Source organism: Vigna unguiculata, chromosome 3 (assembly GCF_037176805.1).
Source record: "Vigna unguiculata cultivar grain cowpea cultivar isolate G323 ecotype 2 chromosome 3, ASM3717680v1, whole genome shotgun sequence".
NCBI lineage: Eukaryota > Viridiplantae > Streptophyta > Magnoliopsida > Fabales > Fabaceae > Vigna > Vigna unguiculata.
Genome location: NC_140794.1, coordinates 46,781,341 through 46,853,429, shown reverse-complemented (window position 1 = coordinate 46,853,429; position 72,089 = coordinate 46,781,341). Strand labels below are relative to the sequence as shown.

The 72,089-nt window shown below is 31.7% G+C and overlaps 8 protein-coding genes and 1 pseudogene across 12 annotated transcripts; 6 read left to right on the top strand and 3 right to left on the bottom strand.

Annotated features, from left to right (window-relative positions):
* Nucleotides 1–2,351: 2,351 nt before the first annotated feature.
* On the bottom strand, nt 2,352–8,729 carry LOC114178818 (hydroxyproline-rich glycoprotein family protein). 3 transcript variants are annotated; one of them, XR_003603385.2, is made up of 5 exons: nt 8,577–8,729; nt 8,246–8,338; nt 6,933–8,167; nt 5,972–6,050; nt 2,352–2,564 (listed from the first exon to the last, which is right to left on the bottom strand). XR_003603385.2 is itself a non-coding variant. In XM_028064924.2 (4 exons), exon 3 carries the CDS (start codon nt 8,141–8,143, stop codon nt 6,977–6,979), a length of 1,167 nt encoding a protein of 388 aa, XP_027920725.2. In that variant the 5' UTR covers nt 8,144–8,167; nt 8,246–8,338; nt 8,577–8,729; the 3' UTR covers nt 2,352–2,564; nt 6,933–6,976. The 3 variants fall into 3 exon arrangements, 2 of the variants coding, with proteins under 2 accessions (XP_027920725.2, XP_027920726.2); XM_028064924.2 differs by lacking the exon at nt 5,972–6,050; XM_028064925.2 differs by lacking the exon at nt 5,972–6,050 and having other exon boundaries at nt 6,933–8,152.
* A 9,899-nt stretch (nt 8,730–18,628) lies between these two features.
* Nucleotides 18,629–19,767, top strand: LOC114174956 (chaperone protein dnaJ 11, chloroplastic-like). The gene has a single exon (XM_028059691.2). It carries the CDS (start codon nt 18,689–18,691, stop codon nt 18,992–18,994), a length of 306 nt encoding a protein of 101 aa, XP_027915492.1. The 5' UTR covers nt 18,629–18,688; the 3' UTR covers nt 18,995–19,767.
* A 7,180-nt stretch (nt 19,768–26,947) lies between these two features.
* Nucleotides 26,948–29,211, top strand: LOC114178951 (small ribosomal subunit protein eS4z-like). The gene is made up of 5 exons (XM_028065108.2): nt 26,948–27,073; nt 27,543–27,620; nt 27,705–27,885; nt 28,163–28,260; nt 28,604–29,211. Exons 1-5 carry the CDS (start codon nt 27,071–27,073, stop codon nt 29,036–29,038), a joined length of 795 nt encoding a protein of 264 aa, XP_027920909.1. The 5' UTR covers nt 26,948–27,070; the 3' UTR covers nt 29,039–29,211.
* Nucleotides 29,212–39,156: 9,945 nt separating this feature from the next.
* Nucleotides 39,157–41,874, top strand: LOC114178026 (uncharacterized). The gene has a single exon (XM_028063699.2). It carries the CDS (start codon nt 39,602–39,604, stop codon nt 41,600–41,602), a length of 2,001 nt encoding a protein of 666 aa, XP_027919500.2. The 5' UTR covers nt 39,157–39,601; the 3' UTR covers nt 41,603–41,874.
* Nucleotides 41,875–45,211: 3,337 nt separating this feature from the next.
* On the top strand, nt 45,212–47,728 carry FNR1 (ferredoxin-NADP[+]-oxidoreductase 1). The gene is made up of 9 exons (XM_028061224.2): nt 45,212–45,494; nt 45,683–45,917; nt 46,032–46,165; nt 46,351–46,429; nt 46,563–46,654; nt 46,757–46,834; nt 46,993–47,055; nt 47,140–47,374; nt 47,458–47,728. Exons 1-9 carry the CDS (start codon nt 45,390–45,392, stop codon nt 47,523–47,525), a joined length of 1,089 nt encoding a protein of 362 aa, XP_027917025.1. The 5' UTR covers nt 45,212–45,389; the 3' UTR covers nt 47,526–47,728.
* A 1,252-nt stretch (nt 47,729–48,980) lies between these two features.
* On the top strand, nt 48,981–52,007 carry CSDP1 (cold shock domain protein 1). Its single transcript, XM_028059667.2, has 2 exons — nt 48,981–49,858; nt 51,638–52,007. The coding sequence occupies exon 1, from the start codon at nt 49,069–49,071 to the stop codon at nt 49,822–49,824; it is 756 nt and encodes a 251-aa protein (XP_027915468.2). The 5' UTR covers nt 48,981–49,068; the 3' UTR covers nt 49,825–49,858; nt 51,638–52,007.
* Nucleotides 52,008–55,799: 3,792 nt separating this feature from the next.
* LOC146887914 (uncharacterized) lies at nt 55,800–57,194 on the bottom strand. Its single transcript, XM_085670464.1, has 3 exons — nt 56,422–57,194; nt 56,114–56,307; nt 55,800–56,044 (listed from the first exon to the last, which is right to left on the bottom strand). Exons 1-3 carry the CDS (start codon nt 57,192–57,194, stop codon nt 55,800–55,802), a joined length of 1,212 nt encoding a protein of 403 aa, XP_085526590.1.
* A 4,797-nt stretch (nt 57,195–61,991) lies between these two features.
* LOC114177004 (thaumatin-like protein 1b) lies at nt 61,992–65,510 on the top strand. 3 transcript variants are annotated; one of them, XM_028062219.2, is made up of 3 exons: nt 61,992–62,093; nt 62,390–63,080; nt 64,977–65,510. In XM_028062219.2, exons 1-3 carry the CDS (start codon nt 62,039–62,041, stop codon nt 65,110–65,112), a joined length of 882 nt encoding a protein of 293 aa, XP_027918020.1. In that variant the 5' UTR covers nt 61,992–62,038; the 3' UTR covers nt 65,113–65,510. The 3 variants fall into 3 exon arrangements, with proteins under 3 accessions (XP_027918020.1, XP_085526701.1, XP_027918021.1); XM_085670575.1 differs by lacking the exon at nt 64,977–65,510 and adding an exon at nt 63,432–64,966; XM_028062220.2 differs by having other exon boundaries at nt 62,010–62,093; nt 62,447–63,080.
* Nucleotides 63,995–64,690, bottom strand: LOC146887913 (L-type lectin-domain containing receptor kinase VIII.1 pseudogene; annotated as a pseudogene).
* Nucleotides 65,511–72,089: the final 6,579 nt, after the last annotated feature.

Here is a 72,089-nt window from a genome sequence, read left to right as displayed (position 1 = left end):
ATTCAATGTATTTAAATATTTTTAAAATTGTGAATATGTTAGAAAAACTAAGAATAAAAATAAAATGTGAACTATTAATTATGCTTTCAAATGGCAAATTAAAACTGAATGCTTTTAGCCGCCGCATTCAAAAAATTCGTACAAAATTTGTCATTTAAAAATTACAAGCACATAAAATTAAAGAATCAAAGGTTAAAATACTCCCTTATCCATGTTTTTGTTGAAAAATTTCAAATAGGTCCTAAGATATTTTTTAGTCTCAATTAGGTCCATATTTTTGAAAATGTGTAACAATTAGGCCCATTCCGTTAGTATGAGGCCCATTCCGTTAGTATGGTGTTAACGGTGTTAAGGATATGCCACGTGTCAGTTTCTCATTTTTTTAATTTTTTAATTTTTTTAATTTTCTTTTTAATTTTTAATTTTTTTTTTGAAAATTATTCATGCCACGTGTCACATCAATATTGTGCCACATGTCAAGTCAGTAAGGTGACACGTGTCAAGTCATTGTTTGAATATCAATTTGGTCCATATATTTGTTATTTTAATTATATTTCAGTCCATTTTTTTATTAATTTTCAATTTCATCCTCTCTCAATTGAGATCAAATTTAACTTTTATATAAATTTTATAATGATATTTTAATTAAACATTTTAACAATATTAGGTTTATTTTATATTTTGTTTTAAAATTTTAAAATATTTATTTTAACTTGTTACAAAATTGTTTTAAATAATTTATATTTAGAGTTGGTTTAAAATTAACAATTTTATAAATTTAAATATAAAATTTTAGAACAATTTTGTAAAAAATTAAAATAAATATATTTAAAAAATTAAAAAATGGACTGAAATGTAATAAAAATAACAAATATATGGATCAAATTGAGATTCAGACATTGACACGTGTCACCTTACTGACTTGACACGTGGCACAATACTGACGTGACACGTGACATGAATAATTTTCAAAAAAAAATTAAAAAATTAAAAAAATTTATAAAAAATTCAAAAAAATGTGGAGCTGACACGTGACACATCTTTAACACCGTTAACTCTATACTAACGGAATGGGCCTAATTGTTACACATTTTAAAAAATATGGATCTAATTGAGACTAAAAAAAATCTTATGACTTATTTGAGATTTTTCAACAAAAACATGGACCACGAGAGTATTTTAACCAAAATTAAATATATGTCGTGAAATGTGTTTTTAAATGTCATGTTAGAATAAAAGTATACTTTAAATTAAACTTATACTCATGTTAAAAGAACCTAAATAAGTAAAAGTATGGCAACATGACGGCTTATCGACTAGATAAATCTTCTTCGCTGTATTGTTTTGATTAATTTGATAAGAAAAATGTGAAAGCTAAGGAAATGACATTTTGTTCAAATAAAGCTAACATTTGAAAGGCTATACAAAATCTTATAGTTGCATGTTGCATATGCTTGATTAAAGGTAAGACATTGCTAACAAGATTCAATAAAGTTTCAAGTGAAATCTTTTACTCAAATATAACATGTATAAAACATTTAAAAACCACTTTTACAACTCATAAAATTTAAAATCTTATTGTATTACTTGCATTTCACTCTACCTAATTTAATTTTATACAATGAAAAGCTCAAGCAAATAATGAAAACGAAAATAAAGATGAATTACAATCACTACTTGTACGACAAGATAGAGACGGAAAATATGAAGAATAAGAAATGTAAGCAAAAGGAGAGATAATAATGTTTTTGCTAGGAATCTATGTATAGTGTCACTTAATTAGAAACCAATAACATTCAATTGAAATAGAAAAGTAAATTAAAAACAAAATAACGTTATATCACGAGTCTTAAAAAAATTTAAATAACACAATCAACTTTTACTTGGTCATGTTAATTAAATTACTGTAAGTAACCCACATATACGCCATTACCGTCATGTAGAGGATCTAAGACTACGACCAAATTGAAACGTATTTGTCATTCCCAAACTAACGTATTTTGTGTACATGCAAAGAAAGAACTGAAAGCACGTCACAATGACAAAATTGACTATTTATCCTAAATTTTAATGTTGACCTGCTCTTGATAAACTTTAAGTAAAAGTTAAAGAACGAGGCATAAATGAAATTTTTTTGTTCGCAACTTTTTCTTCGAATTTCATAAATGAGATTCCATCGTTTTAAATGCATATGTAAACGTAAGGTTGAAATCCAAATCATACAATGCCAACCTCCAAGGATTTGATTAGACAAAAATGCATCATAAAAATCCTTAACTCTTTCTAAATTCCAATAATCCAAAAACGCTTTAAATATTCTCCTATATGCTCTTAAATAGACTTGAAGCCAATTTCCTAAAATTTCTCACTAACCACCTTCTCATTTACCTCAACAAGACTGCAAAGCACATTCTAGAGTACTCACGAGAAAAATAAATAAATAAATAAATAAATATTAATCATTATCTTCAACAACAACAGATTTAATACAAACATGGGACATAAAATTGAGATTAAAGAACTACCCATATAGTTTCATGATATATCTGATCCATGTGAGATACCTGAAAACAAAAAACAAATACAAGAATGTCAGCATAGAAATCAAGAGATACCAGAAAAAAAAAATATAAGAAATGAAGATGGAAAAGAAAACCAACTGCCCACAATGCGGCCTTATCACTATGCCCCAGACATATAACTGCTTTATTATTTCATAAATACAGAGGAATTCACAATCTGAAATCAGGCTTCCCCTTGATTTTAGCAACAAAAAAGGGTAGTTTTACGAGGGAGAGAGAACTGGAGGTAAGCAACTGAGACAAACTGTTTGTAGTCTTGTAGAAATTACCACAAGGAATGGGGCAGTTAGAGTTACTGTCAGTTTTTGTGAAGAACCATATATTGTAACAAGAAATTGCAAGAGATTCCTTCCCTACAAGTCTTGTCCCCCTTTCCTCTCATTTCCGTACCAATAAAACAATCACCACGAAGGACCACCCCAACAGGATCATCATTTAGATCTCAGTCTGAAGTGGATTTTCTCAGCTTTCGCCCTCTCAAATTACCAGTATGCCCTCACCTAACATCCATGATAGACATATTTCTCCCTCACCTAAATAGTAGGCAGATACTAGTACACAAACATAATACATAGGTATATATACATATATACGTAATACATGTATTACACAAGATTTTGATGAAAGGTGCAGGACCTTAGAATAGCGTTTGGGTTGGGGTTGCATTGGCTAGCTAGTGTTATTATACAGGCCAGGGACCATAGGATCAAAGAAATTGGGTTTGCGTTGGCTGCTAGTGCTTGAGAGAACATTCATTGACGAACAAATTGGGTGTGTTTTTTCGATAAGTGAAACTGTCAGTGTCACGTGGTAGTTGTGCTGGTCCTGCCTAAAGGAAAACAAAAGTCCCAGACATAAAAGCAATATGATCTAAAGGTTCTGAAATCTGAACCTGATTTGGTTAGAAGTACTAGTTTACAGGGATAGTTTCTTCCTGCAACTCCAAATGTTTCTTCCTGCACCCCATATAAAAAAAACTTGGCATTGTGTCCTTTCTTCGGATTACACAATCCAAAAGCTAAAAATGATTAAGTAAAAAAAAAAAAGCTTTCGGATTGTACAATCCGAAAATCATTTGACTTCCAGATTGCACATTTTAAAAGTCATTTTCAGCTTCCAAATTGTGCCATCCCAAAGGGTTTCTTTTCAGTTAAAAAAGTCATCCAAATTGCACAATCCAGAAAGGGTAAAATAAGAACTTTTTCAGATGGGCGTGCAGGAAGAAATATATGGAGATGCAGGAAGAAGCTGCAGTTAACAGGTTGTTGTGTTGACATTTTGATTGCCGCTTGGATCCTTTCTCTCTTGGAGTGACTTCCCCAATTTCCAATTCCAAATTAAGAGGATACACGAAGTTAAAAATGAAGCACTAGACACCCAAATCCACTGCAACACCTCATGGATTCACATATTTTCTCATTACTCAACAAAGAAAGAAAATAACTAAATATGGCCACACAACAATGTACCGAGACATCTGAACATGTACACTTCTTCGTTTATAACTATTAAATTAAAATTATCCTTCAAAAAATAGTTACCTATCGCTTCTTATCTATCCTAATATAAAAAGTGATCAAGGATGGTATAGATCTCTAGCAAGCAGATGGAGGCTGCTGTATCAAATAACAAGAGACACTGACAAACCTTTGTCTTACACTGTACAGTACACTAATTAATTAAAATCCATGTATCATATTCATTCATTGTTGGGAATGATATAGGTATCCCGGAAATGATTTCAGGTTATCCCAAAGAAGAAAAACCTCCGCAGGTTTATTATAGAAAAAGGAAAGGGTTACTAAGGGTGAAGCTTGTAATTGCTTGTACACAGGGTAGGGTAGCTGAGAGCTTCTTAAAAGCTTGATGTAATACCTATAAACAGGCCATATATTTTAGAAATAGGAGAGTTTTGGACGTATTAACTGTTTTTACTGAACTAATGTCTAGTTTGAGAGGAGAGGCCTCCTTGGGTACGAATGTACTTTTCTTGTTTTTCTTTTCAATAAAGATAAAGAGATCATTTCAGATATTAAAAGTTAGGTTAAATATGTTATTGGTCCTTTAACTTTTAGTGAAAATTGGAATTAGTCAATCTTTGAAACTTTGACCCAATTTAGTCTCCCAACTTTACAAATGCATGGATTTAATCTTTTTAACCAAATTTTGTTAAATTTATTTGACGTTTTAAACACGTTTCATGCTAGTATTTGAGTTGTTTATACCGTTTGACACATTTCTGCTTCAATGTTAGCTCAGAAACATGTTTGAAATGTCAAATAAACTTAACAAAATTTGGTTCAAAAGAATAAATTCACGTTTTTTTAAATATGAGACTAAATTGGTCAAAGTTTCAAAGAGACTAATTCCAATTTTTATTGAAAATTAAGGGACAAAAACATATTTAACCCATTAAAAGTTTCTTCCCCTTATTCTTTGAGATATCTAAGTTCTTATGTTAGAGTTTCTCTCTACTTCTATATTGTAACTTGGTCACACACACACACACACACACACACATATATATATATATATATAGTCAATATGAGATCTTCAACACACCTCATACTAAGGTTCGGATACTAAGGATCAGACATCTCAAGCACAAGACTAGATATTTGTAAATGGCATGCTATGCCAACAAACCTTATCAGGACAAGTTTTGATACTGTCTGAGAAAGTGAATTTAAAATCTAATTCAATATTACAAAACTGGATGGCAAAGTGAGGTTTATGCCCACCTGTGTACTATAATTTAATTTGACCATATCTCAAATAGAGGTGAGATTTCTAATACTAATATCAAAAAAAGCTGAAAGCAAAACAATATTCTGCAAGTTTGTAAACAGCCTCTCAATCAAGAAGGCATCAGGAAAAGGGGAAATGTTAAGGTTTTTTTAAATCAAAAAGTGATTACAGATATTTTCCATTGTGTACTACAAAGACAGAAAACAGACATTATAAATCAATACCATGTTGCTTTGTATGTTGGTTTCCTTTCAAGATTTCTTTGAAACACTAGAGATAAGCAAAACAATACTTAGCAATTAGCATGCTAAGCGGAATATTAATATAGTTCCAGCCTTCCCCACAAAAAGAATAGAGCCAAAACATTATAAACGTCACAGACTGATAAACTTCAAATCTCAACCATAAAAGACTTGTAAATAAAGCAACTAGCATGTTAACCCACCATCACTTAGCACTAGTAAAGCAAGAAGAAAAATAAATGCTTGGTTAACTTCAATTTCAATGGCAGTGTCTCAACCATAATATGAAGAATATCCTAATTAAGCAGTGTTTGGTAAACATTATTCAAACAAAATGATGCAAATTAGACCGTTGAGCACGGAAAAACAAGATCCTAAATGATTGATACTGAGACTCACTCTAGAGTACGTTAATTCTGAATGATGTGACAGCAAACTCCCTAATTGCCACTTATAGTTAAGCATCAAGCATATCAGCCTGTAACAGTCACGGATTAAGCCTCTAGAAAATATATCCAAAACGAACTAAAGGTAGAAGCAGATCCATAGTATCTTATGACATCTATCATTCCTTCCAAACCGGTAAGGAAGAACATCAAAATAGGAAAATCAAAATCAACGAGAACTAAAATAGTCCACAAAGCAGAAGACACAATCAAAATCATCAAACCCTAGGACCAAAAATAAGAATGCGATGAGAAAGTTAATGAGTATTTTGAAATTAGAGAACTGAATGCCATTGGGTGTGAAAATGGGTGAGTAGGCAAAATTCATCGAGTGCTGCATTCTCAGAGGGTGGAAGAGTGAGAAAGGTGGTTTTGAAATGACTGATGAGTATCTATGATAATGAAAGTATCCACAAGAGAGAAATGGTTACTATTCACAACTCAATATAATTGTATGACGAGTATAGATGAAGGAGTAATGGTTAACTGAGGAATCAGCTAGTAAAAGGCGGCAAAATTCTAGAGATTGAATTTTCTTTATTTACTAAAGTAGTTAGTTTTTCTAGAAAAAGTATTTTTTTTTTTTTACATAAAAAGATATTCACACGGTGCCTCATCATAATTTGGTACAAAAATGTCTTAAAGAGCAATTCATTTGTCGTGGTAAAAAAGTAAATTATTAAAACAAGATACATATTTGTGCTCTCTAGAGCCTAAAGCAGAAACACTAAGCATTCAGCAGAGGATTATATTAAGTACACAAAATACCAAAAGGAACAAGGCGATAAAAAGTTCTTATTAATTCTCAACCAATCCTGAAAACATCATATTAAAACCAATTCTTGAGAAACAACTGACAGGACATATATATAACATTTGGGAGTGACACAACAGTCAGGTGCAAAGTCGCTCACCTGTACAGTTATCAATTTGTGATTGAGCAGTTTAAACAAACTTGTCAATCTTCATCATCAGAGCTGACATCATCGCTACTATAGTCACTAGTGTCACTTCCTCCAAGGTCCAAATTAACTGGCTGCACTTGAATAACTTCTGGTTGTTTGGGCTGAGGAATGTGAGGTTGCATTTGTTGCTCTGCAAATCTCGGTATTTGAAGGGAGTCCATTGGAGGCAATGGCACAGGATCCCCTGGTTTCCACCCAGGCGGGGGCAGTGGCAAATCAATAGGCAATTGGACAGGCATTCCCGGCTTCCAACCAGGTGGCACAGGAGGCAGCATTCCTTGAAATGCAGACAAATTCGGAACAGTATTAGTATCCATCTGTGGTGGAGGCTCAACAATAGCTTCAACAATTTTATCCTTGGACTCGACTTCCTTAGGCAATCCAACATCAAGGTCGGCAAAATTATACAACTGAGAAGCTCTCATTTGCTCTTCTTGCGGTGCAGGTGGCAATGCGCCGCGAAGAGGAGCTTGGCCGGCTCCAAATTCCGGTGGTGCAAAGGTGGTGTAGCTTATCTTGTGGGCATACGATAATATATCTGACAGCTTCAACTGAGAAGAGACAGTTGATGAAGTCATGGAATCATCATCTCCAGATTTCGATCGCTTGGAGCGGCGATAATCAGAGTAATCATCGACAAGGATGTCTAGGCAGCACTCAGCATCTTTGAGTTTGTTGGAAAATGCAAGTAGCATTGAGTCTTGGGAACGAATTTCACGGTCCATCTTCTGCTTGGCATCTTGAAGGTCAAGAATCTCTTGGAGTTCGGCAACAGCTTCGAATATTTGGGTTTGGAGAACAGTAAAGAGGGAAATTATTTCTTTTACAGTGGACGGAGAAGCGTCAAGCGGGGTGGATGAATGAGACGAGAGGAAAGTTGGAATGGATCCACGGAAGGCAGTGACCCAAAGAGACCGGTTAGGGGAAACTTCAAAGAGCTTGGAAGTTAAGGAAGCCATTTGGAGAAGAAGTGCTTGGGCTCTGGGAAGGGGTGGGAGGAGTGATAGAAGAGCAGAAGAAGGGGTTGACGAGTTGCGGTCTTGGGGTTGCTGGGTCTGTGTTGGAGGGAGCTTTGGCGGGGTAGGGTTCGGAATTGAAGGAGAATTAGGGTTTGCGAGGCCTAGTCTAGCAGGGGACTGCACAATTTGATGTTGAATCATCTTGTGTACCTGGAAAACAAATTTCTATGAAGGGATGAAAAAAGGTTATTCAGTAGGTTGAAGCGTATTCACCAAATCACGAGGCATAGAAGCATTACTCACTGCAGAAACACAAGCGGGACACTATCCTCTAACAGTTACAGGGGTTTTACACGCTGACCTTTGCTCAAAATCCTTTAAAAAAAAAAACATCACCTGCAAAAAGTTTTAGTACAGTCAAAATATAGGATAATCAATTCAATGTTAAAAAGGGTAAATTCAAGCATCGGCTGCAATACAGGATCATAAGTTATAAGGAACAGGGATCATAACTAATGAACACGGGTACTTCACATAGCAACACATAATGGACGTTATAGGCAAAACTCATTCAAACTCTCCAATTAATTTTACACACGGGTATCATTGGCAATCAGAGTACGAACTCGTCTACCTTGATGAGTAACGGAAAGGGAAAAATGGAGGAATCACGAGAACCTAAAGGTGCATTGTAGCGAAGTGAAGGGAAATTGAAATTCAGCAAACCCTAAAGAATGATAATAGAAGAAGCAGCATAATCTCCTAGATAGATCTAAAGCCTGTTCCCCCAGAGTGTGGCAATTTTTTTATTATAATAAGGTCCTTTATTCCTTTTGTATTACAATTTAGTCCTCTAATAACAATTTTGAAAAAAAATATATAAATATATATATATATGGTAATATTTATTTATTATATATATATATAATAAAACAAATTGATTGATTTTTTATAATTTATGAAAATACTTAAAAGAATTAACTAAATTATATAAATTTATGTCTTATTTATATAATTATTTTTATAAGATTAAATATTACAGAAGATTTTAAAATTATAATTAATAACTTGAAAAAAAATCAAATTTTCGTTATTTTATTCAATATTTTAACAAATAAATATTTATCATATCAACATATTGTAAACACACGGTTCTAATAAATTAATATAACCTTTCAAATTGTTTATCACTATTACAAAAGAAACTTTTAATATCAGTTATTTTTTGACATAAAAGAATAATTTTGATAACCTGATGTAGAAAATGAATAGTTTTTTAACATCAAATTGTATTTAATGTAAAAAGTAAGTCTTATAATATCAATTAGTATTACAATTGATTATATATAACACAAAGATATTCAATTTATGAGATTAATTAATGTCGTGGACTTATTAACATTTACTTATGATTGATTAACTTGTGTTATTTAAATTGTTTATATTGTACTCTTTGAGTTGGATTCGTTGGATTGTCTTTTATATCTATAAATAGATATTTTTTCTCTTGGTAATGACACATAGAAAAACATATAGATAAGTTGTTCTCCATTCTCTTTATTGTGTTGGGAATCCAATTGTGAGTCTAAGTCTCACATTGAGTAAAATTGAGAAAGTTGAGGAGCACCATATAAGGATGAAGATCCATAAACTCATTGTTTTAAGTTTTGGGTTAAGAGTGGTGTCAATCCCTTATGTGTGAGTTGGATTCATATCTCATTGGTGTTAGATCTCTCCGGTGATCCTCCCTTGAAAGACCCAACAATGGTATTAGAGTATGGGGTTAGCTTAAGAAAGGGACACACACATGAGAGGAATATTTTTGGGAATTCAAGTGTGAGTCTAAGTCTCACATTGAGTAAAATTGTGAAAGTTGAACATCATATAAGGATGAAGACCCATAAATCCACCGCCTTAACGTTTTGGGTTAAGAGTTGTGTCAATCCCTTGTGTGGGTTAGGCTCATATCTCATTGGTTGTGAGAGGCTTTGGTCAAAATAAGGGTATTGATTTTGAAGAGATATTTTCACCAGTGGCTAAAATTGCAGATTGAGAAAGAGCTTGTATGGGCTCAAACATGCTCCAAGGCAATGGTATAGAAAATTTGATTCCTTCATGATGGATCATGGGTATGATAAAACTTTTTCTGATCATTGTGTTTTTGTGAAGAAATTTCCTAATGAAAAATATATTATTCTCTTGCTCTATGTTGATGACATGTTGAATGTTTGTCATGATAAAAATGACATTCAAAGTCTTAAAAGAGAGTTGAGCAAGTTCTTTGCAATGAAGGATTTAGGTCTTGCTAATCAAATTCTTAGCATGAAAATTTTTCGTGAAAGGACAAATGGAAAATCGTGGCTATCCTAGCAAAAATATATTGAAAAGGTATTAGAGAGATTTAATATGAAAAGTTCTAAGTCTGTTAGCACTCCACTTGCAGGTCACTTCAAGTTGAGCTTAAAGGATTGTCCTACAAATGAGTATGAGAAAGAAGAAATGCAAAATATTTCATATTAATCTACAGTTGGTAGCTTGGTGTATGTCATGGTGTGTACAAGGTCAGACATTGCTCATGTTGTTGGTGTTGTGAGTCGTTTCCTTGCTAATCCTGGAAAAGAGCACTAGCAAGTTGTGAAATGGATACTTAGGTATCTCAAATGTACTTTTAGAGTTTGTTTATGCTTTGGAAGTGGTGAGCATGTGTTGAATGGTTACACAAATGCAGACATGGTTGGTGATGTGGATTCTAGAAAATCTACTTATGGCTATATGATGACTTTTGTAGGGGGAGTAGTGTCATGGCAATCTAGACTACAAAAATGTGTTGCTCTATCTTCTACAAAGGCATAATATATTGCTATTATAAAAGCTGCTAAGGAACTCTTGTGGATGCAAAAATCCTACAAGAGTTGGGATTATCACAAGAAAAATGTGGTGTATTGTGATGGTCAAAGTGCAATCCATCTTAGCAAGACCTCAAATTTTCATTCAATGTCAAAGCATATTGAAGTCTGATATCATTGGATATAGGATGGATTAGAGATGAAGCAACTGTCATTAGAGAAAATTCATACTAATGAGAATGGGTCAGATAAGATGACATAGATCTTACCTGTAGGAAAATATGTTATATGCAAGGAGAAAACCAATTTGGTTGACTATGGCCCCAATTAATTTGTGAGGGGGAGATTATTGCAGGTGACATCAATTGTCCTGTGGCAAAGGCCAAGTGGACCGGGTCACAATCGAATCGTGGTGCTTGGGCTGTTACACTCTTAACTAAAAAAATTTGTGTCCTGACTATTGGTTATAGCTTTTGGTGGCTTAGTGGTAAGCGTTCGATCCTAACAATTGGTATCAAAGCCAAGGTCACGAATTTGATTCTTAGTGAACAATTCTTAAGGGTAGATTGTTGCAGGTGGCATCAATTGTCTCATGGCAAAGGCCAAGTGGGTCGGGTCACAATATATATATATATATATATATATATATATATATATATATATATATATATATATATATATATATATATTAATACACACTCTCTATTTTTTATTTATTCTAATTGTTTGGTTTGACATAAAATTCATTTGAATCTTCAATATATTTTTCATCTTATCCCAACCTTTATGCAATTATGTTCAAATGATGTATGTCAATTAAATATTTTGTATGTTTCACATTTGAATATTTCAACTTTTTAAAAATATTTTTATTTATTGTATATTTTTCTTTCACACAAGAACATTTAACACTGTATATTTAAGTGTTAAATAGCATAAACATTTAATTTAGTATGAAATATAAAAAAATGATCTTCCTTATTCTATTATTATTAATTTTTGTTTCATTTAAATAACTACTTCACTTCGCTAAAACAATTTTCATTATTTCTCAACCATTGTGGTAATAAAAAGCCATTTGGATTGTACTTGTTGTACCCTTAAACGTCTTTAAAAAATAAGGAAAGAACATAGAAACATAATTTGTTATGAAGATGGTGATTTTGCTTATGGCCATATTGATACCACTTGATATTGTTGTTTTTTTTAATTAAACCAAAAGAAAACATTGATCACCTCATGGGTGATGAGAGTGTTAAAAAATATTTGTTTCTTTTTATAAAATGGCAGAAGAAGTCTTTACGTGATGAAGTTTTTAATTTATTTTCATTATAATTTAATTTAAGGTAAATTTTCTATGGTATTTTTACTATATTGATTTAAAATATGTATGTCTAATGTTGGTACTATGTATGAGTATACAAAAATATTTTTTCTCTTTTGTATTATAGAATGTATATGTGAACTGTTAACATTTATTATTATATAGGTCTTATATAATAATTGTTATAGAAGTGTAAATAGAAGTATTCAAATACCAATATTATACATTATTACAAATGAATATCTTTAAGTTAATGATGTATTAAAATATACATATTATGCGTAAGAATGTGAAATAAGGGTTTTGATATGGGTTTGTGATTTTGATTTTGTTATACTATAAATATACATATATAAAGGTTCAAAGTTTTTCGAAGATGATGTTTTATACTTAGTTTTATTTGAAATGAGTTGCAAAGTTGTTTAATTTTAGGTGGTACCTATAACGAGCTAAGGTTATTTATTAAATACATTAAAATTTAATTATATATATGATCAAATAGTGTTGCATAAACTAATAAATATATTATGTTTTGTTGTTAGTGCAACAACTCATACAATTCTCAAGAGTAATAATATTTTTTCCTTTTGTTTTGTGATGTGAGAAATCAATATTAGCATTATCTCTAGTACTACAAATATATTTGAAGTCTTCAAAAGAGCCATTATACATCTACCAAATAAGTTTAATAGAAACTTATTAAGTTTTAATGATATTTGTGTAAATGAATATCATATTGAGACAAATAATGAAAGAGATATACATATTCTTACATCATTATAATTAACTTAAATAAAAAAAAAGATTGTATTGGAGAATTGAGCTGAATAAAAAATGTGTATTGGAGAAATTACCAATATTCTCTTGTGACTTGTGCTACACATATATTAGTGCAATTTGAAACACATGTCATTTTAAGTCAGAAGCTTACGAATCAAAATGAGTTCATTGTTTAGCATGAACAGTTGGGTCATCTTGGATCTATTGTGATACGAAAAATGGTTAAAAATCTCATGTGGACCGAGTCAATCGAATCGTGACGCTTGGATTGCTACACTGTTAAGTAAAAATAGTTGTGCTATGACTAATAGCTATAGTTTTTTGCCTAGTGTAAGCACTTTATCTAACAATTGGAGTGATAAATCTCGTAGTGAGCTTAGTGATATTACTTTCACTTCAAATTAATGGTCATCTCAAGTAATATATGAAAAAAATGAAAATCATAAAAACAATGCCAATTATACTTCAAACCAATTATCTTAACTGGTTTAAAACACATTTAAACTAAAAAAACAATTTACTCACTTGTTATTATAATTTATTTTGACCTTTTTAAGTATTCCCAGAAAATTCAATTTGACCAGTTTAACAATTGTTCAAAGGCAATATAACTATAAAATCCACTAAATTTATTTTGTATGTACCAATTACCAACTCTATAATGATTACAATTACAATCACACACAATTAAATGGTCAATCACATATTAAAATAACTTTTCTTATCTTAATTATTATGTTTCACAAAGAATTGTTATAAAACCTAGAGAAGTCACAACTTACTCAAATATAACAAATGGGATTTTGCTTATTATGGAAAATATGGTAATGTTAAGTGTAACGTCTCATTTAATCAATAAACATAATTAAAAGGAAGCGTCACACTAAAATATTATAGTAGCGCAGTCCTGGAGTTTTAAACATAACTCCTTGCAATTATCCAAGGCACACCACGATGCCAAAACTAAACCAGTTACAACATTCAGCAATAATCAAATAGGAATTTAAAAGATAGACTAGTACATGGGCCATAGCCCAAAAAGAAAGCCAGAATAAGCTTAGATCTAGTCTAAACATGCTATGCAATGGAACTTCCATCACCCTGATGATTACGGGGAGTTCTCACCTCTGCTCACATCAACAAGTTGATGATCATTGCAAAAGAAAAGACCACACCAAAGAACATACAACAACAAATAGAAGGGTAAGCTAGAGCCCAAAAATAGTTTCATCATGCAATCAGATACACTTTCATAGTCAACTATACATACATCACTCAAGCATGTTATGACTTTCAAATCAATACACTAAGACTCGACTCGACTCATCCGGATATGTATAATTTAGTCGGATTCAGCGGATGCTTACACTTGTGGTGGATATCTCTGCTCACCCCCGAGCTGCTCACCCACGAGCTAAGTGTTACCAATGTTACAATGTTTCCAATCCCCCCCACACAAGGTTAGCCCTTAATGAGTTTCGAGCCTCCTGCTACTCTCACCACAAGATTCAGTCCGCTCTAAGTGAGACTAACTAACTCCTTAGAGTGTCAGGATGTAACCTTACCTTGAATCCTTACCAAATTATACGGATGGAGCACCACCATGAACACCCACTAATAGGGGTCATGGAATTACGTCCCGACCACTGAAGCACGACCCTGAAATCTCACCTAGAGATTCAAAGGAATTACGCACTGACACAGACCAATCATACTCAATCAATCAAGAAAGATTTATCATACATATACATATACATCACATACCAACTCTTTATAATCCACCTCTTTCATTTTCTCAGTGAATCCATACCAACCCATTATTCTCAAACCATAATTGTGGAATTTCATCTCATGCCACTTTAATACCAACCATCTCATTTGTTTCACATGCCAAGATCACACAATCACATCAATCCAATTTATAACCATAACTTATACCATGCATTTCATTTCACATGCCTCATGCATTATATAGAGTATATCATAAATCAAACACTCCGATTAACCAAGCGAAGAAAAAACAACGTAACCTGCAGCAGATCTCGCTCAAGCCAGGAGCCCTCGCTTAGGCGAGAGGAGTGCCCTCACTTAGGCGGTAGACTCTCGCTTAGGCAAGATCACGATAAGGGCGCTGGGAGACTTTCGTAGGCTCGCTTAGGCGAGCCCTCCTCGCCTAAGCGAGACAACCCATCGCCCAAAGGTGAAGTTCCTCGCCTAAAGGTGAAGTTCCTCGCCTGGGCTAAAACAGGAGCAACATGTCAAGACTCTCACGCATTCTCGCTTAGGCGAGCGTCTCTCGCCTGAGCGAGATAGTGCCTCACTCAAAACAAGAGCTTTCGCCTGAGCAAGAGCTCGAGTGCAACCCTGACCTGTTTCTGCAAGTCTCGCCTAGGCGAGACAAGCTCGCTTGGGCGAGAGTATCAGACCTCGCCACTGTTTCTCCCTGCCACAAACATATTTTCATACTCAAACAATAATGCCAACCATCTCATACATCCACAACAGCATACAAGCTCAATAATCACGAAACAAATGCAAAACAATAACAATCACACTAAACAAACAAGAGGGTACTAGCTTCCCTTACCTGGAAAGGGGGTTATACGAGACTTCGACACTGAACCACATAGTACAACAACTTTAGAACTAGACTTGCAAACTGGAAACAACGAATAAAAACGGGGTTATTGCGGAAACCCCAACATTGACCATGAAACTATACTAGAGAGGAAAATAGGAGTTAAAGAACACTTACGTGAGCAGAATCAAGGTCAAGCTAAACGTGAATCTGAGTAAACTTCAGAACCCTAGCAGAGGAAGACGGCAGCGAGGAAGACGGCAGCGACTCTAAGGAGGCGGGTCTGTTTTATGAAAAGTAAGCAGAAAGGTTAGGGTTAGGGCATATTAGGTCTGGATTTCTCATTTGGGCCAGCCCTTAGGCCCAATAGACTGGGGCAACCCTTAAAATAAAAAGGGACAGGGAAAAATGGGTCTTACATTAAGATCTTGAGAAGCTAAAGGAGTGTAATTTGTTTTCAATAAGCTAGAACTTGAGTTTGACAAGTAAAATCATCCATATGTGATTTTTATTTCACATTTTTTTCTCTCTCTTAAGTGATCGTTCAAGTAAAGATGTTCTTGTATGTTATTGACTTTTTGAATACTCATATAAATTGCTATAGTTATTACTGAATAAAACATGTTTCAATCTATGTAAGAATAACTAATATTACATCTTTTGAATGAGATTATTGCTTTTAGTATGAAATATGTGGGAATTTCAATATATGTGAATTATATGAATTTTTGAATAAAATTGTTCATTTCCGGTTACTATTATTATTATTACTTTGGCATGAAGAATCAAATATGTATAAAATTATAGAAAATGTTAAAATTTTTTGAACAATATTATGTTATAATTGTTTGGTGTGGTATGGAGTTGATTATCATTCAAACAATGTATTTGTGTATAGTTGTACTCAAGCGATGTATAATTATTATACTTATCGTTACATAAGGCTCAAAAATACAAAATCACTCAATCAATCAAGTATATAAATGAGGCAAAATTTAAATAATTAAAAATATAATTTATACACCTAAAATAGGTTTGAAAGTTAACCTTTATTACTTTTTAAAATAATTTCTACATCATAATCAAAGTTTAAAAAATAACCATCAAAACTAAAATTAGTTTATTTTTTGCAACAAAATTAAAAAGGTTGAAAAAACAAAAACAAAAATATATCATAAGAAATAAATCAAATCATTAAATTTATGAAGATTAAAATCACATTTAAATAAAATCAAATTTTATAATCACTTATATCTATCCTACAAAAATTGTAGAAGCCGTACACATTTTTTGTGGCTGTGTTCCGGCAAAAGAAAGTATACCAGAAATTAGATGCAAAAGAAAAAATTATAATATTATTTTTAAAGAATATATGGATAAGGGCCTTTTTCTGGCTACATCTTGCCAAAAGACAAACTATGCTTTATACCTAAAAATTAGCTGGAAAACCGAAAAGGGCTTACCATGAAAATCACTTTGAAATGATTTGTTTGGCTATGGTTAGGTTTTAAAATCAAAGAAAGTTTTTTTTTTTTTAAAGAACTTCCCTCAATAAGATGTGAAATTAAATATTCTATCTACATTAGAAAAATTATATTTCAAATATTACAAATAAATTTTAAATTTCAAATCCAATTAAATTATACAGTAAAAATATTATTTATCTAATAAATTAATAATTAAAATTATTTTTACATTTTATTATATGAACAGTATTATCTATGTATTACAAGTGTTGTTATTGTTTTATAGTTATTATAAAAGACTTATTTTGAATTTTTGGTATTTCATAAATCATTTCCTAAGATTATAATTTGATTGGACTACAAAAGGAGAACTAAACCTAATTTAATGGAATCTCATTCGATTAAATTTAATTAAGTGAACTAAAATATTATATTAAATTTGATAAATATTTGCATTCTAATTGGCAAATTTTATCAAGACACTAACCCTCTAATTATTTGAAACCGTGAAAAAATAAGAAGTGGAGATGACAAATAAATCTTTTTTTTTTAATTATTTGAAATCATCCTTGTTTTATCGAACAATTTTCACATTGAGTATGTGGATGTACGACTCATTCTTGTCATCATATTCATTCAAATAGTCATCTTTACTCTATCCTCATTCTCATTCAAAGTAATACCAATATTTTATTAGATAACTTTTATATATATATATATATATATATATATATATATATATATGAATTTTTTATCAGCAACTCCTAATTTATTAATATATATTATTAATAATATTTTATGAATTTTCATTTAATATTCTATATAGGATAAATTAAAAGAAAAATATGTTCTCATAACTAAAAATAATATATGACGAGGAAAGTACATTATATTTTAATAACTAAATTTTTCGATTTGAATTACTATTTCATTTTTTTTTCTTCTTTTTTTTTCTATGTATAATTAGATCAAATGCAAGTAATTCTTAATAAATGTTTCATAATTATGTTAATAAATGTTTTTATTATTATAAAATTTTAGTTGTGTAATTTTTATTATTTATATAATTATTTAAATTTTTCTCCAGGTTGTTATTTCATACTTTGAAATTTATACAACTATAATATATTTATTTAATATTTGACTTCTTGAAAAAAAAAATATGTTATTTTAATATTGGATATTTTGATAATCATGATTATGTTGGTGTGATTTTTGTTTTATTTTTTTTACATAAATGATTTAATTGATATTTGGAATAGTAAAAAAACAAATATGATATGAGTATATGAGTATATCCACTACTCGGTAGAGACGAGGATGTGACAAAAATTGTATATATGTTAGATTTATGATGGGAACAACTTTTATTACAATATGAGATGAGATGATGAAACTTGTACCTGCTTCTAGGTTGTCATCCCTAAAAAGAGAATAAAAATAAATAAATATTGAAAATTAAAAATATAAAAAATTAAAAATATGAAAAGTAAAAATAATTTTATCTTTAAATTTTTTCCCACAGCATTTGCAACGAAAATAAAGTGAAAACATAATCAATTAGTAAATATTATAATATTTTAATTTATCTAATTTTAATAATACGTTTTAATTTCTTCTGATTCTTTTGAACTTTCCCTCTCCTCTTATATAACAAACCATTACCTCTTCAAAATTCAAAAGCCTCACACATTCAGATTCAGGTCAATTGTATCCTTTGCCACCGGCACCGAAGTTTTGAGTCCTCAAAGCATGGCTTCGTGCACCACGCTCTACCAGATTCTGGGAATCTGTCCAGCCGCGTCGGAAGGAGAAATCAAAGCGGCTTACCGGCAACTGGTGAAGGTCTGCCACCCGGACGTGGCTCCGATGGGGAAAAAGGAATCCTCTGGGAGTGAGTTCATAAAGATCCACGATGCTTATCGCACGCTATTGAATCCCGATAAGCGTGCCAAGTATGATCGAAACTTGATTCCACGTGGGCGAGTGTTCTCAACGGCGTCGTCTGGAGTTTCTGGCTATAATGGTCGGAGATGGGAAACTGACCAGTGCTGGTAGAGGGTGTGAACGGTGCAATCACGCCAGATGAACACGTGAAGCAGAAGTTACTCCTCTGTTAAAAAAAGGAAAATGATATACTAGCAATCAACAAGTGACAACTTTTCTCGTAACATGTTGACTCTTTTTTTATTTCATTAAATATTCGATGAAATTACAGCAGAAACTAAAAAACCATCAAAGTAAAAGAAACCTTCTCTTTTCAATTGTCTTCTTCCACTTTTCAACCTCTCGTCTTCTCCGAGGTTTGGATAATGTGCAAAGTCTGTATTCCTCTGAAAAATTATTTTATTCTTCTTTTCTCCTCTTTAGATGTGTGTAAAGATTTTTCTCTTGTCCAACATACAAAAGGTACAAAAGGTGTGTGCTTCGTCATTAGAATGAATTTTGGCAAAAAGGATCCATTTTTTTGCAGTTTGTAATGATGCGGTGAATATAGTGGCGTTTAAGTGGTGAGTTTAGTATTCGTAGTTGATGAGAATTGAGTTTGCTTATTCTTCTTTTTCCTCATTTTGGTGTCAGTGGAAAGGTCTTTCTCTTACCCAACTTTATGGAAGGTGTGTGCTTCGTGTGTTATCATTCAAATATCAGAGGAGGATATTGTTATCATTCAATATGAGTTTGGAGTCTCACATTGACTGAAAGTGATTTAGACAATATGTTCAATATGAGTTTGAAGTCCCGCATCGGGTGTAAGTGATTTAATAACTGTATATAAATAAAATTACACATTAAATCTCAGAGGGGATACCTAGTATATAAATAAAATTACAAATGAGGTGAAAGTGATTAACATTACAAACCTCATGAGGAAGGAATGGTTAAGATGATTATTATTATTTTAATTTATTATTATTATTAAATTTTTTATTTTTTATTGTTATTATTTTTTTCTCTGTATATTATTACCGTCATAACATTATGTTATAATTTTTAATTTTTGATTTTAGAATTTCATAATTGTATATTTGTATATTTTTATAGTTTTATAAATTTAGTATTTTAATATTTTAATTTAAAGTATATAATTATAAAATTATGATTTTTTGATATTTTAAACTATGATATGTTTTTGAATTTTTATTAAATAATAAAATCATTATTTTATAATTATATAAATTTGAATTAAAATAATAAGAATTTGATTCAAGATTTCTTTTTGTCTTATAAACAACTAGAGATCCATTTGGTTAAATAAAAGTATTATTTGAGAAAGTTTATATAAATTTTATAGATAATAAAAACTATGTAGTAATTTTATTGAAAAATTTATTAATTTAATTAGGCTTTTAATTTAAATAGAAATTTTAATTTTATGTTTTTATCCTACCACGAGTTCTTATTACGAATTTATGAAATATAAAAATTATGATATGTTTTATATTTTAATTTAAATAATAAAATCATAATTATATAATTATTCAATTTTGATAGAAAATAATAAAATGATAACATAAAATTATACCATTGTTTAATAAAAAATTCATAAAATTTAAAAATTATAAAATCATAAATTGTAAAATTATAAATTTTTAAATAATAAAATAACATGTGGTGACTACCATCAAGGTGATACGACAACATAATAACAGCATTAGTCCCTTAAAAGTAACATCACTCAATAATCAGGAAAAGTTAACAGCAGCAAAAACTCAATTGAAACAAATATATTTATTGAGTACTCAATAGACTACAAAAATTTATGAATGACTCAATTGAAAGATTTAAAATCTATTCGGGACTTAAAACATAATGAAGTCATATTATTACTGATATTATTATTAGTATTAATATTTTTATTGTTGTGACTAATAAATAAGTAAAATGAGGTAATATAAACTTGAAATCCCACCTCGGATGGCGGTCGAATGAAAGTATATAACTAATATATATGTAGAATTGCACATCAAATCTCGTGGGGAGGAGATTGTTATCATTTAATATGAGTTTAAAGTCCCACGTCGGGTGAAAGTGATTTAGATAACTAGCATACAAGTAAAATTACACATCAAATTTCATGGGAAAGGTTGTTATTTTTTAACATGAGTTTGAAGTCCCACATTAGATGGAAGTGATTTAGATAACTAGTATATATCAAGAATTGCAATCTCGTGGAGGGAGTTTGTTATCATTTAATATGAGGTTGAAGTCCCAAATCTGGTTATGGACTATGGGTTGGGTTAGGGCTGGGTAGGCCCAAATATGAGGTTGAAGTCCCAAAGTATAAGATTATTATTATTATTTTAAATTATTTATTATTATTATTATTATTATTATTATAATTTTATTTTAAATTATTATTATTTTAGTTTATTATTATTGTTAGTCATTATTATTATAATAATTATTAAATTTTTTATTTTTTTGTTATTATTTTGTTCTATTTTTATTATTATCATCATAATATTATGTTATAATTTTTTATTTTTTATTTTAGAATTTCATAATTCTATAATTTTATATTTTTATAGTTTTATAAATTTAGTATTTTAATATTTTAATTTAAAAGTGTATAATTATAAAATTATGATTTTTTGAAATTTTAAACTATGATATGTTTTTGAATTTTTATTAAATAATAAAATCATTATTTTATAATTATACAACTTTGAATTAAAATAATAAGATTTTAATTGTCCAAAGATTTGATGCAAGATTTCTTTTTGTCCAAGGATCTCATGTATACAAGTAAAATTACTTATCAAATCTCATGTATATAAGTAAAATTACACATCAAATGTCAAGGGGGGAGGTTGTTATCATTTAATATGAGTTTGAAGTCCCATATCGGATGAAAATGATTTAGATAACTATTATATAAGTAAAATTACACATCAAAACTCATGGAAAAGAGTTTGTTATTATTCAATATGGTTGAAGTCCCGGTGATTAACATTACTAGTATATAAGTACAAACACTCATCAAACTTATTGGGGACCACAAAAATGAGTGGTTAGGTCGTGGTTATGGACTATGTGTTACGTTGGGGCTAGGTAGGCTAAAGCTATGGTTGACGTTAGGGATGGCAACGGGGCGGGGACGGGTTTTACTATCCCATACCCATCCCCGTAAAAAAAATTCATCCTCATCCCCAAACCCAATGGGTATCAAACTTTTGTCTCATCCCCATCCCCACCAGGTAACGGGTATAATCTCGTACCCATACCCATTTTTTTACTACTTTAGTATTAATTTTAATTAATTTTTCTAAAATAATAAAAAATTACGGTAAAAGAAACATAATATTATCAAATATTCAATATTAGGAGTATGGTTGTTTCTTCGATATCAAATACTTTGAAATAAATTATAATTGTTTACATTTTTTATATTAGAATACCAAATAAAATTTAATGAGAATCAAAACATTTATTAAATTTGCAAACATTAATGAAACCTAGTTGATAAATTTTAAAAATATTTTTAAAAAAATATAAAAGGAAAAAATATTTAAATTAAAATATAGGTTTAATTAAAATAACATTTATACAAATAATAGATTTGGTCTTGAATTTGACATAAACAATATTGTTTTACTTTGAAAAAAAAGTAGATGATTATATTGTTCTATTAGTATAACATTTTTTGTACATGTAAATTTTAATATAAATATCAGAGTACTTAATGTTGTAAAAATATTTATACTTAATTACTTTTAATCTTATTAAAAAAATGACTTAAAAAATCTTTTTCAATTATTAAAAAAAATTGGGATAAAATTGAACCAAAGGCACAAAAAATGGGGACTAAATTGAAACAATCAAGTATATATGGGTACTAAATTGAGATCAGTACAATGACAATTGTCACACATGGCATTATCTTGTCACGTGACACTGACATTGCCACGTGTCAAAACAGGAACTTGACACGTGGCAACACAAAAAATTTGCAAAAAAAAAATTAAAAAATTAAAAGAAAATTTAAAAAAATTAAAAAAACGTGAGAGTGACACGTGGCATGCCGTTAACGGCGTTAATTATTTTTTTCTGAAAGGGACCTTGATGCACTTTTTCAAAAGTGGGAACGCAATTGACACTTTTTTTTTCCGGCGGGTACCAAATTGACACCCTCCTACCAAAGTGGGTACCATCCGAGTAATTAAACCTAAAATATATTTTAAATGTTTGTTTACTTCAATTTTTTAAATTATAATGAATCTATTTTGTATACACTAATAAAAAATATAATACATCACTTGATCAAAATGACGCAAAGAACAAATAATAAACATAATAATAAAATTTTAACATAGATCTTGTAACTTTTGGACCACAATATATGTTGGATGGTGGTAAAAAAACATTCATGGCAATTACATTAAATTTTTATATTGTAGTAAATAAAAATTATTTATACAATTATGGTGAAAAAAATTAAAGTATGATTGTAATGAGTTAAAAAATAAAAAATAATTAGATATATTCTACATGATGAAAATAAACAAAAAATAAAAATATTAAAAAATCAACAAATGTGTGTCTTATAAACAATTTGGAGACTATTGGAAGGAATCACACAAAGGACGCAAAGAACAAATAATAAACATAATAAAAGTTTATCATAGATCTTGTATCTTTTAAACTCCAATATATGTTGGATGGTGATAAAAAAAATATTCATGGCAATTACATTAAATTTTTATATTGTAGTAAATAAAAATTATTTATACAATTATAGTGAAAAAATTAAAGTATGATTGTAATGAGTAGAAAATAAAAAATAATTAGATAAAATTTATCGAAATAGTATTCTACATGATGAAAATAAACAAAAAAAAATATTAAAAAATTAACAAATGTGTGTCTTATAAACAATTTGAAGACTATTGGAAGAAATTGCACTAAGAAAAACAAATGTATAATTAAAGGTATGATAAGACGAAAAATATCTTAGAGATCTAAGAAAACTTTTCAAATATCAACATATATACTCAATGGTTGAAAAATAACAAAAATTGTTTTAGCGAAATAAAATAGTTCTTCAAATGAAACAAAAATTAATAATAATAAGTAAAGATTTTTTTTATATTACCTAGTAAATGAAATGTTTATGCTATTAAACACTTAAACTAAGAGTATTAAACATTCTCATGTGAAAGGAAAATATACAATAAATAAAAATATTAAAAAATAATAGAAATATTCAAATGTTAGACATAAATTTTTTTTAATTGACATACATAATTTTAACATAATTACATAAAAGTTATGATAAGATAAAAAATATATTGGAGATGCGAATGAGTTTCATGACAAACCAAATATTTAGAAGAAATAAAAAATAGAAAGAATATATATATAGGGTTACTTAATTAATTATAAATATTTTAATGATTTAAATGAGGATGGAGATATGGCGGGGACGGGTATTATGGTGGGTATATATTCACCTCCATACCCATACTCATACCCAGTCAATGCGGGGATTCCCCGTCAAAACGAGGACGGGTTCGGACAATACCCACGGAGACGAGTTTATTTGCCATCTCTAGTTGACGTGGACTGAGACTAATAGTAAAAAGACTCATCAAATCTCGTGAGGAATAAATGGTTATTATAATTGTTATTATTATTATAGTTTTATAAATTTATTATTTTAATATTTTAATTCAAAAGTGTATAATTATAAAATTATGATTTTTTGAAATTTTAAACTATGATATGTTTTCAATTTTTATTCAAATATTAAATTATAAGCTTACTCATTAATTCAATTTTTTACATTTTTTACCTTTGTAATTTTTTACACCTGAAATCTTTTATATATGTAAAAAATAAAATAATTTGAATATTTAGGTGTAATGATTTGATGTATAAATTCAAAACAATTATTTTAACATGTATATGTAAGTTATAATTAAACTTAGTTACTAATTTAGTCTCAAATTGAAAAGGACAAAATTGGATCGTTTTAAAAAAATTGGATACTAAATTGAACCACAAATTTAAATAGAGGACTAAATTGGAAACAAGTATTACCACTGCCATGTGTCATGATTGTAAGCTGTCACGTGACACGACGGTGAATTAACACGTGACAATTTTTAAATTTTTTGAAAAAAATAAAAAATTTAAAAAAAATTAAAAACTTCATAGCTTGACATGTGTTCTGTACGGAAACAGTGTTAACCCTAACCTAACACAGAAGATCAGATTGAATTTTTTTAATAATTGAGGTACTAAATTAAACAAACTAATAGTACGATAAGCAAATTGAACTTAACCAAGAAAAAATTGAGAATTAAAGTTTACATTGAAAACTAAAAGTGGTTTCGTGATTAAATTAATTTTAATCTATAACAATATATAAAGAGAATTCTCTCTTTTGTGTCCACATTTCATAATATCAATTATACCCTTCATAATATAATTATTTATTAATTTTTTTAAAATTAATGGTTCTTTTTACCTATTTTCTATAAAATTGTTTATCTTTTTTTCTTTTTTTTTATTCATCAACAATTAATTTCTCTATTCATTTTACTTTATTTTTAATAAATATAAATTTATTTTATATATTAACTTAATAACATTACACTATTATCACCTATTAACATACTATCATTCATATTTAAAAAATGGGTGCACACATGCGCAATAACACTTGTATGTACGCTAGTCAGGAATAATAAATCTATTTTAATTCAGAGAAATGTCTTTTAAATACTATATACTATGTTTCGAGTTTTATTTTTCTTAGAAAAATGGTGTTCACATTATACACATCAAACATGCATTACTGATTATATATATTTATAAATATAAATAATTATTTTATTTAACATCAATATTATATTTATTAAATTAATATGAGTATTCAATCTAATATTTATAATAAAAAATATACATGTAAAAGAGTATTGGTTGTTATGATAAAAAATAATAACTAAAATATAAATTTTAAAATATTTTTAAAATTACTTAAATAAGTCAACATAATTATTTGTTTGTAAACTGGGAACACTAACACAAATGATATCACTATTTGATATCGATTTATCTTGCACAATTGTTTTATATAATTTGTCTTACTTTATCGATAAGACCGAAAAATATTAATTGCTTTATCATACAGATGGATAAATGATATTTAAATAAAATCACTTTTTTTAAAAATATTATAAATAGTTTTATATTAAATTAGCAAAAATGCATTTTTTATGTGTACGTGTTCACTTATTTTATAATAAAAATTTTGAAATTATGATTATAAAATTAATATAAATAATGTTTATAATTTAATTATAGATAATATTTTAATCTTATAAATATTTTTATTTATTTAATTTTTAAAATTAAATAAAAAATGATTAAATTAAAAAAAAACAGTTACTTAAAGATAAAGTTGAAAAAAATTGGACGTCAGAAAGAAGATATTTGGCATAATAGCATAGTCTAGATAATAAACTTTATAATCATCTATTTAGTGACAATATTTGTTGGTATTAACAGAAAAGAATTTTTATCTACGAAGCCTAATCAAATCTTCTTTGTTCTAAAATACATTTGAATTAAATTTATTGTCTATTAAAGATTTTTTTATAATATTTCAAAATAATTTTAAAATATTTTAATAAAATTATCTTGAAAATAAAACATTTTGAAAAGTTTGAGGAGCTTTTAGCATATTTTATAACAAAATAGTTATGTATTGAAAATTAATTAGAATTGCTTCTCCTAGTTAGAACTAATTTCACTATTCAATTAAGGAAAAAATAATTGCTTGTTTAATTAGTTTCAATTATTTTTTTCAGAATGTTAAGTTTTAATATTTGCAAAAAGGTTTAAACAAAAAGTATATTTGTAGAAAAAGAAATGTATAAAAAAGGAGGCAAATCAATAAAAATAGAAGTTAAAAAATAGCACATACGAAAATTTAAAAACTGGGCCAAGTTTGGGCCTGCATTTTGGACCTTCCTAAGTTGGTTCAGTGGAGTTGTCACATGGACCAAAAAATATAAAGAGAAATGAGTGCAAGAATAAGAATTAGGGTTTTAAAGAGACGCAACTCTTCTGTTTCTTCAGTTCTGTGGTGCCGTAGCAGGGAGCTCCAGCGTATCTCTCAAATCCAGAATGGTTTGTTTCCTCTTCTCATTCTGCTTTAGAGTTTTGACTTCTTCTGAATATCGTTTTCGTAATGGTTTGATCTTAGTCATTTATTGTAATGGCATCTTTAACTCAATTTTCCTTTATATCTGAACTTATGTTTTACTTCTCTGCAATCAAAGTGTTGTCATCTGTTTAGAATTCAGATCTGTGTTTTAAATCATGATGTTGGCATTAGATTAACAATGGGTTCATGCCCTTTGAAGAGTTTAATGGGGTTTCTGTAGGTTTCACTTTGCAAATGAAAATGGAAGAATGTTGAGATTTGAATATGAACTTTTTTTCCCCTTTCTTATAAAGATAACATAGAGGCGAAAAATTCTGTATGTTGTGACTCCGGGATTTATTTGTTTGACTTTAGACTTGATAATAAAATTTAATGTGTTTTTCTTTTAATTTATGTGTGTTTGAGTTTTGGATGAATGCATGATTGTGACAGGCTAGAGGATTGAAGAAGCATTTGAAGAGGCTCAATGCCCCAAAGCATTGGATGCTTGACAAACTGGGTGGTGCATTTGTAAGTGAAAGTTTCATCTTCTTTTGAACAGTTTTCAAGGGAGCATTTCAGAGTCTGATGTGAACTTGTTTTTTAAATGTTTAGGCTCCCAAGCCCTCATCTGGACCACACAAATCTAGGGAATGCCTGCCACTCATTCTCATTCTGCGAAACCGGCTGAAGTATGCCCTGACATACCGTGAAGTCATTGCTATTCTTATGCAACGACATGTCCTCGTTGATGGCAAAGTCAGGACAGACAAGACATATCCATCTGGTTTTATGGGTATGCATGGCTATTGTCAATTTTAAGAATTACTGTAACCATTTTGTGTTTGATGATTGGGGGTTGCATAATATGTTATGGTAATTCATTGATATTATTATCGTTTGCTTCATGAGTTTTGATGTATTTCTCTATATATGATGAAATGCAACTCCCAGCTAACCTAGTGTAAAGGAGAGAGTTTGCCCATCACAACATTACTACATTTATTTATTTGCTCAATGCAATGTATTATTTTCTGTTTTATACAATTATATTTTATTTTATATCTTTACAGATGTTGTATCCATCCCTAAAACAAATGAGAACTTCCGCTTGCTGTATGACACTAAAGGCAGATTCCGTCTTCACTCAGTCAGGGACGAGGAAGCTAAGGTACTTTAGTTTGGTTGCACTGAATACATTTCGTTCTTCACTACCCTTTTTCGAGATTACACTACTATTATGCAATAACAGACTGTGGATTTATCGTGTTAAGTTATTCTGCATACACTATTGATCTGGTGTTGAATGTTCATTCCACCGAGCCTTTGTAGCATTCTTTTTTGGGCTGGGTAGTTTGATTTTTGCAGCTGCGACCTAGTTTTCTCAGTAATTGTGAATCGAGTTGTCTTTTTAGCATTATGTTTTGGGTTGGGTAGTTGTTTGGATTTGGTTGCTGCGACCTAGTTCTTGCTTAGTATTTATGAATCCACTTGTTTTCCTTGTTTGATGGCAGTTCAAGCTCTGCAAGGTTCGTTCAGTGCAGTTTGGGCAAAAGGGCATCCCATACCTGAACACCTATGATGGGCGCACCATCCGCTACCCAGACCCTGTCATCAGGGCCAATGACACCATTAAGTTGGACTTGGAGGAAAACAAGATCGTTGATTTCATCAAATTTGATGTTGGGAATGTAGTTATGGTGACAGGTGGAAGGAATAGAGGGCGTGTTGGAGTGATCAAGAGCAGAGAGAAGCACAAGGGAAGCTTTGAGACTATCCATGTTCAAGATGCTACTGGGCACGAATTTGCAACTCGTTTGGGCAATGTGTTTACCATCGGTAAAGGAACAAAACCTTGGGTATCTCTTCCTAAGGGTAAAGGTATTAAGCTTTCGATCATCGAGGAAGCCAGGAAGAGGATTGCCGCCCAACAAGCTACTGCTGCTTAAATCATTAGGCTATGAATAGACTACTTTTGAGTGCTTGTAGTTTTTATGCGATGGTTTTTGCTTTCTAATTTATATTGTCTGGAGATTTTATCCGTTGAATTTTGTCTCTTAATGAACCATAGAACTCTTATTGCTGCTGCTATATATGCATGAAGGAATCTTTCCATTCCATAGATTTGATGTACTTTAGTTGCAACAAGTTTCTTAACTAAGTCCAATCAATGCATCTTTTAAGAAAATATATTTTTGCATATCAGCTTGTTTTTTCCCTCTAGGTGTTCTTTCGTGATAATTCAAACTGTGCAATTCTCATGTAAACAATTCGTGGCAACATGTATTTAAATGTTAACAATGCAAACATACCCCCTCACACTCACACACACAAAGTGGTAGTGTTTTATTATGATTTAATTTACAGACCTACATATGTAAATGATACAAGGTGCTGGAAATACTGGACTTCGTCGTATAGTTCCTTTTTCTTTTTCTTTATGTAGAACATATATGTAGTTATATATGTTAAAATATACAACACAGACAAATTTTTCAGTTGCACGACTGTCAATATTTATTTCATGTTTCAGAAATACTAAGTTTTAATGTAAAGTTTCTACTCCGTATAGTATTATTTGTATGTGCAATTCAAATACTCACTATCAAATTGGATATTGTAAACAGATTTTTGCAAGAATACCCTAAAAGGTTATTGGATTATTTCATGTTTTTATAACACGACCTCACTATTAAGATAAAACGTTTTTTGTATTCTAAGGCCACACAAATTTAAATCCTTGTAATGCAGTTTTATCACTACAAATACTATTAGACAAATTTTCTTTCTCATTTTCTAATATCTGAGTTTTTTTTTTTATTTCATGAACCAAGTTCTTTTTCTTACTTTTTCTAAAAAGTTATTCAAAATTAATTAATAAAAGATTTAATTAAATTTTAAATCGCTTACAAATGAGTATTTTCATTTGAAATTTTATTATTATTTTTTCTATTAACTACTCCATTTTTATACTTTATAATTAACTATTTGCTGTTTAACATTTTTGTTGATGAAATCACATGTTATTTTCTCACATCATTTTACTTTCTTGTTTTCACGTGTAAAAAAAAAAGTTCTCGCATTAATATAAAATAATATCAATGTAATAAAAATCACTTATTATTTTATATTAGTTACAATATTGTTTCATTAATTACAAAGTCTAATATCTTTTTTAACACGTGACTATAAGACATGGAGCAAAATAATAGTTATATTACTCCATTAACGAAACAAATTAAACGATAAATACTTGATTAAAAAATATAAAAAATTAAATACTAAAATTTAAAACAGATTTAAAACTTAACTAAAATTTTATAGAATTAACTTTTAAACAAAAATTAAATGGATAATAACTAATTCTTCCCATGTGTGTTTTTTTTAAAAGAAACCACCCCAAAAATAGCAACAAAAGTCACATGGGTTATGACCAACCCATGAGCCAATCTTTGAGAGTTGATCTCAAGTCAAGATAAACTTTTAGTTCAGGTCCATTTCAGAAGATTCAACATAGGCCGACTAGACTCAACCTTTAGCCAATGATGAGTCATCTTGAGCATATATTAGAGTTGATTGATTTCAACTTTAAGTCTAGGTCGAGTTGACTCAAATCAACTTTCGGTATGAGTCAACTCGAATCTACTATTGGCACGACCCAATAAAGCTTAATCTTCTACCTAGGCCAATTCGACTCTATCCTTAAGTCCGAGTTGATTTAGCTCTTTTTAGTCCAGGTCCACTCAGAAAGATTCAACCTAGGTTGATTAGTCTTTAGCCAGGCTTGACTTATCTCGACCATAAACTATAATCGATTGATTTCAACCTTCAGTTTGGGTTGAAGCAGATCGACCTTTGGCTCGGGTCAACTCAGATCGACCTTCGACATTAGTTGACTCGAATCTACCTTTGGAATGACCCGACCATGCTTCATCTTGTACTCGGGCCAATTCCACTCGACCTTCGACCTAGATTGGTTTCATTTGACCTTCGACCTGAGCGACTCTACTCGATCTTTGACGTGGGTGGACTAGGCTCGACTTTCGCCCTGAGTGGCTCAACTCGACCTTAGGTTTGGGTCGACTTCGTTCGACATTCGGTCTGATCAACTCGATGGGACTAGGGATGGGAATGAGTTGAGTCGGGTACAGATAATGCCTACCCGCAACCCAAACCCGCAAAAGAAAAAATTCATCCGCTACCTGCCCGTGTACCCTCTGGGTACCCGTTTAAAAAATACCTGCAGATTTAAAAAAATTTGCAAGTACCCGTGGATACCCGTATACTCGCAAATAATTAAAAATGATACATATTTTATAGTTTTTAAAATAAAATTATAAAAAAGCAAAATATAATATAAATTAAATTAAATATAAGTTAAATTTTAATTTTAATTAAATTTTACTTAATAAAATATAACTTTAATTTTAATTTAATTAAATTTTACTTAATAAAATTTAAATTAAATTTTATTTTTATTTTTTTTGCGGATAACGGGTACTTGCCGGTGCAAGTAGTATGATACCCGCACTTGATTCATTTATAAGTAGGTATTAAAATACTCGCTACCTGCTATATGCGGGTAATAAACACCTGCGAGTACTAACTATTAGCCGCAAATTTTATCCACGGATACCTGTGGTCGCTGGTATTTGTGTCATAGTTAGATGGGACCACCAGCTCGAACCGACTCTGATGGACCTTGGACCCGGGATGACTAGGCTAAACCTTCATCCTAGGACGACTTGGCTCAGCCTTCCCGGACCGACTCAGCTCAACCTCCGCCCCAGATTGGCTCAACTCGACCTACGTCCCAGGTCAACACAAGTCGACCTTCTTGGACTGGCTTGACTTGACCTTAATCTCGGGCCGACTTAATTCGACCTTTGTCCCAGACCGACTTGGCTCGACCTTTGGAGTGGGCCAAATCAATCCACCTTTGTCCCGAGCCGACTCGACTCAACATTTGTCCTGCCTTGGCTTTACCTTCAACCTAGGTTGACTTGGCTCGACTATTGGTGTTGGTTGACTCGACTTGACCTTCAGCTCGGAGGGGCTCAGCTCGAGCTTTGTCTTGGGTTAGCTTGACTCGACCTTCATCCTTGAATGGTTCTACTCAAGTTTCATCTTGAGCAGACTCGGCTTGACCTTTCGCTGGACTGACTCAATCTACGATCCGATTAACCAGACTCGATCTTTGGTTTGAACCAACCCGACTTGAGCCCTCAGCTCTGGTTGACTTGACTAAGCATTTTGCTTGAGATGATTCCACTCAACCTCCGTAAGTGGAGTGATATTGGAGTGAAAATGAGAAAAATTCTAAAATTATTGTAATTTTAAGGATATTTGAAATTATTTGGTTTTATTCATTTAAAATATCTTCTGAAATTTCTTAAATTTTAATTTCTTTCTAATTACTTTATTCAAACTAATCATTTTAATATAGAAAAATTAAAATTTTCAAATAAATAAATTATCTTTCTAAATTATCTCCTTCAAACACAACACAAAATTGCATAGAAATTTGTGGCTTATGTGAATAACTAAAAACTTTTATTTTCTACCCATGTTGTATTGCAACTTCATGTTCACGGCTGCATATTATTAGTTTATTTGTATTAAGGTTTTCAATTTCCTTTCAAACAAACGTTAGGTGGGTGCGTAAATTTATCTCTGAAAGCATTTTTCATCACGTTTGGCTATGACAAACACATAACAAATAGTCGTTGTTTGTGTCATGGTCATTTTCTCAGCAAGCCGACCAAAGCAGGTAGAAACGAAATAAACTAACAAACGAAACGGTTTTGTGCTATTTTTTTTGAGTTTAATATTACAAAGTACCATGAAATTATACATAACGAGTTGAAAGTGCACCACGAAAATTTTGAAGCAGTACTCAAATCACAATGCTTTGCATAACAAAAAGGTGAGAATGGGTATGAATTTGTGCACATCAAACATGACAATGACAACTTACTTTTCCCATAACAGTCCAAAAGGGCGAAGTTTCCACGAACGAAGATTATGCAATTCATGGTAAATGAATAACAACAATAACAAAAAAAGGTAAACAGTGCGAAAATTAAGGATTGGATCGGTTTGTTTGCATTGTTGGTGCCACTGAGTTGGTCTTATATTGACCCTTTGTCCGAGGTACGTTGATTTTCCTGTATTGGATAAGTTGTGCAGTTTTTCACATACACACGTCAACTATAATGGGTTTGGAAACAATTCCATTAAAATTATTTTTTCTTGGCGTCAAAACAAATACACACTCTATTTTCTTGCAGTGGTGTGATTTTTTCTTAGTTGTACCACTGTCTAAACAAAGAAAAAAAACCTTTTAATTTTAAATTCATCTGCAAAATAATATTTTGGTATTCTTTTCATAAGTATTTATGAAAATAAAAGGATCCAAACATATCGAAATGGAATAATTTTGGAGGAGGAATATCCAAATGTAAATAAAAAGCAGCTGTATTGCAATTTTGATTTACGAAAACTTATGAAAAATTTCCTTTATAAAGTGAAAGGGACCTTTTGTGTCTTTTTGTGATGGAATCCCAACTCATATTGGACCCAAAGAATCTCACTTTCCTCACTTTTCGTACCAATCCCATTGCACTTTTCTTCACTAACCCTAGATCAATGCCCACGTCAAATTTTATGCTTCTAATATATATTTTACACCATTTTTTATATTTTTTAATCGCTTTTACCTTCTAATATTATTCATAAAAATAATAGTTAGCTTATATTCACTTTTTTTTTTCTATCTAACTCGAAGTAAATTATAGTATTAAACAAATGATTATTTATATTTATTTGTTATTATGATCATTGATATTTTATAACTGGTTCATCGTTTATGTTGAAATATATGTTATAATGTATACCAATTTATGGTACTAGTGAAAAAAAGAACTTTTTTTTTCCTACAGCGAACACTACGTAGTAGTGAAAAAAGTGCTTTTTGTTAATCTCTAACAACCTGCTTCATGATTTTCACGTTGTTGAATGCATTTAATTTTCGTAAGTTGTTAATTGCATTTTACACTTGTACACGGTCTGGTTACTCTTCTATCAACAATAAGTGATAGTTAATATAAAATTCGTAGACAAAATTGGTATATTTGAAGTGATGAAACAGATTTAACTTTGAGGAAAAGTTTCTCTAAATTATTAAATTTTATAATTTTGAACCCAAAATTGTAAATCAGGGTCAGTTAAATTTTTTTTTAAAATAGAGTGAAGTCGTCAAAATTTATAATAATATTAAAAAGTTATTATGAGTATGATTAATTAATTTTTTCTTTTAAAAGTGAAGTCGTCAAAATTCTTAAAGATTCTTTATATAAAAAAGTGAAATTGTCATCGATCCATGACGATTTTAATTTAATATTTTTTTAAATAACTTTTTTAAAGAGTTTGAATTATATATTATCTTTTTAAGCGCAGAGACTGAATATTTTTTTTTAATTTTAGTTGATTGGTACAATAAATTAAAATAAATAGTTGATAAACCGTAGTAAATTGTAGATAAAATTGATCGTAATTAACAATATTTTTCATCAAACTAAAAATATTAAAATCATTACCTTATATAATAAAAAATTACGTAATAAATTACATTGAAAATTATATATTAATGTCTACTTTTATTTCAATAATATTTTTATTTATTTTTACTATTTATTGTATCAATTAACTCAAATTTAAAAAATAAAAAATATTTAATTACATTTAAAAGAAATATTTTAAAAAAAACTGAATTAAATCATGACTTCTAACAATTTTACTTTCTGATAAAAAAAATCGTTAGGAGTCCTGATGACTTTATTTTTGTGAAAAGAAAAAAACTGATCACATTCATGAAATATGAAATTTGAATGTCGTCGTAAGTCCTCACGATTTCACCTTATTTCAACTGACCCTGGTTTACAATTTTGAATTCAAAACAATTTTGTAATATAAAAAAATTAAACCTTTTTTTTCTTGCTCTCAAATTCATTTTAACATTTTTCACAAAATTTATTCATTTTTTAGTGAGCATAACATATCATGTTACAAAAGGTGTTGTTGAAAAATAATCTCACGTTGATGAATTAAAAGTGTCATTCCCTTTGATAATCATCCAACGTCTTTGTTGGAAACGGATTTAAGTGTATTTTTATTCCAATAGTTCGATTTTAAATTTTCGAAAATATTAGTATTGACTTTAACTTTTATATTTTTAAAATAATTTGTTAAGTTAGTATGATGTGATACATATCTAAATATGTGTTATGTCCACAATCATGGCAATTATCTAAAGTTAGATATAACTTCAACACTTTCCTGAATTTAAATATAAAAGAATATTTATAATTAGTGGAAAAACACATTAAACTAATAAGTTCTATTTAGTATCATCATTACTTAAAATAATTAAAATTATTCAGATGAGAATATCATCTTCGAGGGAGGTAACTAAGGGCAATTTTACAAAATAAAAAATAGTTATATTAAATTAAAAGTTTAATACTTATTTAACACCTAACTGTAAACTTACATAGTGATATTTTTCAAAAATAGTAAAAATAAAAAGTTTAAAGTTTATGCAAAAAACAAGAACTAAATTTAAGAATGATGATCAATACATGTATTGTTATGTCAGTGTCTGAGAATAATGAAAGAAAATAAAAAAGTGGACCAATACCTTATATGTGGTTACCAGTTAGTGGCATCTTCTTTTCTTTTTCTTTCTACTTTTCAAATGCAACTTATTAATTCCAGCCTCAAAAGCTTTTCAACTGTTCCAAATTAATGTGTATGTCATCATAGTAGATTTTTTCATCTAAATAGGACATATGGATTAAAACATTATAGTTAGAATTCAGTTTTAGAAAAATTGAATTCCAACTTAATTTTTAATTTTGTTATCATTTGAAAATTAAAAGAAAAAAAATTGGATTAAAGTTTTACAAAAGATAATACAGATTAAAACTCAGTTTTTCATATTGTAAAAAAAAAAATCATAGCGTTTATGTAAATTTTTAATATAGTATGTTATATAGGTAAATTTTAGTGCTATTTAGGTGAAAAAAAAAAATCATTCAAAGTGTGTTCGCCACCAATGAATAAGTTTGTGGTATGTGAGTGCATTCTTCTAAACTTCAATGTTCTTCACTTATCTTCCAAAAAGCAAGTTGCGTGGTCTAGAAAGGGATTCCTTTATAATATGTGGAATCTTTGACATAGAAAATTACTTATGTAAATAATTTTATTTATTTATCAAAACACGTGATTTTTGAATAGAATGTTAAAGCCGGTCAGGTCTGTCGAACCAGTCCGCCAGCCTACTAAAAAATGGTGGGTTGAGTTGGAAATTTCAACCTGTCAATTTATTGTAACCCGGCTTGTCTAGCCTGCCAGTTTAGCGAGTCAAAACGGGCCAGTTCGTCCTGACCCGCCAATCCATTTTTTTTTTAATTTTTTGTTTAAAATTAAGAATAATTAAAAAATAATACTTCTTTATATTATATATATATATGTATATTATATATATATATATATATATATATATATATATATATAAGATTTATAAACAAAAATTAAAAAAAAATTAAAAAAAAAGATGCGGACCAATATGACAGAACGGATTACAATATCCAATCCATTTATTGGTGGCGGACTAGCCTGACCCGACCCGTTTTTGGCGGGTCACAGGCGAATCAGACCAAAACGAGCTGGACTGACCCGTTTTGTCACCCCTACTTTTGAATAACTTTTTTTTCATGTGAAATCTGTTTTGATCATTTTTAAAGTCATATATATATATATATATATATATATATATATTTATAATAGATTTATAAACAAAAATTAAAATAAAATTAAAAAAAAAAGGCAGACCAGCCCGTCGTAAGACAGGATGGATTACAATATTCAACTTATTTATTAGTGACAAACTAGTCTGATCCGACCCGTTTTTGGCGGGTTACAAGCGAATCAGACCAAAACGAGCTGGGTTGATTTGTTTTGTCACCTCTACTTTTGAATAATTTTTTTATTCATGTAGAATCTATTGTGATCATTTTTCAAGTTATGCTTAATATCTTTTGTTAAAGTTGGAGTTTGGGAAAGATTGAAAATCATTTTATTTAAAACGACTTTGGTTGCAGTCAAGTAGTCCAAATATAAAATAGTTTAAGTATTATGAATATAGTCCAAATAACAAAAGTTAATATAAATAATAAATAAACTATTCCTAAAAATATATGACAAAAAGATTTTTTGTTTAGAATAATTAGAAATATATTTCACCGAAATTTTATTTAAATATAATAATACTAATACTAATAATAATAAAAATTATATATATATATAGAGAGAGATAATTTTTGTTATTTATATTTGTTTTTAAGTGAAAGTTTTTTAAATTAAAATAATAATTTTATTAAAGAAAGTTTCTTTGAATTTTAATTAATTTTCTCAATTTAATCACTTTTTTAAAATTAATATCTTTTTAATTAACTATTAATTTATTATATTTAATTTTATAATTACAATAATAAATTTTTTATTATTTTTTATTATGATAAAAAAACATATATGCACTACATGTAGTATATTGTGTTTTCAATTCTATATTTAAATATAATAATACTAATAATAATAATAATAATAATAATAATAATAATAATAATAATAATTTCTAGCTCTTTATATTAGAATTTTTTCACTTTGACTCACATGTTAAAAGATTCACCTAGATATAAGTAATAAAAAATATGAATATAATTTGAAAAGAAATATTTACAAAAATAAATAAAGAATTATAATGTTATATATTTAGAAAAAAAAAAAATAGTCCAGACAGTGACTGACTATGATAGTTGAAAAGTTGCACTCATTTGCATTCAAAAATAAGATTACAATAATAAAATTGAAAAAATTGAAAATTATGTGTCTGAATATTAGTTATGTAATAAGTTATAGGTTTCCAACATACAGATTTAAAAGCAGCTTTCAATAATAAGATGAAAATGACTGATGAAGCAGTATGATAAAGATACAAAATAGTCTATAAAGAATAACATATAAATGAATAATTATGTTTTAATATAATTGATGGGTGTGGTTAAAATTCAATATTAATTGATACATCATTCCAGTACTGGATTAGATATGTTGTGTAAGATTTAGAACAAACAAAAGTTAGTTTAAGTAGAATAAAAGTGTTTCTAGATTTAAGGATTAATTGAAACAAGATCAAACAAATAAAATAAAACAACAAATAATCAAATTATACCATGAAAGACATTATTATGGTAGGTATCAGAACCAATCTTCTTTCAAAAACCAAAGTGTACACTTGTTGATGAAAAATAGGATTTTAACCCTGCACAAAAATTAAAGGAATTACGAGGAATAAAATAGTACACAATAAAATAAGGGTAATAACTCAATGTTATGATCATCAAATATCGACTTTACTCAAACTTTTAGAGTTGTATTTAAATTAATACGTATTATTTTTAAATGGAGTGACTGAGAAAGAAATATATGTTAAACAAAGGTTTCAAAGTTTGGTTTTTGAGACCATGTCTTAGAGAAGCTATATAATTTAAAACAATCAATTCAAGATTTTACAAGTTTTCCAAGCATATTACCAAATGAACTTTAAACACCAAAATAGAAAAATTCTATTATTTGTTAATGCTCTTAATTTATTACTTAATATGTCTGCAAGCGTTAATTCAGATTTTTTGTTTAATTTAAAGTAAAAATGTGGATTCCATACATACATACACTGGCTGGAAGTCACTTAGATTTATCAGGATTGTCTGCAAACATTAACAAAACTCAACTAACTAAATCCAAATGCTTTTAATAATGATAATGTGGTCACACTTTCATTTCTAAATCTATGGTGACCCAATATGATAAGTTCATAATGCTGGCACTACTCTCTCTTTCATGCAAATTAATACCTTTCAAATCTCCAAAACCTACTCTTATTAATCCCTTTCAGATATTTATTTATCTTCTCTCTTCCATTTTACCTACAAAAGTGATTCTTGAAGCGAAAATAAATGCCTGGGTTATTCCTAAATTCCTAAATAGTTGTGCTTTCTTGTCATGCTAGCGATTACAGTTGAAAGACCAAATTTTTTATATAAAAAGAAGAAAGCGCGTTCGATCTTGTAAGACCCGTCCACCCCAACACTTTCTCTCACAAATCAAAGTCCCAATATTTCAACAAATCATGCCCTCAGACCTAGAACGGCACACAACACAACATCATCGTCATCACTCCATACATATTCATATTCACTCGCAGACAATTGCCAGATCATAACACACCGCATTCTCTTGGCACCTTTCAACAACCTCGCCGTTTTCCCTCCATCAAAGCCGAGATTGTAGGGCCGCAAAACCAACCCTTTTTCGCTAATCACTCCCTCCTTTAATAAAGGTTCGAGCTTTTGCAACTTGGGTTTTGGATCGGACCCTTCAAGGAGTGAGCGATGTCGGAGATAGTGAAGCAACTGTTGGCAAAGCCGATCCAATTGGCGGACCAAGTCACCAAGGCAGCGGAAGAGGCCAGTTCCTCCTTCAAGCAAGAGTGCTTAGAACTCAAATCCAAGACCGAAAAACTCGCGGGGCTTCTTCGACAAGCGGCGCGTGCCAGCTCCGACCTGTACGAGCGTCCCACGCGGCGCATAATCGCCGACACCGAACTCGTCCTTGACAAGGCGCTGTCTTTGGTGCTGAAATGCTGTGCCAACGGCCTCATGAAGCGCGTGTTCAGCATCATTCCGACGGCGGCGTTTCGCAAGATGTCGTCCCAACTCGAGAATTCCATCGGCGACGTGTCGTGGCTCCTCCGGGTGTCGGCTCCGGCGGAGGATCGCGGCGACGAGTATCTCGGGCTCCCTCCGATAGCCGCCAACGAGCCCATTTTGGGCCTCATTTGGGAGCAGGTGGCGACCCTCCACACGGGCTCTCTCGACGACCGATCTGATGCAGCCGCGTCGCTGGTGTCGCTCGCACGTGACAACGACCGCTACGGGAAGTTGATCATCGAGGAAGGTGGGGTTGGACCCTTGTTGAAGCTGATGAAGGAGGGGAAAAAAGAGGGTCAGGAGAACGCCGCCAGGGCTATTGGGCTTCTCGGCCGTGACCCTGAGAGCGTGGAGATTATGATCCACGCGGGGGTGTGCTCTGTCTTCGCCAAAGTCCTGAAAGAAGGTCCCATGAAAGTTCAAGCTGTGGTTGCCTGGGCCGTGTCGGAGTTGGCCGCTAAATACCCTAAATGTCAAGATCTTTTCGCTCAGCATAACATCGTTCGCTTGCTTGTAAGTCATCTTGCTTTCGAAACCGTTCAGGAGCATAGTAAATACGCAATTGTTAGCTACAAACCCACATCAATCCATGCTGTTGTTATGGCCAGTAATAACTCTAATGGCAATAGTTTGAGAAAGGAGAGTGAAGATGAGGAGAAGCTGATGCAGAGTCGCATGCAGCATCCTCTGGGTGATAAGTCCACAAATCAGATGCACAAAGTGGTGACAAGCACGATGGCAATGCATGCTGCCAACAAGCAGCAGCAACAGTCCAATGAAGACAATGGAGTTGCTCAGAACCCAAAGGCCAATGGGAATAGCAATGGCAATGGCAATGGCAAGCAAAACCATCAGTCCCACCAGCAAAGCTATACCTACTCTGGGATTAACATGAAGGGAAGGGAACTGGAGGACCCGGAGAACAAGGCTTACATGAAAGCAATGGCAGCAAGAGCCCTCCGGCAGCTCGCAAAGGGCAACGTGGCCATTTGTCGGAGCATCACCGAATCGAGGGCTCTCTTGTGCTTTGCCATTCTCCTTGAGAAAGGGTCTGAGGATGTGAAGTACAATTGTGCCTTGGCAGTGAAGGAGATCACTGCAGTGGCAGAAAAAGATGCAGAATTGAGAAGATCAGCTTTCAAACCCAACTCTCCTGCTTGCAAGGCTGCTGTTGATCAAGTGCTCAAGATCATCGAGAAGGAAGACACAAAACTCCTCATTCCTTGCATAAAGGCTATAGGGAATTTGGCAAGGACATTCCGGGCAACAGAGACAAGGATAATCGGTCCCTTGGTCCGGCTTCTTGATGAAAGAGAGGCAGAAGTGTCAAGAGAAGCTGCAATCTCTCTCACAAAATTTGCCTGCTCTGAAAACTACCTCCACCTTGATCACTCCAAGGCAATCATAAGCGCAGGTGGTGCTAAACACTTGGTCCAGCTTGTGTATCTTGGAGAACAAACAGTTCAGGTTTCGGCACTGGTTCTGCTCTCCTACATTGCATTGCATGTGCCGGACAGCGAGGATCTTGCTCGGGCCGAGGTTCTTGGAGTGCTTGAATGGGCTTCGAAACAACCCAGCGTGACGCAGGATGAAACCATCGAGGCTTTGTTGCAGGAATCCAAAGGTAGGCTTGAGCTTTATCAGTCTAGAGGTTCAAGAGGATTCCAAAAGTTGCATCAATAATAGGAAGAGTTAGTTAGTAATTCATTGGTGTGGTTGTGAGGTTTGTCAATCATTCATGTCTGATCCATTGCTCTTCTGAGTGTATATACAATCAAATGCCTTATCCAATTGTTCAGATCTGTTTTTAACTATAAAGAGAATTGTTTGCTAAACCATTTCTTCTGACTTCCCTTCCCTTCCCACCTCTCCAGTTGACCCTCTGATACGATAGAAATTGTAACCAGTGATGCAAACAGTTATGAAATTATACTTTGTAATCTTGCATTCTTAAACAGTCTTATGTTGTTCTTTTCTGATGGGAAAGTAAAATGTAAAGCTACAAAGCGCTACCTCCATTGCCTCTGGGTTGTACTAGTAGCAAATTTTTGTTCTACTGAAAGCACCGAGGCTGATACATGCTTGTTATGTTCCGATTTTAACACTTTTATTATTTTCGGAAGACTTTTTCGTTTCTTTATGATAGAAACTGTTGTCCAATCCTACAACAGATAAAACACTCGTCAGATTGGGTAGTTCGGCTAAGTGTATCAATCAGTACCCAACACTAGTAGTCTTTCAAAACCCAACATTTATGAATGCTGAAAGTGGAGTCACAACTAATTCATACTCACACTGTTTGGCCACTCGTGTATTGTTCACTTTCAACCGAAAAATAATCACTAATTACACAATTTGTCTTCAAAAGTATTCGTTTTGAGTCAATTTAGATTATAAGTGTGCAATTTCTTAATTTCTTTGATAACTCAGTAAATCTTTGCAGTAAAGTTAACTAAATCTAGAGAATGAACCATCACAAATATAATGATTTAAAAACAAAATTTACAAAGAATGACTACTTCGACAAACTTGAGAAGGAAGTTATATACCAACTATAATTTTAAAAATACGTGAAAAATCAGTTAAAGTTCGATAAATTTATTTAAGATAAAATTGGATTTGTATCTGTATAACTAGATTTTTGAGTGATTCTATGTATCTAGTTAACCACTTTCCTGAAACATCCAACATTAACCTTTTCTTTTTCTTTGTTCTAACTTAATGTTTAAATAGACTTTGAACAAAAACATTTTGATTGATTCTGTAGAGTTTAGTGAAACATTTTCCGAAATCCTTCTTTTGATTGGAAAAACTAATAAATGCTGCTCTCCATGGGAATCGCCTCCTTTGACATTGTTTGATCATGAAGCTCCATCACACAGCTCTCAACACTTTTGTCAAACTTATCTTGATATGGATTATTACAATTTCCCAATGCAATATTAACGAGGTAAATGTAACTTTTGGTTTGTTTTAAAATAGGGTTAAACATATTTTTGGTCATTTGACATATTTTCATTTTAATATTAGTAGAAGAATGCATTTGAGAGGTCAAATAAATTTAAGGAAAAAAAATATATTTAACTTTTAAAAATATTATCTCAATTATGTGTAACAAAATTCTCTTATATTAACCCTTTCTAAAAATTCGACGATTTTGGGAATAAAGTAGATGTAGACGATTTTGGGCTTAGAACTGGTCAGAAATTTCGGTGTCAAGATTGGGCCGAATGAGCCAAAACATATAAGAGATTTGGATATTGCTTCTTGTAGTGCTATAATTACTAAATGATTCCCATAATAATAGTAAAAGAATCAAACATTCATGAACATTGCATCACATTACCACGTCGCCGCTTCCATAATCACCACTGTTTGTAGAGGAAGAAGAGAGGGAGAATATTGCGGGGAAGAAGAAGAGAGAAAATGCAGGATAAGAAGAAGAGTTTTGATATACATATACATATATATATATATATATATATATATATATATATATATATATATAATCAATTTCCTGATATTGATATAATAAATTCTCAAATCTTATTTCCTATATAATAATAATAATAATAATTACATGTATTAAATTATTTTATTTAAAAACTAATCATCCAAATTTTACTTTACTTTACTTTAATTAATTATATTTTATATTAATTTTAATCGTAAGAGTAATATTAATTTTATATTTTAATTTATTAAAATACTTTTTACCTACCACATCCATAAAAATATAGGTTAAATATGTTTTTGGTCCCTTAAGTTTTAGTGAATTTTGGAATTAGTCTCTCTTCGAAATTTTACATCAATTTAGTCATTCATTTTTATAAATACGTGGATTTAGTCCTTCTTACCCAAGTTTGTTAAGTTTATTTGACATTTTAAACACATTTTATGATAGTATTTTAGTTAACATTGAAGCAAAAATGTATCAAACGGTGTAAACAATTCAAATATGATCATAAAATGCGCTTGAAACGTCAGATAAACTTAACAAAATTTAGTTTAAAAGATTAAATCCACGAATTTTTAAAGATGATGGACTAAATTGGTCAAAAGTTTTGAAGATAGACTAATTTCAAATTTCACTAAAACTTAAGAGACCAAAAACATATTTAACCCTAAAAATATTCATAATTGTCTATTATCATGTATTGCTTTGGGATTTATGTTTCGGTATAGTTTTTTTTTAAAAAAAATGTATTGGAAGGTGAAAAGAAAAATAGTATTTAAATTGTATTAAAACTTAATTTTTAAGTAATGTAAGACTATTAAACACATAAAAATAGTATGTGTTGTGGAGATTATTTATTTATTTATAAAAGCTTACTCTTGACTACGTTTAATGCATCTTAAGAATTTTGTTTTAAAAATCTCATTTTGTGAAAATCTTGTCTGCAAATTTTGTTATCAAAATTTTATTCTAAAAATATTGTTTCAAAAATTTCATAAACTTATTCTGATTTTTTTAAAATATATAATTCGGAAATCACTTTTAAAATAGGTAAAATATCATTTTGAAAATTTGAGTGGGTATGCAAAGAAACTGTGGGGTTGCAGGGAGTAAAAGCCGGAGATTTTATGTTCCTTTTTTCAATAACATTTCTTAATATAAAATGTAAAAAAGGTGCGTATTGACATTAAAAAAAAACATTTACTTATAAATAGGCTCGAACAATTCTTCTATTGTTAATATAATTTTAATTTAGAGAACTTGATTTCATTTTTATATTCTATATATATTACGAGTAAACTAATGATTTCAGACCATTCTTTTATCAATTAACCTAATTTTTTAAACAAGGATGTATACGTTATATTTTCAATCCCTTTCCATCTTTTTCTGTTTTTGTTGTTAGACAATTCTTTTCAGTTCTCTGCCTTAGATGCAAACAAAACAAAAGAGACATTGCCCAGTCAAGTTGGCATTTTACAGGGGAAAAATATCGCTTTTAGATCTTATATATATATATTTTTTTGTGGTGAAAACCGAATTCAAGATTCCAATGGCTTCGACTTCATCAAAATATCGTGAAAATAGTTTTACAAGTTAGAAACTTATTTTTGAATATGGTGATTATTCTGAGAAGTGAAGCATTAAAAGAACTACTCAAAGAAATACACTATTTCCCCTCATATTCTAAATGAAGAAAAGAGAAAAAATGGTAGGATGAATTAAATTGTTTTTAAATAATTTAAACAATAAATTTATTTCTGGTTTCAACATTTGGTGACATTTTTTGAATTTGGTTGGAGGCGAAGGAAGTACATATATGTAAGGTGATAGTTGAAAGCTGTTGATACCATCACACATTTACACTTATCCTAATGTAATATCGGCCACTGCATTTGCTTCCAAATCTCGTCCACTCAAATCTTATACTTTTCTCTTTTTTCTAAATTCATTCATACTCAAATCCCTCACTGCTACACAAAATTCATCACTTCATTCAACATTTCTTCACCAATGGCTGCTGCTGTTAGTGCTGCAGTCTCTTTTCCATCCACCAAGTCCACCTCTCTCCAAAGTAGAACCTCCATCGTTGCCCCAGAGAGAGTCATTTTCAACAAGGTATGTCTAATATCTTCCATCACAAATTTTCATCATTTCATTTTGATAATCTATGATGACTTTCAGTGCAAATTTTTATCATTTATGATTGGAGAATTACATCAAGAGTAGCTAAGAAAATGTATCTAATTGAGGATTGATATTGCGTTTTAGATGATCTGGGTTATTAAGTAGGGTTTCTATCTCAGGTTCCTTTTCAATACAGAGATGTTTCCAGCAACGGAAGGGTGGTTTCCATCAGAGCTCAAGTCACCACTGAGGCACCAGCCAAGGTTGAAAAAGAGTCTAAGAAACAGGATGAAGGTGTGATTGTGAACAAGTTCAAGCCCAAAGCCCCATACATTGGTAGATGCCTTCTCAACACAAAGATCACAGGGGACGATGCTCCAGGAGAAACTTGGCACATGGTTTTCAGCACCGAGGGTGCGAAGTTCATTAGTTTTCCCTCTTTTTTCTCTTTTTTTTTTTTTCTCTTTATAGAGTTGATTGCTGATGCAAATTGTATTTTGAGCTAATGTTATAGTGTTTTGATTTCAGGAGAGGTTCCTTACAGAGAAGGACAATCAATTGGGGTAATTCCGGACGGTATTGACAAGAATGGCAAACCTCATAAACTGAGATTGTATTCTATTGCCAGCAGTGCCATTGGTGACTTTGGTGATTCCAAGACTGTGAGTACCATGTCATATATTAACAATATTACATTGCAGTTTCTGGGTTTCATTTTGTAAACGCCATAACGCTTTTATTTGATCAATTTTGTTGCTTGCATACTTGAGTCCTGTTCTGAACTTACTTCAGGTGCTTTCATGTACTTTGAACTCAAAGTTAGCTCTATATGATTGCTTTCATACAGGTTTCTCTATGCGTGAAACGACTAGTGTACACAAATGATAGTGGAGAAATTGTCAAGGGAGTGTGCTCAAATTTCTTGTGTAAGGATGAGTGGTTTGTTTTTTATGTTTAACACAATGTAGGCTAGAATATCTTATTTGGCTGTTTTACTTTGTTACAGTAATGGTATCTACTGTGTTCTTGTACCAATTATTCATGTTCCTCTTTATTCAGGTGACCTGAAGCCAGGATCTGAAGTAACAATAACTGGACCTGTTGGGAAAGAAATGCTTATGCCAAAAGATCCTAATGCCACCGTTGTCATGGTAAACTATCATTCATTTTATTATAAGATGAAAACGAATATGGTACATATACACGACGGTTGTTCTTGTCTTCACCATTGATCAATGAAATTTTCTTCACAGTTGGCAACTGGAACTGGGATTGCCCCATTTCGCTCATTCTTATGGAAAATGTTCTTCGAGAAGCACGAAGATTACAAGGCAAGTGTCTGCAAAATCTAGTATACTTATTCACATGTTGTGATTCATTTAGCCATTTTTGCTTTGTGAGATAAGTTTTAGGTATTGCTTTGAACATTATTAGTATGTGTTTATAAGTGGAAACATGTGATTATTAACCATGTTTGGCGTATATGTAGTTCAATGGTTTGGCATGGCTGTTCTTGGGTGTACCTACAAGCAGCTCATTGCTTTATAAGGAGGTGAGAAGAATGAGAGTTTTCTCATTCATGGTTTGTTTTGTAGAGATTTTAGTATAGTGATAGAAGTTGTTCTGTATGGGGCAGGAATTTGAAAAGATGCAGGAGAAATATCCAGAGAACTTCAGGCTTGACTTTGCTGTGAGCAGAGAACAAACAAATGAGCAAGGAGAGAAGATGTACATCCAAACTCGAATGGCTCAATATGCAGAAGAGCTTTGGGAACTACTGAAGAAGGATAATACTTTTGTGTATATGTGTGGATTAAAAGGAATGGAAAAGGGAATTGATGACATTATGGTATCATTGGCTGCAAGAGATGGTAAGAAATTTTGCTTTGGCTTGGCACATGATTTGGAGAGAAACCTGATTGATTATGTTTTGTGTTTTGATTGTGTACTATAGGCATCGATTGGATTGATTACAAGAAGCAATTGAAGAAAGCAGAGCAATGGAATGTGGAAGTGTATTAATTTACAGATATCAACTCCTACTTCATGCTGCAACAAGTCTCAAAGTGTATCACTCCTCCTTCGTTGTGTAGATATATGACGACCCTGTAATTTTTTCTTTGACGATTTTTATATTGTTCATCAATAATTTCATTGTCAGTTTTACAAGTACTATTTTTGAGGGATGATCCAACATACATGAATCCAACCTTATTATTGTCTCACTATCCCGCGCATTGTTTCTACCAACTTGAATCAGGATTCTAAACTTCTCACGTTAAGCCAAAATAGATGTTGTTTTTGTGTTTCGTTTCTAATTTAAATTTTGACTTATTTTGTTTAAATATATTACTGAACCATTATATATAATATTTAACATTTATATAAAAATGCAGCAGTTAATGAAATATTTGTTTTTCAAATAATAACTTACTTTTAACAACACAACATAAGCTACTACTTATTATGATATGATCGATTCCGTTTAAATTTGATAGAAAAATTCAACTTAATTTTTTTCTTGAATTGGATAACATAGTATGATGAAAATTCCTTGCCTCTGAAACAATTGAACTATTAAATAAAATTATAACTTAGCTATTAAACATTATTTTTTAATTTCTAATTTTTAAATAAATTCATTAGACATTTCTGTCATTATATATAAATAATCATTTCAATTTAAAAAATAAATAAATTTAAATAAACAGTCACTTAAAAAGTTAATATAGTACAATCACTCTTTAATTTTAAAAATAAATAAATTTAAATTAACAGCTATTTAAAAAATAAAAATGTAACTACTTTTGTTTAAAATAATTATCACTTAAAAGATGAAATTAAAAAGTATAAAAAATAAAACATGTAAAAAAAACAAAAATCCTTTTTATACGCGTGTGTATATATATATATATATATATATATATATATATATATATATATATATATAACAGAGTTTCTTCTTGTATTCATATATTTTCTAATGTCTAGTTATTTTTAGAATATAAATAATTATGTCTATGTATACGTATATTAATTTAATATAATTAAAAATAAAACATAAATATAAAGTACACTAAAATGATAAATCATTATTATATAATAATAGTTACAAACCAGATCATTTTAAGAAAATATATAGTGGGATTATGAGTACAACTTTAATAATTATGAGTACAACATACTTGTGATAGATATATAGATTCAACTTTAATTATATTTTATTTTCACACTTAAGAATATATTTAACATACAATAAAATTTTGATAATAAAATAGTGGGATAAATATATGAATTTGAGACATATTCGATCATTACTCGGTTGTTTATGAAAATCGACGATAATTTAAAAAAACAGAAATTGGTTTAATTAATCAATAATTAGTAATTAATGAATAATTAATAATTAATCGCAGGTAGGGTTGGATTTGATTTATGATCCTTGGAATTGCAGTTCACATAGAATATATATAGAGAGAGAGAGACTCTACCAAGTGTTGTGTTGTGGCATTCCACCTCTGAGGCTCTCTCTAGGGTTTGTTGGCTTTCAAATCGAACCGATTCCATGGCGGAAGAAAGATTCACGGGCGTTGTGCAGTGGTTCAACAATGGAAAGGGCTTCGGCTTCATTAAGCCTGACGACGGCGGCGAGGATCTCTTCGTTCATCAGTCATCCATCAGATCCGACGGTTACCGCACTCTCCTCGAGGGCGATCGCGTCGAGTTCGCTATCGCCACCGGCGACAACGACAAGACCAAGGCCGTCGATGTCACCGGAATCGACGGCGCACCGCTCCAGCCCCGCGCCGCCGCCGGCAATCGTGGTTCTGGGTACGGCTTCGGCTCCAGGCGGAATGGCGCGGGCTCTGGCGGAGCCACGTGCTACCAGTGTGGCGATTTCGGCCATCTGGCTAGGGACTGCAACCGAAGCAGCAATTCAGGCGGCGGAGGCGGGGGAGGGTGCTTTGTTTGCGGCGGGTTCGGTCACCTCGCGAGGGATTGCGTGCGCGGAGGAAACGGCGGCGGAGGAGGCGGCGGCGGAAGCGGCTCTTGCTTTAGGTGTGGTGGATTTGGACACATGGCGAGGGATTGCGCAACCGCGAAGAGCGTCGGTGCTGGTGGTGGTGGTAGTGGTGGCGGTTGTTTTCGGTGTGGGGAGGTAGGTCATTTGGCTAGGGATTGCGGCATTGAAGGAGGAAGGTACGGCGGTGGTAATAGTGGTGGTGGTGGTGGCGGCGGCGGCGGTGCTGGGAAGAGCACCTGCTTTAATTGTGGGAAGCCTGGGCATTTTGCGAGGGAGTGTGTCGAGGCTTCCGGGTGAGGTGAAGGGTTACGTTTTGCGAAGGGAGAAAAAGGTGGAATAGTACATATTCTCTTTTTTTGCACCTTTTAACAGTTAGTAATTTATTAGCCTCTCTTATTATTCTTCTAATTTCGGGGAAGTTTATACATATGGCAAAAAAAATTATGTGGTTTTGGTTTTTGACTATGGTACTGCTTCGCAGGCGATTTTGCCTCCTTTTTTTTGTAGTTTTTACTCTGCCGGTTAGACCTTGTTTCTGATTTATAGTCTACCTTTGTTCCCGAACTTGAGATTTTATATCTTGATTTATTTGTCTCAAAGGTTCATAATCAAGTGATCATAAATTTAGAGTGAAGTTCTCAAGAGATTGTGGAGTGTTGCCCTTCTCAAAGATTTGTGTTTTATTGGTGTGTGTTTGGATTTGGTCATTGATTATTGCGAGCATTAATTTTGTATGAAACTTGCAATTACGGGGGTAATGATTGAATGAAGATTAAGATTCATGATTGTATTTGGTTAAGTGGATATCCCAATCTGTTGAGTCTTGGAAGCAAGAGAAGTAGATTTGTAGAGAGTATAACATACATTTCCACATTTACCTTAAGTTTACTTAGATTATCAGAATGAGGTTCTTCCCACCTTGTCACTGTTTTAAAATTGCTTACTTTTTAACTCCTTATATTTATTAAATAAAATGGCAGTGCATAGCTGTTGTTTGGTTTGCATATCAGCTTTCCCCTAAACGTCTATCAACATGTTGCCGGCTTGGGCGGTTACTTGGCTATTAGATATTTGAGCTTCTTTAGAGACATTAGAATGCAAGTCTTTGAGTTTTTTTTACCAGATTTGGTTATTTGCACCAATTATACTGTCCTAACTTTACGTGTTTTTAACATGGTATTCCATAAATCCCTCTTTTGAACTCTATACCCATGAAATTTTAAAACTTTAGGAGTATCACCAATAACACGCTTTGCTAGTGTATAAAATTTATTGAGAACTACAATTTTTTTTATTGTCAATGAATTTCACTCAGTAATAAGGAGTGTTCAGAAGAGCATGCTGTTAGCATTTTTCGAATCTTCAAAGGATGTTTGTTTAGTTAGAACTTACCTTTTCGATTCAAACACACACCTAATTCTTTTTTTCTGCTGATAAAAAAACACCCTAGTTATTTTCTAATAGATTTTATTTCGTTCTTAAGCTGTACATTTGGTTGGGCTTGTTGAAACTTAGTCTTATCAGGGAAAAATCTTGTGAAACTGTCAATGTTTTGTGCACTTGGGGAACCTAATATTCTAATTGCAGTACTGTGTTTGTGCTCTACCTGTACCTAAGTAGCAAATTGCAAGGCATGTCTTTTTCCCAAGCTAATGGTATCACTGCATAAGATCCAGAATATTTTTCAAACGGATCATGCTTGACTGGTTAGGTTGACTTTTTAACCCTAAATGTTATCAAAACCAAACTGAGCAGTCGATTCAATTGGATTTATATATATGGTTTCATATAAATGTTATAATTATTTGTTAAGAACTAAGAAGTGATTAGAAAAACTGTGCGAGCAGCATTGTTGTGATGTCTATACCTTGTCTAAATATCTTGAATGAATGAATGGCTTTATTTCTATCGAGCTTGAGTGGCATCGACATATTGTGTTGATTGCATTTCATCTTCATATCGTACATAGTTCGCCGTTGTTGCTTGTGCTTGCGGATCACTTGTCACTTGCAATTCTCAGTTTTTGGGGTTGGATTTGAAAAAATCCTGGCAAACTTTAGAAACAAGTCTAATATTTTTTCTTTTTTTTGTCTTACCATGTATATTTTAGTCCATTGTTCCAGATACAAATGGATTGGGTTGAGAAGTGACTATTTGAAGAAGTGAACCAAAATCAAGTGCCAGCTCACGGTTGTCTGGTAGACTCGTTTATTAACATCCATTGGTGTTTGATCTTTTCTTTAAAATCTATTCAAGCTATGGTCACCAAAAAAACAGGGCTCGTGCTCAATTTATTTATTGACTTGGATGGAGCGTTAATCTTATCCCCAACACAAATTATGGCTACCAAAACTTCTCCTCCTAGTATCTTTTATTTTTTGTTTAACTCACATGAATTAAGAAATGTTAATTGCCAAGTGGCTTCATTCGTGAGATTTATAAAAGAATTCCGTCAAGGTTAACATCTCTATGTATGTGGACTGTCAGATGTGTTGGTTATAAACATGATATGCCATGTTTATAGGCTGAGAATTATTTACTTTGTGGGGTGAATTTGATGTCACACACTGCAAGGATTAAACATGCTTTAAAGAACTGAAGTGATAGCACTACACACTCTTAGGTTCGAATTTGATTATTTACTATTTCAAGAGACAAAGCTTAAGTAGACTCACAAGGACGAAACCTCAAAATCATGGTAATTTGTTTGCTTCTACCATTTTTTATTTATATAATAAAAATTCTCTTAGCTTTGTTGTTGGATCATTGGAGGAGAGTCAGCTGGATAAAGAGATTGGTGACAATATGAAAAATGAGGTTTTGTTTTTTTGTTTTTTTTTGGTGTTGATTTGAGGCTTTTGAAGTCGGTAGGAGCAGGTTGAGGGTTGTAGGTCTGGCTTTGCACTAGGCGAATTTGAATGGAAGACATGTTGACGGTTAGAGGGTTGGAGTTTTGGGTGAGTGATTATGTTGTTGTTCCTGAGTGTAGGGGGCGCGTAATGGAGGATATTGGTGTGATAGTTACCTTTGGTAGACAACACAATCAAGTGATAGAGTGAGAGAAGCTTTCAACAACTCAACTCGGTGTCCAAGATCAGTATATGACTGTTATAATTTTCTTTTTTTATTCAGGTTATCATTAAGTATATGGTGGGGGTTGAAATTAAATTTTGCAAATTACCAAATCCATTCTTAAAAGTGTGTTAAACACTAACTTTAGTCCTCAGTAGTGTGTGACGTCAAATTCTCGTGACAAAAACATTTAAATTTTTGTCCATCCATGTATCCAAGGATCACATCCGGTAGATCTGGCATTACCACGCATGCAAAGGCACTTCACCTTGAATGTTTTTTTTAACATTACTAAATAGAATACTTTTCTTTTTTCTAATTTATGCTGTTCAATAATTCTATTACTTACATGTTTTCAATAATTCAACAATATTAATTAATTATTTTTTCTCAACATGTTTTTCAACTCATGTCAAATACATTTTTTTTAGCTGATAACAACGTATATATTTTTCTTTTGATGTCATTTGAGATTGTTGAAGTTTGTAAGAAATATTTTGTAAGGTTATTTTGTTGTGATATCTACGAGATCAAGGTGGTACTTTTTATGTTTAATAAATCTAATTTTATTGAATAAATTAAAATGGCTTTTATAAAAATAAGATATTCAAAAATTAAATCATTTAAAATGAAGATTTAATTAATATTTTAGTACTAAGATTCGAGAAATTTATTTAATGCGATCTCTTAATAATATTTTTGTCTCAATAAATTAAGTTGGATTTTAAAGGTAATCACTATCTGTTTAAACTTTTTTCTTCCTTTCCAACAACCATTTTTTTTTTCTGACATAATTAAGAATATCAAAAAAATTCATACATGTAAGTATTTATGGATAAAATTCGTAATGGATAAGAGATGCATATTGTAAATAGATATCTGCAGATAACATATACGAATATTTTTAATATCCACATGTTAATGGGACGAGTACGGGTATCATAGTATCCGTAGATATCCGTACCCGTTATACTCTAATTTAAATTAAAAAACAAAAACATGATTAAAATATTAATATATCTATTTTGAATGAGTTATTTCTTATCAATTAGTTTTAAAAAAATTCATTTCTTTGTAAACTGTCATTCAACATTATTTGAATGAGTTATGTATTTTATTTTATTTGAATTTACAATTAAAATATGTTATTAAATATTTATTTTTATTTTTTTATAAATATTATGGGTATATGTGGATATTAAAAAATTATGCAAATAATTGCATAACATATACCTAATAAATATTGGTACAGGTATGAAACAAATTTATCCAACAAATAAGTTATGGGGAGTTAACCCTACTCGCTTCGTTGACATCCTTAAAAATAACTCCACTAAGGTTGTACCTCGGATGCTATCGTGTCACACCAGACCAGGACACCATCATATTGCTTTGGAAGACTATCTTTTCCTCGCCCTACTCTTGGCTTGACTTCCAATGTGACATGTCAATGGCATTGTGGCGGAGCTCCATCTCCTTATCGGACCTAAAAGAGAAAAAGGTTCCCCATCCAACTTGACCCAATTTTTCCTTCAATTTTTTTACCTTATCGACAAAAACCACAGAGGAAAACGAATTAAGGCTTTGGAGAATTCTAAACTACTGATGTTCCAACTGGTCATTATTGGGGACACCACTAGCTTGATCATGATAAGGGATGATGAAGATGAGGCCAAAGCCATTCTCCATGTTCTTCTTCTCAGCAAAATGTAATACTTTAATGATCCTAACTCAAACTATATCATGATATCAAACGACGTTGTATTTTAGGAGTATCATTCTGTTAATAACAAAATGCTACACAAATTTATTTGTAAGGTAATCATTTTCGAACCTAGCATACCTATCTGAGGATTGTGTCAAATGGGTTGCATTCATTTTTGTTTAATTTTCTTTTTATTTTTCTAAAATTATGTTTTTTTTTTTTTTCATTTCGGTACTCTCATAAAATTCTTGATTCCATTATGTAATTTCGAAATATATTGTTTACATTATGAAAAATCAATAACTTTATGGGAAGGAGGAAAACAAATATTTTGGTATATTAGTTTTTAGGCTTAAATAATTTTCTAATAATAATATACGGATATTTTTATTTTGAGTGTTTAACATTTTTTAGATCAGATACCGGAAAATTTGTAAAAAGGGGTCCGTTTTCAGGTGTGTTTGTAAAAAGGGGCCTGTTTGAAATAATATTGCAAAAGTGGGTCGTGTCGTCTGGCGGGAGGACGACATTAAGGTGAAGTCGTCCTCCCAGAGGCCGGTTTCTTTTTTTTTTTTTTTTTTTTTAAATGAAGTCGTCCGGCTTCCGACCGGTTTCTGCATGTAGCGTGCTGAAGTCGTCCGACAGGAGGCCGGTTTCAGTTTTTGATTTTGTTTTCGTTGCATTTTTATTTTATGTTTTATAAATTTTCAATTTTCAGTTTTTTCAATCATTTACATTTCTTAAATTTTTTGTATAGTATATTTAATTTGTTGGGATTCTTTTATTAGTATAATAAATTAATTTAAAAAAATACATCACATAATAAAAATAACATAATAAAAATTCGCAATCAATACATAATAAAAATGACATAATAAAAATTACATAATGAAAATAATATAATAAAATTGGATAAAGTAATAAATTACTGACGGTAGGGACAATTGCCCCTATGATGTCCTTAATTTCTACAATATGAACATTTGCTTCGTCTGTTTGGATTTGGTTCATCCATCTCATTATGGATTCTATTAGTTGGTGGTCTTCCCCTTACCCTACGACGCATGTTTGGGTCTGGAATGAAATTTGGTCTGGTGTATATGGACCAATATTCTTTATTCCTAACCGGATGAAACTGTATTTCATATGCTTTGTTGATGTTGTAGAGGCTATAAACTGGGTGGATGTATGTGGTTAGGTCTATATGTGAGAAAAAGCAAACAACTATTATGTGATGATAAGGCAGTCAAACAGCTTGAAAATGACCACAATCACACCACCAATCATTTAATTTAACTGTAAAAGACATTGATAGGCGGTGATCATGTGGAGAAAACATCTCTTGAACTTGAAATTCATTATTGTCTCGTGAGTATCGACGCACTTGACACATTCCCGCTTGTTGTTGATTTTTTCTAATAATAGTATTAATTTCCTCGGGATACTGGTGGCCTGCTCGTAACATGGAGTCTGCCTTAACCCCTCTCTCAACAAATCATGTTGCGGTCCTTTCAAATGTTGCCTTAATTAGGGCACAAATTGGTAATGAACGAGCTCTTTTCAAAACAAAATTCATACATTCTGCCAGGTTTGTTGTCATGTGTCCGAATCTACTACCCCCGTCGTAGGCCTGAGTCCATTTTTGTAGTGGTATCCTATCGATCCAAGATGCCACTTCTGGTGAATGTGATCTCAAAGCCGCAAATTTAGCATCGAATATGGGTTGTTTGACCTCGTAAGCTGTAAAAATGCAATTATATTAGTTAATTTAATTATCGAATATGATGACTGAAAGAAAATTTTTATTACCCATATTCTTTAACCGGTTTTTCAATTCGTGATTCTTGAATTTTTTGTTCAAATTGGAAGCAATATGACGTATGCAGTATACTGATTGCAATCCATCTGCTTCCCATTGTACTTCTTCAGATTGTAGGGCTGCCAATATGCCTTTCCCCCTGTCTGTTATCAAGCAAAGGTTTGATTGTGGTGTAACGTGCTCCCTTAAGAGTTGAAAAAACCATATCAAGGCCTCCTTTGTTTCTCCTTCCACTATCTTGAGCTAGTGCTGTTAACAATGTCTCTTGATATCTTCCTGTGAGAAATGTGCCATCTACTTGGACAATTGGCTTGCAATAATTAAACCCTTGAATGCATGGTCCAAAAGACCAAATACGCGTTCCATAATATAGCAAGAAGGGTCAGGTTGGCCACTAACAAGTCTAGGAGATCCAGTGCATTGAATTATTGTGCCGGGATTGCTTTCTTGTACAGCTTGATACCACCTGGGAAGTTCATTGTAAGACTCTTCCCAATCTCCAAACTCCTTAGCAAGCGCTTTTTGCTTACCATTCCAAGCTTTGTCATATGAAACTGAATATCCGAAACGATTCTTAATTTCAGCTACGAAACTTTTGATAGGTATGGAAGGATTTTCCTTTACAGAGTTCATCACAATAGAACCAATTTGGTTGGAATCAAGATTGACATGATCTGCAGATTGCATGGTTGACAAACAAGTGTGGATTCCGTCAATCTTTTTAATCTCCCAATTCAGACTCCGCTTGCTATAAGCAGCCCGTAAACGCCACGGGCAGCCTTTTTTGTGGTCGACACATCGACATATAAATTTTTCAGATTTGCTCTCAACAACCACAAATATGTAACCATTGTCGATGTGGTATTGCTTGATATATGACACTGTGGACTCTTTTGTGTCAAAAGACATCCTAATACATAATGAATTTTCGGTCACTGGATTTGAAGCTTCAACTGAGGTGTGACTTGATGAGCCAATATGATCTGTTGTATGGATTGTATATTGGTTGGTAACCAACTCATCTTCACTAAAATAAGACAAAATATATGGATATTCACTTTGTCCTGCCATTTTCGTGCAAATATGGTGAAGAGTAAAAATTTCGTATGGTCAGAAATAATAAGGGGAGAAAAAACTATGAGACTTGAACAAGAAAGTGGTGTTTAAATCGTGTCCAGTGAATCAATATTAATGGCAGCGGTCAACCATATTAAATAACCTATTTTAATGCACACAGACGTCATTAAGGACACTGTTTCTTAATAAATAAGTCGTCTTAGTGCCAACTACTTCATTAAGCCAGCCGCATTAATGCCAACTACTTCATTAAGCCAACGCCTTCATTGAGCCAGCGACTTCATTAATTGAACAGTGCAGAAACCGTTAGGGGGCCTGGCGACATTAAGTGAAAGTCGTCCGCACTGATGACGACTTCAGTGTTGCGCTACCTGACAACATCACGCGCACGCGAATCTGCACACATTTATTTCCTCGTTGACCGTGCTCGTCAAGTGTGGATTCCCTGCTGCGCTAGTTCCAAGCCATGAATTCAGGGAAATAGTGGAATTCAGAGATTCCTCCTACTCCCTATGCCATGCACAGTCCAATTTTTACATGCACTGGTCTAAAGGGTTGGCAGCTTTAAATGGCTTTTCTGAATGCATGCTCTCAACCACATTGCACGAAAATATTAAATTATTGATGGAAAGCTACTGTGCATTCACGTGAGGAACCAAGGCATTGGTTTAAATACCTTCAAGTTGCATCCATATGCATCAGATTCATATATTTCGGTTTGTGTATTGTGCTTAGATTGGGAGAGAATTGTTTGAAGTTTGCGCGCAGTGGGAGAGTGTTGAATACTTCACCTTTGATAACTTCTATTTTCAAGGTTCAAGTATGATTTAATACTTTCTTTTAATTAATTTGCACACTTAGATTCTAATTTTTATTTACCATTCTTAATTTAGCATGGGACAAAATGGACGCCTACCTCACGATATGTCACTACTCCGGCTTCAGCACGAACATATTACTCACGACTTATGGGAAGGACGAGAACAAGTTCTTAGACCGAGAAGAGCTGGACTTTGGATACTAAACAATCAAGACATACTTGATCCCCATGTCATAAATTTAATGCATCAAGCTGGATTCGGACACACCTTGTACATCCCAGATATGGATGTCAACCACTTCCTTTTCAGTTTTTTATTAGAAAGATGGAGATCAGAAACTCATACATTTCACTTCCCCCATGGAGAAACCACCGTGACACTAGAAGATGTAGCTGTCCTCCTTGGCCTACCGATAGAAGGAGATGTGGTAACTGGTCCCACTACGGTTGACGACATATTCACCACCTTTCATGAACATCTAGGTGTCATTCCACCACCGACGGTGATAAGGGGGAACTCAATTCGAGTATCTTGGTTAAACACTACTTTCCAACAGCTTCCACCCAATGCAAACAATGAGGTTATTGCTCAATATACGAGAGCGTACATTCTCACATTGATTGGAAGCATTTTAATGCCAGACACGTCTGCAGTTAGGGTACATGTCATGTATCTACTTAGGCTAGCTGACTTGGATGTCGTCAGAAATTATAGTTGGGGCTTTGCAGTCTTGGCTTGTCTATATCGTTGCCTAGATCATGGCATTCACCTACGCCAAGAAAATATTGGTGGATGCATGATTTTGTTACAATGTTGGGCTTGGGAAAGGATTACTTCTATAGCCCCACCACTTCAACCTTTAAGTGATCAGGAGGTGGCTGATGGGGATGGTTTCCCTATCTGTAGAAGGTAGAAAGCTAACTTTTAAATTATTTTTTTTCTTCTCATTTAACTAACTTTAAATTGCAACATTTTTATTTAGGTGGATGAACGTAACGCATCGGATAAATCCAGCTTCAATTTCAGTTACTGATTTTCGGTTGAGATTTGATCAAATACGTACAAGACAGGTAATACTTAAGGTAATTGCAAGTTTTTTGTTTTTAAAAGTTTAAAACTAATGTCTACAATTTGGTTTCAGTTCTTGTGGAGGCCTTACATTCAACCCGAAGTTAGTCGATTGATTGTGGTTGACATCCCTCCGATCTCCAGAGCAACACTACCAATAATTTGCTTCGCGACAGTAGAAATCCATCAGGCGGATAGGGTGATGCGTCAATTTGGTTTAAGACAAAAAATTTCGCCTGAGCCGGTTAACCTGGATCAAGTTCACAGGGATGACTTGAGGGGGAGAAACGACAGAGATTGGGTGGCGCATCATCACCAATGGATTGCAATTTGGAATGATCGTCAAAATCGGATCATTCAAGATACACCGTTCAGCGGAAACGGTCATTTGCGTGATGAAACACTGTATATGCAGTGGTACATCAACCACACTATCCGCTATATATCTCCATCAGAATCTTTCGACGATGAGGTTATTTATAATACATTTGTAGTACATTTTTTTTATCATACATACTTATTCATGCCAATAACCATGTTATTTATTTTATAGTACGACATATCACAAGAACCTTCTCAGCCTGCTTCACAACCCTACACTGCCCATGTTGGGTCTTCTCCAGATTTCATGCATCATCACCAACCCTTTTTCGGACAGTCCCCTATGGGTCAAGGTCAAATGTTTGGACATTCACATCCTCAATTTGACAACCCATCAAACACCTCATTCCAACATATCCCTTCCTCATACGGTTTCTTCCCGCATCAGTCAACTTATGGTGCTGGTCCATCACATATGTTTGGAACCAACACCATGACACCACCATCTGCCTATTATCCAGGATCTTCATCATCAATGCCATTCTATCCTCCGCCAATGCCTTCCCAATCACCACAAATTCCTCAAAATGTCCAAAGTCATCAAGATGAAGATGACGATGACGATGATGAACCATAACAACAACCACTAACACGTCCCAACAGACCCAAAAGAAGACCAACATGTGGAACCGGAGGACATAGATGACTGTTTCATTATTTTCAAGTTACTAAATTATTGTATTTTAATTTTTAATCATTTAAAAAATATATTAAAGTTTATTTCTATTTTTATTTCAATTTATTATCATTTACTGTTAAAAAAAAACTAAAATGAAGTCATCATCCGCAAAGACGACTTCATTAACGCCAAACCAAAAACCGACCTTCAGCCGGACGACTTCATTTAAAAAAAAAAAAAGTGGAAACCGGCCTTTGGGAGGACGACTTCACCTTTAAAGTCGTCCTCTCCCCTGACGACACGATCCAGTTTTGCAAATAAAATTTCAAACGACTATTTTTTACAAATTTTTGGTCAAAGTGACCCCTTTTTAAAAATTTTCCTCAGGTACCTAATGAATTAATTTCTTTTATTTAATTTAATGTTATTTTCATCAATTTCATTATGTATCTTAAATACATATCATATAATTCAAAGTACTAAAAATATATATAGCCTACATATAATGAAAATATATCATTCGTTAGGATGAAAAAAAGAGTTAATAAATTATAAAAAATAAAATCTAAAAATATTGTAATTTTTAGATACTTAAGTCAATAAGAATGACTAAGTATTGGAAGAATTTTTTTTTTATTAAACACTCAAAACAAGAATCCATGACATAGGACCTAAACTTTATTTAAGTCTTATCTTTACTATTATATTTATTTTTATAATATAATTGGTTTTTGTCTCCATAAAAATTCTTATCGGGTTTAATCCCTAGAAGGCATTGCATTTCTTGTTTTTTAAATTTTTATTGGTTCACTTTTATATGAATAACTCTCTTGAACTTGAACTTGATTGTTTTTATTTTAGTCCTAATCAAGGACAAAACTCAGCACAGTCAACATTTTACAAAAACTATTTAATACAGACAAAAGTCCACAAGAATTAATGTCAAATAAGAACCAAAAGTAAAAATCTTATTTTTTAAGGATTAATATCACACAAGAACAAAACATTGGCAACAATAAATTATATAAGCTGAATACAATAAAATAAAACTCCTAGCACTAGACAGTAATATAGGAGATCAATATATTACACACACAAGAACAATATATATTGGATTTTCACAAAAACAAAACATAAAAGTGTATCATATGACTTATTAACATATAACCTAATCACATAAAACATATCTATTTGCAAAATTAGATATGTTATATATGAAAATCTAAATACCCATTTACAAAATTATGTTGTTAGTATATTTAGTAAGATGATCTGAAGAATATATTTTCTGGTATTTAATATGTAGTAGTAGAAGCTGCTTTTAGAATACACACAAAATCTGATTTCTTTAACCAGAAACTTTAAAACCAATTATTCCGTTTTGGGGTGAATTAGTGGAAAGTGCGTTGTATAGAGTATGGGTTTATGGTATTCCTAGTAGGAGCATGTGATGAGAGAGGAGAATGCAGTAACTTTGGACACAGAAAATGAGACATAATAATTCACATGAAAACTGAAACACCTGAACCTCAATCTTTGTTCCTTTGCCTTCAAAATTTACCAAATTCTTATGTCACATATCCTGCGCATGCTTCATTGCCATTAACCTCTTTTCCTCTCATGTATCCGTCAGCATACACCACTGATACACATTTAATGGAAAAGCTGAACCTGTGATTATTTTATAACAGGTTCGTTGGATCTGGAGCTTATGATAATAATTCAAAAATGCTCACCAAAAAACACACTTTGAGGACTCAGAGTGTTAAGGTTGTGCTGTGTTGTGTTGTGCATGCATGTGGTAGCTAAAGTGGGACCTGAAATGCACATGGCAGCCACACCAGAATCAGAATCAGAATCAGAATCAGAATCAGTGTATATATTGAGTTCACTACTGAGCCACCCTCCTCCACTAAACCCTGTTTCCTACACCTTCAACATTTTCATCCATGACTTCTTCAACTGTCACTCTCATCTTCCTATTTTTCTCTCACTTTCTTAAAGGTGCTAATCATATCTCCATAAACACCTACATTTTCTTTCTTCTATTTATACTTTTCCGTAGATGGTAGATATTTGGATAAAAAATTCCTTGGAAATTTTAAGAATGTAAAATGTTGTTAAAAATATACCGAGGGGAAATATTATTTTTTTCCTGAAGTATATTTTTTTCTATAAAACAGATTATTTTATCCATGTATATATTAGTTATTTAGAAAAAATAATTTTAAGTTATAACACTGTATAAATAATTATGAAAAAAATTTATCTAGTAACCTTTTCTATTTTAACTTATCCAGGGTCAAATTCAGCGAAATTTACTATAGTAAACAAGTGTAGTTTCCCGGTTTGGCCAGGGATTTTGTCCGGCGCCGGAACGGCGCAACTCGCTACCACCGGCTTTGCCCTGCAACCCGCTCAGTCCGACGCCTTCGTCGTCCCCACCAATTGGTCCGGCCGCCTCTGGGGCCGAACCCTGTGCTCCACGGACTCCGCTGGAAAATTCTCCTGCGTCACCGGAGACTGCGGCTCCTCCGCCATGGAATGCAACGGTGGAGGGGCAGCTCCGCCTGCCACACTAGCTGAGTTCACCTTGAACGGCGGCGGTGGACTGGATTTCTACGACGTCAGCGTGGTGGACGGCTACAACCTCCCCATGCTGGTTGAGGCACAAGGCGGCGGGGGAAACTGCACCGCGACCGGATGCGCGGCGGACTTGAACGGAGGGTGTCCGGCGGAGCTGAAGGTGAGGGCAGCAGCGAGTGGGGAAGGCGTTGCGTGCAAGAGCGCGTGCGAAGCCTTTGGGGATCCGCGGTATTGTTGTAGTGGGCCCTACTCGACGCCTGAGACATGCAAGGCGAGCTCTTACTCGCAGTTGTTCAAGAGCGCGTGCCCACGCGCCTATAGCTTCGCATACGACGATGCCACCAGCACCTTCACTTGCGCCTCTGCGGATTACCGCATCACTTTCTGTCCCTCCTCCACCAAAAGGTATAATAAGTTAATTTCTTTTCCATATTAAGAATAGTTATTGTTTTGAAAATGATATATTTTTCTAAAAACATGAATAATTTTCTTAACGATTTAATGTAGGATGAAGTGTATTCTTAGCCCTTGTAAATATTCTTCTTAAGTTTAATATGGTTAATGTTTTTTCGAAAAAGGAGTATTTTTTTCTAATCTTGCATAGTCTTATTCAATGATTATAAATTTCATTTTAAAACTATCTCTTTAACATTGAGAATCATGCTAACTTTTACCAATTAGTGACGAAAAGAAAGACCTGTTTAGGAAAATTCATTAGATACCAGTGCAGAATTACATTTTTACCTCATTTTATAGATTTCGGTTGGCAAGGAACCGAAGCATATAACGGCGCGGTGACATTTTTGCAATTTTAAGTAACTTTTATGTCTCGGTTCAAGAAAAATCCGAAGCCAAAAGGAGTTATAGACTTCGGTTCAAAAAAAACTGGTGCCAAAAGGTGTTTATATGCTTCGATTGAACAGACCCAAAGCAAAAAACGTGGCTAAAAATTTCAAAAAGAACACTGAACCGGGGTCAAATAGGACTATATGCCTCGATTATTAATTGAACCGAGACCATATAGTTTAATTAGAGCACAAAATGCGAACACTTTTGCTTCTTCCGCGCTGCTGCATGTTCTCCATCTCTCTCTGCGAACCCAGACTTGTCCCAAAACTCAGCGATACTAGAGCTTCTAGTTTCTTCTAGCACTGTCAAACTTTCCTCCAAATCCAACAAGTCACCGGAGCCGTCATTCCCGGTGGAGAACTGAAACGCGCCAGAGTTGCTCAGCTTGCCGGAAAGCTCCCCGACGTTGCTATGCGAAGCTCGATGCTCGAATGCGATCACGAAGGTGGGAGAGACCGTCGTTTCGGACGCTAACTTGGAACCCCTAGGTTCGAAGCCAAGGGTTCTGAGAGGGGGCTGCGCCGGTGAGACCAGGGAAGAGGTGTCCTTGCCTCGAACAAAGCCTTGTCCAAACTCCCGTTCGGCATCAAGTCATACACCAGCAGAATCTCCCCCTTTTCGTGGCACCACCCTTGAAGCCGAACCAGATTCCGATGCCTCAGGCTCCCAATGATAGACAACTCCGACAAAAACTCATTCTTCCCCTGACTGCTATGGCTGCATCTCTTCACCGCAACAGTGTCCCCGTTTTCAGGCAAAACCCCCTTATACACAGTCCCAAACGCGCCATGACCAATGATCCTATTCGCATTGAAACACTTTGTAGCAGACTTCAGCTCCTTGTAGGTAAACTGCTTCGGCATTTTAATGATCTCTGAACCAAGCGAATCAAACTTGTTAACACAAGCATGGTCCAATTTTCGCTTAGGTCGCACCACAACAGATCCAGGAACTTCTGCGTCTCGGCATGTCACAAGGCCGTCACTTTTCTCACCATACCTAACCTGCGTCAACTGTGCACAAGCAGCCATTGCCGCACCAAGGGGTATCACCACAGGGAGTTTTGTAGACTCACCGGTCGGAGCAACTAGGGGTGGAAAAGGAACCGTATGGCTTTGGTTCTCGTGGACCCGAGGCAGAAAAGGAACCATATGGCTCCGGTTCATTTAGAACCGAAGCATAAAAGAGATTCTATGACTTCGGGTAACAACCGAGACCAAAAGGGAATACTTTTTGACCTCACCCCAATATGCCTCGGTCCCAGACCCGAGCCAAAATGAGAAAAATAACCGGGTAAAAAGCCTTTACCGGTGGAAATATAAAGGTAGAAGAAGAATGTAGGTTTTCATTTTTGTTTCTTAAGATGGAAGCAATGATATTGTAATTGTGTTTGTTTGTGTGTTCCTCTGTAAAGAATGAAGAAGTAAAATAAATGTTTTTGATATTACGCAGGTCGATAAAATCAGGAAATGGGAAATTCCCAGTTGCAGTAGATGTGTCAGTTGGGCATGGTTATGCTGAGAAGTCACCGAAGCTGATGATATTAGGTCTTGCCACTGTTTTATTAACAATATGGTGGCAACTATAAATTAGGTGATGGAAGCAATTAAAGACTATAATTCATATTCCAGAAGAGTTCAGTTTTTGATGAACTATGCGTCCATGCCAATGATAGTTTCCATTACTACAATGCATGAGGAGATCAACTTGTGGTTCACACGCACATATATAATCAGCAGCAGGGTCAAGATTGTAACACAACTTCAACAAAATCAACAGATTTAGATGATTCCACAACCAGAATTAGGATTTTAAATCGGATTTTGGTGATATGGCTGTGTTATGTATAGTTGTTTTCTTTGTTGCAAGCTGATGCAATTGTATAGTTTACAATTAGAGAGTGAATTCTTGGGTGCCATAAAATCACTTACCAACTTAAATGCTTCAATAACTGTCACATAATATATCAATATACATGTTCTAAAATACCAATAGTTGATCAAATTTAAATGTTTTACCATGAGTAATTATCGACTGTGTTTTCAAATGACTTGAAATTTATATAAATAAGTTTGACGGAGAGAAAATGACCTAGCCACTTGAAATTGAGAATGGAATGAACGAAGAAAAAGTCAAATATTTTAGTTTCACGTATTATTATTTGTATCGATTACGATACTTATACAATTTTTTTTTATATAAAGTTTATTTTTTAATTCATATCAAATATTTTTTTTCTCTTTTTAAGTCACATCAAACATTTCTTTCATTCATTAAAATGTTATGTGTATATCGTTAAAAGTTTGTCAAAAAATAAATTTTCTATTTGTATGATGATACACTATATCAATCTATATGTAATTGTTTTAAATATTTACAATTAACATTTTTTATTTTTTTAAATAATAAATAATGTCCTTATGTATATACATTTTAATTTTAATTTTAACACAGTAAAAGTAAATTTTCGGAAATAAGAAAACAGTCTTAATTAATAAAAAAAAGTTATTTTCCAACAATTACCTAGGTTTAATTCTGTTTTAATTATGAATTGTTTTATCCCAAAAGAGGAATGTTAATAAACGCATTTATAATTCTCTTATTGATTCATATACTTTATATTATTGGCAAATATTATGTGAAATTAATTCATTACATAACAAACGAGATTGGTTAAGTAGAAGAAGATTGATTAATATAATGTGACCTGTTGTCTCAAGTTCGCCTACTCTTCCTTTTCTTGCGTTTTGTGCATCTATTTTCCTTTGATTCTTTTCTGTTTTTAATCCCTTTTTTTTTTGTACTCTCTCTTTTTCACTTTTTTTTTTAATTTCCAAATTACAAAAACTAATTTTTAAGATATAAAAATGAAAAAATCGAAAAAAGGGAAAAAAATGCAGAAGAAACTCCATTTTCCCCTTTGGTCCATACAAGCTGATCAATCTACTTCTCAAAAGTTCGTGTTTTCTGTTTGTGGGCTTCATGAATGAGGTTCGGCCTATTACAGGTCCAAGTACACTATCTTGTACAAGAATGTGTTTTTTTATTAGCTTTAGTCAATTCCACAAATAAAACCTGAAAAAATATTTAGAATGTGATTTGTAATTTTTTTTAATTTAAATTTGGATATCTCATAAAAAAAAATCAATTACAATCGTCACCATTATAAAAACTTAAAAAAATTAATAATTTATTATTTAATACAAATGAACAAAGAACTGTAAGAAAAACAATATTAAAGTAAACTATGAAAAATCTAAACTTATAAATAAATATATAATATTGATAAATAATAATAAAAATATTTATATTTAACATAAAAGTACTATTATACTATAATAAAAAATTGCAAAAATTGATGTAAATTATAAGACAAGACAATTAATTCACACTTTGAAGAGTCATGGATTATCTTGGACAAACATATGTTGACCGACAAACTTAAATGTTCAATTTCTTTGGTACTTTTTCATCAAAACATATATTTAACTTGGCAAATACTAAAGTGATATGATTAAATTAATATTTTTGCTAAATGCATATTGCATAAAAATAAAAATTGTATAGAAATTATAAAGTAATTTCTAATTTGATGAGAGGTCAAATTAGAAATATTAAATCTTAAAGTAATTAATCTAATTAGGATATTTAAAGGGTCATGACCCCTTTCTAAGAGCACACACACAAAACGTAAGTTTCTATTTCTTTTCTTTTCTCTCTATCTCCATCAGAAAAGAAAACCTATAAAGAGATACTAATGCTCTACAAGAGGAAGATCAAAGGAGGATCAATAATGCTCTAATAATATTATCATTATGTTGAATTCATATATACTTTTGCATTCAATTTACAGCATGTTTATTAATATGAGATAATATTTGTGATTTATCGTTAAAATTAATATTAGGATTATAACTATTTGTTTCTAGGAGTTATGATTTCATATGTAAATATAGGTTGAAAATTTTACATTAGTAAAAATGAAAGAGTTGAATAATGTATAAAAAAGTTACAAACATTCATTTTAAAGATGATATGAACTCATTCTTCAAATAAATGTCCCTTTCACTATTATATTTACTTCCCTCAACTTCATCCATCACTCTCTGTATTGCGTATCACTAAATAGTTCCGAAATTTATCAAAAATCTACTCGTCGATCACCAACACTACTAATCAAACCTAAAGTTTATCGTACAATACTTTATCACCCTTACACCCAGTCACTTGCATCTGTCCTTGTTTCTGATGCATGCAACTTTTTTCATATTTTCGAACCAAGAATTATACGTGTAATTAAACTTTATTATATATAGATATATTTGCAGTATTTTAAATATTTCAAAAGGCAAAAAGTTACACGTGATTTAGTTTTTTCACTTTTAAATAGTTTATATACTATTATTCTCTATATACTTTGCAGCCTTAGGGTATCTGATAAGTTTCTACACTTTTAATTGCATTATTAATATTTTTTAATTTATGGAGACCAGTCATATATATATTTTTAATTTATTTTTATCTTTTTTCTTTTAAATGATTTTAAAGCTCATTTATTTCTTTTCACATCTTTTACTTTCTTAAAAAAAAAAACATTTACAGTTTTATCAGTCTCATGCACAGCATATTAATTTCTCTTTCTCCCCTTAATAATTGATTACTCCTTAACAATCGACACTATGTTGTTCGTTCCAAATTATTACCGTTTCATCCCTTAATTAACGTAAGAAATCCTTCAATCAAATTGTTTTCATAATGTAATGTTAAAAAAAAAAATCCATGCAACTTTTTCCATATCTTCCATTTTTGCTTTTTCACCTTTTCATTTCCTATCTTTGACCCTTCTTTTCATCTTTTACGTTGTTTTTTTTTTATCGTTTAATATTATGCAATAGAAAGCTTTTCACATTTTGTTCAGCGTCGTCCCTATCTCCATTTCAACGTGCACATAAATTAAACCAATTGTGCATCGCTAACGTTAGGTTAAGGAGGCTAAATAAAAGAATGAACACGAAAAGCATTTTTCGCTTTTGCTATCAAACATGCTGATCTGCTGCTGATGCTAATCTTTATTAAAGAATGAAGAGTGCATGCAAAACCAGAAGAAAAGGTGTGTGACGACGATGACGATAAAAAATAAAGTTAAAAAAAAGAAGAAAGAAATCTTATCCACATCACTACTTTACACGACATGTAAGCGAATCATGGAACGATGAATACGTCGACACTGTCGTTAAATTCAACTATCCCATGCCAGCAAAAGCTGCGAGAGTCTTCTTATATTGTAAATTCCTTTATAAGCTTTAAGAGGTTATCATCTATTTATTCAACTATTTCTTTCCTTCAACAATGCTAAAAACGCTACAAAATAAAATTATATATAATTACGTAGTCCTTTGTCATAATATTCCACTTTTTTTCCTATGTGGGTCGCATTATGCAGTGAGACTTGGATTGGAACAGTTAACTATAGATATCTCCGACCTTTGCGAGCCACAGATGTAAAAGAAGTTGAAAACAAGAAGATGGATTAGGTTTAATGAAGAGAAGTGTGATTGCGGCTGTAATTTAAGGTAGTTTGGTAGTGTGTTGACAGAGATGAGAGGTAGGTGTGTAGATGTTAGGTTTTACTTATGTCTCAATCGTTATCCACTCATATTTCAATTTAACCACGTCATTTTTGGAGTTTTCCACACATCAAACACTGACTTTCACATGTCTATAGACCACTTTCAGAGACAAATTGCAGGTAAGATTTGGTGTCAGTGACCTCAAAAAGGTTAAGAAAAATATGTGAATGCAAAGTTTTAATTTATTATGTCGTAAATACTGTGTAATATTTTCTCATCCGTTTAACTTATTAAATATATTAGTTTTGTGGCATATATATATATATATATATATATATATATATATATATATATATATATATATATATATATATATATATATATATATATATATATATATATATATAGAACATGCATGTGGAGAGGATGGTAACGGACATGTAAGGTACGAGTAGTAACTCCTAATATTTTATCTCTGGAATAAATATATGTTTCATATCCATCTCCATATCTGTACGGGTATCTATTATGTGGATACCCATATATTTTTTTAATATTTATGGACATTCATGAGTATTTGTGGATATTTACAAAAAAAGTTTTAAAAAAATTTAATATACTTTAACTATAAATTCAAATAAAATACGATACATAACATTTATAAGTTTCAAACAAAGTCAAATAATTCATTTAAATAATGTTGCATAAAATTTTACAAAGAAATAGAGATTTTTTAAAACCAATTGATAAAAAATGCATTCAAAATTAATGTGTTAATATTTTAATCGTGTTTTTTTATTTTACTTTTAATTTAAATCAGAGTATAGCGAGTACATATAACCACGAGTATGGATACTATGATATCCATACTCGTCAAGATAACATGCAGGTATAAAAAATATCGTACCCATTACCCGTAAGTATCAATTTACAATATCAATTCCCTACCTATTGTAGATTTTATCCGCGAACACTTACGAGTATGGAATTTTACATCCATATCTGTAATACATGAAAATTTTCATAGAAATAGTTTGTGTATCCCTCTTATACTATATATATACATATATATACATACATATATATATATATATATATATATATATATATATATATATATATATATATATACTTAAAACTAAAAGTATTTTTTTATTAGTAAAGTTAAGTAAAAATAAAAAAAATCTGTAATTTTCTATCATGAAGTAAATATATATATATATATATATATATATATATATATATATATATATATATATATATATATATATATATATATATATATATTGGTTTAAATATGATGAATGTAGGTGTCGTTTAAATTAATAGTGGTTTAAATTTCTGTAATATAGTGATTTTAACATAACACTAATAAGATAATTAACTTTTTTTATTTTATTTTAAGGGCAACATACCTAACGTTGATGTATTACATTAATAAGATTAGAGAACATTATGTTTGATTTTCCATTAAGTCACTCAAAACCCAAATCCAATTTCCTGGTGAACATATAAATTCCCTTCAGAATTTGGGGGGGTGATGTTTTCTATTTTCATTAATAAATTAATATTTTTATGGCCCTTAATTTCGAGCTGATTTATTTTTTATAATTAATTATTAATGGTAAGTGAAATAAATTGAGATTTTTGGGAAAAAAGTAATAAGATAACAATTTAAGAACATACCTATCTAATAATTGGACCTTTTGGCCCATTAGAATTTCATTAGTAAAATATCAAAGATAATTATATTTTTAATATATCTTAAGAGTGCAATTTCAATTGCTTCCATGTGCTATATTTTGGACAATTAATGAATTTGTTATGATTTTATTTCTATATTTTCACTTTAATTATGTGTACAATATTGTTTTTTATTGACCACCACCATTATAATCCTTGGTTAATTGTTTAAAGGTTATATTTCATTTTCATTTCCCATCCTTTTTTCTGAACATTTTTTTGTATATAAATTTAAGTAACATATTTTACCGGAGATTGATTACGTGCCTTATAATTAATTTCCCTCTAGAATTTTCAATATTAATATAGCTGCTCTATATATAGGTACATGTTTACATTTCAATACATATTGTCTTTGAATTGTCGTACACATTATTAACACCATTAAGGGGAATGTAGTGGCAAACACAATATTCGTCTTGCTCCCCTATTTGTGGGCATGATCTTTGTTTTTTTTGTTATGCAACTATATTTTTACGTGGACGCAAAATAAAACAACTTATCTTTTGTTTTTAAGTAGTTGAAGAGCCAATTAATATGCATGCAAAAAAGCTGAATTTCTCTTGTATTTATTTTTTTCGATTTGTTAGTGTCTAACTTTTTATTGTTTTGACGGAATGTTCGCGTTGAACTTAAATAGTGGATCATGGAGGTCCCAGTTGTGCAATAGGAAATAGAGAATAAAGCTTCTGCTAAATGCAAAATGGCTTAATGTGATCCACTCTTATAAAATATATATCTAATCTAACAAACTATAAAAATGTTAGACGATATGAGTTTTTATAAGATAATGAATACTTATACTTAAATAGAACGTCCATATATTAACATATTCACTATTAGTGAAAAGAACTTCTTACTTGCAAAATGTGAATTATGATATTCGCTATTCTATTCATTTGTTAGTATAAAACTTAGTTATTGAGTATTAATATTAGAAAAGCTTAATTTTTTTTTTAATTTTATTAGGTTTATATAAAGTATATTTTAATAATATTTGTTATTTGTTGGGTTTATCCTGCCATTTTCTATCGAATCACCAATTAATGTTTAATCACATACTCAAGATGTATATATTTGACGTAACTGGCACATCAACTAGTGTCCACATCAACTAGAGATAAGATAGATTTACTTTATATATGTGAGTGCAAACTTCACATTACAAACCGATTTTTCGGGTTAAGTTGTATCTTAAAGTATACTTCTTAAGATCATATGAGAGTCATCTTGTTCCTGTACACCCAATAAG

Bases quoted from the DNA above. Each gene is read 5' to 3' on its own strand.
- LOC114178818 (XM_028064924.2), bottom strand. From the start codon at position 8,143: ATGATTCAACATCAAATTGTGCAGTCCCCTGCTAGACTAGGCCTCGCA.
- LOC114174956 (XM_028059691.2), top strand. From the start codon at position 18,689: ATGGCTTCGTGCACCACGCTCTACCAGATTCTGGGAATCTGTCCAGCC.
- LOC114178951 (XM_028065108.2), top strand. The intron at 27,621-27,704 runs GTAAGTGAAAGT...TTAAATGTTTAG, and splicing joins ACAAACTGGGTGGTGCATTT to GCTCCCAAGCCCTCATCTGG. The intron at 27,886-28,162 runs GTATGCATGGCT...ATATCTTTACAG, and splicing joins ATATCCATCTGGTTTTATGG to ATGTTGTATCCATCCCTAAA.
- LOC114178026 (XM_028063699.2), top strand. From the start codon at position 39,602: ATGTCGGAGATAGTGAAGCAACTGTTGGCAAAGCCGATCCAATTGGCG.
- FNR1 (XM_028061224.2), top strand. From the start codon at position 45,390: ATGGCTGCTGCTGTTAGTGCTGCAGTCTCTTTTCCATCCACCAAGTCC. The intron at 46,655-46,756 runs GTAAACTATCAT...TTTTCTTCACAG, and splicing joins CTAATGCCACCGTTGTCATG to TTGGCAACTGGAACTGGGAT. The intron at 46,835-46,992 runs GCAAGTGTCTGC...GCGTATATGTAG, and splicing joins AGAAGCACGAAGATTACAAG to TTCAATGGTTTGGCATGGCT.
- CSDP1 (XM_028059667.2), top strand. From the start codon at position 49,069: ATGGCGGAAGAAAGATTCACGGGCGTTGTGCAGTGGTTCAACAATGGA.
- LOC146887914 (XM_085670464.1), bottom strand. From the start codon at position 57,194: ATGGCAGGACAAAGTGAATATCCATATATTTTGTCTTATTTTAGTGAA. The intron at 56,308-56,421 runs GTAGATGGCACA...TCAACTCTTAAG, and splicing joins ATTGCAAGCCAATTGTCCAA to GGAGCACGTTACACCACAAT. The intron at 56,045-56,113 runs GTAATAAAAATT...GCATTTTTACAG, and splicing joins AAACCGGTTAAAGAATATGG to CTTACGAGGTCAAACAACCC.
- LOC114177004 (XM_028062219.2), top strand. From the start codon at position 62,039: ATGACTTCTTCAACTGTCACTCTCATCTTCCTATTTTTCTCTCACTTT. The intron at 62,094-62,389 runs GTGCTAATCATA...TAACTTATCCAG, and splicing joins TTTCTCTCACTTTCTTAAAG to GGTCAAATTCAGCGAAATTT. The intron at 63,081-64,976 runs GTATAATAAGTT...GATATTACGCAG, and splicing joins TGTCCCTCCTCCACCAAAAG to GTCGATAAAATCAGGAAATG.